At 49.9% G+C, this 65538-nt stretch overlaps 1 protein-coding gene across 1 annotated transcript; it reads left to right on the top strand.

The window, feature by feature from the left end:
- Positions 1 to 40365: 40365 nt before the first annotated feature.
- On the top strand, positions 40366 to 48577 carry FGF3 (fibroblast growth factor 3). Its single transcript, XM_044680088.1, has 3 exons — positions 40366 to 40612; positions 43091 to 43194; positions 48164 to 48577. Exons 1-3 carry the CDS (start codon positions 40366 to 40368, stop codon positions 48575 to 48577), a joined length of 765 nt encoding a protein of 254 aa, XP_044536023.1.
- The last annotated feature ends 16961 nt before the right edge of the window (positions 48578 to 65538 follow it).

Genomic DNA, 65538 nt, shown 5'->3' with positions numbered 1-65538 from the left:
AGAGAGAGAGAGACAGAGAGAGCCAGAGAGAGAGAGACAGAGAGACAGAGAGACAGAGAGACAGAGAGAGAGAGAGAGAGAGAGAGAGAGAGAGAGAGAGAGTCCCCCCAACTAAACATAAGCTGAGTTGAGCGGCTTCAGCAGAGCAGCTGAATTTTGACTGAAATCTGAAATCCAGCACCTCTTGCCATCCAGCGGAGCCCATTCATTTAGTTTATGTTTCGGGTCCGGGACCCTCCTGTATTCTCTCTGCCTAGCGGGGATAGACCTGCAGGTGTCTGAAAGCCTCGCGGTGAAAGCTCTTCCTCCCACAGCCCTGCAGGGAGCCTATTCCTAAATCCTTTCCTTTCCCCTCCTCCTCCCCTCCCACCCAAGTGTTTCAAATCCAGCCTCATTAAGCCTTCAGTCTGGGCTTGTGTCTAGACAATTGACAGATCGCAGACCACAGCAGAACCCCGTTTGGTGATGTCAGGAAGGCCTGGCCACAGTTTTGGATCACTGCTCGGTCAAGACGTGGAATGTAGGGAAATGGGCTAATAGAGCTTTTCTAACAATTTCTAAAACTTCATCTCTCTTCTGGTTGGGTCATTGGGAACAGCCTGAGTTTCTTGGGAGATGAAGAAACATACGTGTATATGAGTGTCTGAAACCCTCGCCTCCTCTCCTAGAATCGGCGCTTAGTAGCATCTTTAAGGACCAGGCAATTGGGGTTAAGTGACTTCCTAGAGTCATAGAGCTGGGAAGTATCTGAGGCCAGATTGGAACCCAGGACCTCCCATCCCCAGGCCTAGCTTTCTATCCACCGAGTCACGGAGCTGCCCCATCTGTGGGATACGTTAACACTAACTGAAAGTCATTCGGTGTGAATGTTCTCTGTTCCTGAGCCAGAATCACGGCTGTCCAGAGCCAGAAGGGTCCTCGGGGGTCGTCCCGCGAGTTGTGCGCTCTAGAATCTGTCAAATATCTCTTTAGCCTCTTCTGAAGAACTCTGGGGATGCAACGTCTGCTCCTCGACCCACTTCTGGGTTGTTCTCACTGCTGGGAAGTTGCTGCCAACATCTAGCTGCAATCTGCCTTGCTGCAGTTTCCCCCCCTCGTTTTGGGGCTGCTCAGGACAAGGCTAAGCCCTCTTCCAAATGACAAATCCCTGCAGATTCTCTCAAGCAGCCACCCCGAGTCTTCCCTTCTCCAAGCTCCGTCATTCTGGCTTCCTATGGCAGAATCACTACCTGCCACAAAGGACTGAGCTCGTCCAGCTGCAACAGTATTAGCTGACATCAGAGAAGCAGGGCCTCCTCCCAGAGCTTGAAGGATTCCTCTAGGAGATGGAGAGTAAGACTAGTTTGTCTCGTTTCGTCCTTTGCGTGGAACCCCTGATTTCAGCAAAACCAGCAACGTCCAGTGCAGAGACTCCCACTAAAGGTAGAGGTGAGCAGCCTTTCTGTATCTTCAGCAAGTAGCTTGTTGCTTGGGGCATTGGAAGTTAAGTGACTTATACCATCGCTGGGTTTGTACCCCAAAGAGATCATAGATAAACAGACGTGTGCAAAAATATTCATAGCTGTGCTCTTTGTGGTGGCAAAAAACTGGAAAACGAGGGTCTGCCCTTCAATTGGGGAATGACTGAACAAGTTGTGGTATCTGCTGGTGATGGAATACTATTGTGCTCAAAGGAATAACAAACTGGAGGAACTCCATGTGAACCGGAAACTGATGTAGAGCGAAAGGAGCAGAGCCAGGAGAACATTGTACACAGAGACTGACATGCTGTGGTAAAATCAAATGTAATGGACTTCTGTACTAGCAGCAATACAGTGATCCAGGACAATTCTGAGGGATTTATGGAAAAGATGCTACTCACATTCAGAGGAAGAACTAAAGGAGTGGAAACACAGAAGAAAAACAACTGCTTGACCACATGGGCTGATGCGGACATGATTGGGGATGTAAACACTAAATGACCACCCCAATGCAACTATCAATAATATGGAAGGAAATAAGTCTTGATCGATGACACATGTTAAAGCCAGTGGAAATGCGGGTTGGCTATGAGGGGAGGGATCGGAGAGGTGACGGGGAAAGTAAGAACATGAATAATGTAACCATGGCAAATTTTTCTAAAAAATAAATAAATAAATAAATGACTTATCCAGGATCTTATCCTCATTAGGTATCAGAGGCAGAATTTGAATACAGGTCTTCTCCCCTGGCTGGCTGGAAGAGATGACTCTATCCATCTATCTTGTTACCATTTAAGGGAGACATTTTACAAAAGGAGGAGGGAGGCCAAAAACAGCCCAGGGGCCAAGTGGGACTAGGACTAGGAGTCTGCCCTGCAGAGCCCATCAGTAGTTCAGCAGTTAGTGCTCCCAGAATCCCCTGCTTCCCTTCTGCCTCTGATTAGACCCGATGGGCTACCCCGTCTGGGCTGTGAGCAGGAGTCCTCCGCTGTCTGGGGTGCGCTCCCAGCCCCCTCCCAGAAGGCCCCCAGAGGTGCAGCCTTCCAAGCACAAGGCTTGGGCCGTCCCCTTCCATGGATGAGGTGAAGTTATCAAAAGGCCTTCAGAAGGCCCAGTAAAGAGAGGACAAGCCCACATCAAAGGCCCGACTTAGCAGGCTGCTTTCCTGAAGGCAATTTCCCCACCAGCCAAGCTGACTAGGCAGGGGGGCGTGTTTACAGTGGCTGCCTGCGGAGTGTCAAGTTAAAAAGTGGGCTTTCAGCTCCGAGCGAGGGGCTCCTGCCCACGTTTCATTCCATAAACAGGTTCAAAAGGAAAGATTTAGTCCAAAGCGAGGTCTCCAAAGCACATGATTAGCGATGAAAGGCAGGCCGGACCCTTAACTGGGAGGGGCTCCCAGGAAGATCAGAGGCTCCCCCCCAGGCTCCGCACCCCGGGATGCTGCTCCACCTGTGCCCGCTGTCTGCGGGCAGCAGGTGCCTCCACAGAGTCGCTCCACACACCGGTGGGGGTGGGCCAGGGGAGCTTTTCAAGTGGGCGCTGGGTGGGTCTTGAACCCAGAAAGCCGTCCCTTCTCTCACCTGCTGCTTTTCCGCCAGCCTCACGATGGCCAGATCTCGGCGCGCCCCCAGCTGAATCCGAATCCCTGGGCACGTCCCGGAGGAGGGCTTAGCCAGCCTCTGATGATGGGGGGCTGCCCGGCGGGGGTCCCCCTCCAAGGGCATTAGTCCGCTTCCTGCAGCGAGAGTTCCCAAATGCCCATCCCGTGCCAGCGACCTCTTCCAGCTTCTCCTGTCGTCCCCACCCCTTGGCCAGCTGCGTCTTCTTTCGTTCCACCTGTAGTGGAGACGATGCCATTTTGGGACGTGGGGGAGAGGGAACACACTGAATGGCAGAAGAGGGATCCCCTTAGAGAGAGCGTGCGTGGGCTTGGAGTCACGCATCCAGCCTCTGACACGTCCTAGCCGTGTGACTCTGGACAAGTCACTTCACCCGGCTTGCCTCAGTTTCCTCATCTGTAAAATGAGCCGGAGAGAGAAATGGCAAACCTCCAGTATCTTTGCCAAGAAAGGGCCCAATGGGGTCCCGAGGAATCGGCTATGACCGAGTGATTCCAACAACGATCTCGCTAAGTCAGATCGCAGAAAAGGGAAATTCAGGTTGGGTCCCCAAAACTCCACTTCCCAAGTGCAAAGGGGGCCAGGACTAGTTAGCAGGTTGACTGAAAGACATCGGGCAGTGGGGGAGGTGGGGGTAAGGTAGCGGAATACAAGAGTAACCTCCCCCCAATCCTAGTGCTCTGTTGATGAATATTTGTTTTTATTTTTTTAAACCCTTCACTTCTGTGTATTAGCTCCTGGGTGGAAGAGGGATAAGGGTGGGCCATGGGGGTTAAGTGACTTGCCCAGGGTCACACAGCTGGGAAGTGTCTGAGGCTAGATTTGAACCCAGGACCTCCCATCTCTAGGCCTGGCTCTCCATCCACTGAGCTACCCAGCTGCCCCCTCTGCTGATGAATATTAAGAGAAGTCATGGATAAGGCCCCGGCGACCCCTCGGTCTTCCCATCTGGTCCCCAGCTCAAGGCGTTCTTTGAGAAGCTGGAGGGTGCCCAGAAGAGGGAAGCCAGGATGGCGAAGGGCCCTGGGGCCGTGGCATTCGAGCTTATGGTAAAAGAACCAGGAATGCTTAGCCTGGGAAAGAGAAGGCGTGGGAAGTCCAGGAGAGCCGACTTCAGGGAGAGGAGGAGAAGGAGGAAGAGGAAGGCTTCGTTCCGCTGCTTCTATTGGCCCAGCGGGCAGAGCCAAGAGTAATGGAGTAAAACTGCCAAGAGGCCAGTTGAGGCTGGAGGCCAGGAGGGAGCCCAAGGGGAAGGCGCTGCCCGGGGAGATGCCAGGGAAGTCTGGCCTCTGAGAAGGCTCCTGGAGGAAGCCGGGAGCAGGTGTCAGATGTGTCCTAAAGGGGACTCTTGCCCCGGCAGGGGTCCCTTCCATGCCTGAGCCTGGGGCATGCTGGGATTCCGCCTCCACTCCAAGGCAGGGCCCACTCCTCCTGGCCGACAGGCCTCGGCATCCTCTTTTCTGGCTCTGCCTTTTGTTCCCACCCTTTTGAGAGAAGAACATAGGTGTCTTTGTGCTCCCGCCAGACCTGGCCGGGCCTTGATGTCCCACCCAAGCCCTCTGGATTCCCTTTCCACCTGGCAGCCTCTCCCCGGGCGCCCAGGGACCAGGAGGGAGGGGCCTGCCCCGCTCACAAAACCTGGGCTTCTCTGCTTTCAATATGTCATTGTGCGCCGCGCGGCTTTGATATCTTAAGTAGGAATCCTAACAAAGCCAGGACAGAGGACTGGGGAGGGACCCCGGCCTATTAGCAGGGTTAATGGCTCTGGATTTCTCAGGCCGACCTGCTGAAAGAAGGTTCTTTCCCAGGAGGCCTATCTGGTTTCTGTGGGAGTCCCCACCCCCAAGTTTAAACTCTCACGAGCCACAGGGAGCCATGCCCGGCTGCCCAGGGGCATTGTGCACTGGCAGGGGGGTGGGGAGGCCCCGCAGAGTGTCTCCCCCCACCACGGTCCCCCTGTCCTCTCTCTGCTCAGCCCAACAGCAAGTCCCTGCCTGGGAGGGGTGGGCCTGGGCAGAAGGATGGCGGCCTCTCTTGGAGGCCTCGGCTCCTGCCTTGGCCGTCTGGATCAGCAGGAAGGACGGGGGGCCGCTCTGGGCACCTCGGCGGATGACTCAAGGAAGGCTTTGCTTGGCTGGCGCTCCTGCCATTAGGCACCGCAGGGCCTCCCAGGATGGTCCTCCGAGGCAGGAGATCGGGGCCCTCCCAGCTGAGCCCAGGACTCGCCCCGGGCTGCTCGGCATCAGGCCCTCTCACTCCGGCCCAGGGACCCCGAACCCCACAACGCAGGCCCTTCGAGCCTGGGGCTCCTCCCCGCCTCGGACGGGCATGCCTGTGGGCCAGGCTGCCCAAGGAGAAGGGCAGAGCCTGGGAGGAGGGACCCTCAGCCTCCTGCTTCTACCCTTGCTCATGCCTTGGGGAGGTCCCAACCAGCTCTGCCACAGCCGGACCAAACCCAGCCAGGGAGGAGCAGCGAGCCTGGGCTTCCCAGGAGCCCTCGTGGGCGAGATGTTGGAGGCGGCACACGATTCAAAAAGGGCTCCGCCAAGGACCCGAGTTCGAGGCTCTGCTCTCACCCGCGAGGGATGGATAGCCTGGGGTCCGTCCCACCTCGCCCAGCCTTCGGGCATCCTCAGGCTCCCTGGCTCGGAGGGTTGCCGGGCATCAGGGCTTTTAAACCTCAAACGGCTCGGCAAGAGGAAGGAGCGACGATCGATGCCAACAGAGCGGGTGACATGAGGGGACGAGGCAGAGCCCCAGCCACCTCTCCCGCCGCCGCGCCAGACAAAGAGGGGAGCCCTCAGCCTGCCGTTCCCAGAGCTCTCGGAGATCCTCAAAGGGAGCTTCAAAGGCCGGGCAGGGCATTCCACCCCGGACGGCATAAAGGGGGACCTCATGCGTTTCAGAGACAATTGTGGCCGCCGGGAACTTCTCATTTACCTGCAAAAAGAGCTCAAACAATTCGCTAATGGAGGCCTGGGCCGGGCACGGCCAACACACACACACACACACACACACACACACACACACACACACACACACACACCCTGCACGCCCAGCGCTGCCAGGTTTCACCTGTTGGTCTGTCAACTACACGAGTTGACAAAAAAAGCCCAAACAGTCCAACCCGCCTCGGAGCGAGGAGGAACCCTTTCCCAGAGGGTGCCAGTTCCCAGGGGGGCAGGTGGCTGCCCGGGCTATCCCGTAATAGCAGAAAAAAGCCAGCGCCGGCTCCCTCTGCGGCCTTCCACGCACGTCCCCTGCCGTGGAGGCCACAGACGGGTTTTTCATTCCCGATGCTGGCCTCCAGCTTCAGAATCCAGGATGGTGTCCCACAGGGTGCTCTCTCTGCGCCGGGGCAGATCGCCACCCTTCCGTGCCTTAGTCGGAGAGAATGGGGGCGACTCCGAGTGGGGTGGGAGCGTGGAAGTATCTCACCTAACCAGAGCCATTTTGCCCTCTACGACGTCCCCCCGAGGGAAGGAGCCAGTTCGCTCTTGAAGACCTCCGTCGAGGGGGAGCCTGTGCCGGTGCCGGGGGCGGGAGGCTCTCCCTGCTTGGGCCACGGAGGCTAAACCTGCCTCCCTGCTCGTTGCTCGTGCTTCGTCCCTCTGAGGCCGGGCAGAAGGCGGCATCTCCTCGCTCTGACATCCTTTTAGGAATTTGCAGGCAGCCGCCATTTCCCTCCGAATCATCTTTCGTCCAGGCTCGCCACTCCAACCCCGTCTTCTCGGCTGCCATCGGACGCCACAAACTCCAGGCCCTTCTCCCGCCCTCGGGTGCTCTGTGGCCTGTCAGTGACCCGAACAAACACCTGGGACGGGCGTTCTGCCCATGGTGGGCAGCGGACGGAGATGCCCAACTGTGGTCCTGTAAGCAAGGCTTCTCGAGGCAGCCCAAGGCGGCCCTGCGGATTCCTCTTGAGTTTGGAGCCCATCAAGACCATCAGCCACGCTTCCCCATCACCCTGCGTCTAGCTCATCAAGACCCTTTGGGATAAGGGCCAGCTGGGTGGCTCAGTGGATGGAGAGCCAGGCCTAGAGACAGGAGGTCCTGGGTTCAAATCTGACCTCAGACACTTCCCAGATGGGTGACCCTGGGCAAGTCACTTGACCCCCATGGCCCACCCTGACCACTCTTCCACCAGAGAGCAATTAAGGGTTAAAAAAACAAATAAATAAATAATAAAATAAACCCAGGATCTCTCATCTCCAGGTCTGGCTCTAACCCCTGAGCCACAAATCTGGCCTCAGACACTTCCCAGCTGGGTGACCCTGGGCAAGTCACTTGACTCCCATTGCCCACCCTTACCACTCTTCCACCTAGCAGGCAATACACAGAAGTTAAGGGTTTAAAAAATTAAAAATTTTTAATTAAAAAATTTTTTAAAAAAAGATCTTTTTGGATCTGGACTCTGTTGGTACCTATGTGATATGGTAGATAAAGTACTGGATCTGGAGTTAGAAAGACTGATTACAAATCCAGCATCACACATTTACTACCTGTGTGGCCCTAGTCATGTCACTTCCCCTCTGCTTGCCTCAGTTTCCCTATCTGTAAAAGAGCACCTTTCTCCGAAGGTTGTAAGGATCAAATGAGATCTTTACAAAAGTGTGTGGCACATAATAGTAACTTAATAGATCTAGCTATAGTCATGGTTCTGTGGGTGATTGATTCCCTCACAGCTGTAGATCTTCTGCAAATACGATAAGCATAACATGATAAGAACGTGCATACAGCACTTTATGCACTGCATGGTGTTGGGTCCTCAGAGCAGTCCGGGGAGATAAGAAATGTAAGTATTATTGTTCCCATTTCATGGAAGAGGAAACTGAAGTCTGGAAGGGAGTAACTTAAGTAACTCACCAGTAGTCATAAAGATCATGAGTGTCAGAGATGGATTTGAATGCTGCTCTTTTGGGCTCCAGGTGCAGCTCTTCGAATGCTGCACTCTTCTGCCTTTGTTGAATTCATTGGTAAAAATGGTAAATAGCAAAGGACCAAGCATGGATCCCTGAGGCACTCCACTGGAGACCTCTTTCCACAATGACATTACAACTGTCTCTGGATGAATCCATTTAATGTACCTCCTAGCCTAACATCTCCATGTTTTCCACAAGAATAATATAAAAGAAAGGGCAGCTGGGTGACTCAATGGATTGAGAGATGGGCCTACAGATGGGAAGTCCTAGGTTTAAATCTGACCTCAGATACTTCCCAGCTGTGTAACCCTGGACAAGTCACTTGACCCCCATTGTCTAGCCCTTACCTCTCTTCTGCTTTGGAACCAATACACAATATTGATTCTAAGATGGAAGGTAAGAGTTAAAAAAAAAAAGAAGAATAATATAAAAGAATACCAGGTACTTGGCTAAAATCTCAATAAACTCTAGCTATGGCAGACCCATGTTCTCCACCCATGAGTCCCTATGGCCATTCTGTAGTGAGCATTCCCCAGATACTGAGCTTCCCTGCCCTCAGCTAGGCTGATTCTCAGATTATAGACCCAGAGTCTGTTATTGGAGCCAACTTGGCAGAACCCGGAGGCTGAGTCTTCTAACATCTACACATCATGGTGAGATCTTAGAGAAGGGATTTTAATGCAAGGAACATACTTTATTAATTAAGTTTGTCTAACATTTATTAAATGTCTACAGTGTGTAGACTAGGCATTGACTAGGTTCAGGTTCTGGGTCAAAAAATGCAAAAATTAAAAAGTCCTTCTTAGGAGCTTCTGTTGTTGTGATTGTTGTTCATCCTTCATTTTTGAAGAGAAGTAATGACATCATGGGTGATATCTTTTTTTTTTTTAAACCCTTAACTTCTGTGCATTGACTCCTAGGTGGAAAAGTGGTAAGGGTGGGCAATGGGAGTCAAGTGACTTGCCCAGGGTCACCCAGCTGGGAAGTGTCTGAGGCAGGATTTGAACCCAGGACCTCCCATCTCTAAGCCTGACTCTCAATCCACTGAGCTACCCAGCTGCCCCTCACGGGTGATATCTTGACTTGTGAGTGAATTGGATTGAAGCACAAAAGTCCTCAACTTCACTCTCTCTTCCAGGGTCATCCGAGTCCAGTGGTGAGACAAAAGTCAGGATGGCCGGTGATAGTCCAGGATGCAATGGATGGTCTTGGCATCTTCAGTGTCTGACCAAGCTCTAAGCTCTCCACCGCATCTGCTCCAGCAGCCCGCACCCATTGGAACAAATGGTTCTCATCCATCCATTCCACGGGGGAGTCTTCATATGTTCTGAGAAACTGAGGCGCTACAAGCTGTCTGTTAATAACCTGGATTCCTAGCTAAGTGGCAGATGCAAAAATTATCCTGTTCCTATAATACCATGAAAACTCTGAACATATTTGCCTCCTACTCTAATATATGAGTCTTGGGACCTCCAAGACAGGGCTATATCTTCCCCTCCAGAGTCTGGGGTGCCTGTAGGGGTCCAGTGATTTTTCTCCAATATTCTAGGTTTGAGCTCCCACCATCCTCTTGCCCCAAATTTAGTCAATCAGTCTTAAGTAACTTTTTTTAGAAAGGATATTTATTAAGGCGGAATAGTAAGAACCGATGGTGTACAATGTCCTACCCAGAAGCCTAGGATATCTTCCCCCAGAGTTCAGGAAAAAGTGGATTAAACCTTACTGAGCACAGGTTACAAAAAGGGACCTTGTGTATGATGTCCCAACCATCCTTGGCTCTTAGTACAGACACAGTCATCAGCTGAGTTGGGGATGCTTCAAGGACACCAATGGAATGATGGGAAGTCCAAAAGCTTCCTGTCTCTTTGATGTTCTTGAAGTCCTCCTCTGACCAAATGGGGAGGAGTGGGGTGAAGCAGAGACCCAGGCCAGAGCCAAGACCCTCTTACTGCCCCACCCCCAGAGTCCTTCTGCATGGGTTTAGCTTAATTCCAAACTTGCTCCAGCTTCTCAAATGACTATTTCAGTAGGATGTTAAATTCTAGATGACTCCTTAGTCATCTCTAAGTGATATGTGGTTACATTTCCTCAGCCTATTGGAATGCTTTTGTGATCACAAAAGTCAATTGATTGAAAAGCACCAAGGAAAGGCCTTATATGGGCCCTTGATTGGGTTCTAAGAACACATGGACAGCATGAAGCAAGCCCTGTCCGTTCCATTTGCCTTTCTTCCTTTTTTTAAACCCTTACCTTCTGTCTTAGAGTCAATATTATGTACTAGTACCAAGGCAGAAGAGTGCTAAGGGCTGGGCAATGGAGCTTAAATGACTTGCCCAGAGTCACACAGTTAGGAAGTGTCTGAGTCCAGATTTGAACCCAGGAACTCCTGTCTCCAGGCTTGACTATCCACTGAGCCACCTAGCTGTCCTGCTCATTTATTATTTATGTAAAAAAATGTAATTACATATCAATAAGCACACAAAAAAGTGTTCTAAATCCCTCCTCATTAGAGAAATGCAAATTAAAACAACTCTGAGGTGTCACTTCACACCTAGCAGATTGGCCTATGTGAAAGCAAAAGCAAGTGAGAAATGTTGGAAAGGATGTGACAAAATTGGGACACTAATGCATTGCTGGTGGAGTTGTGAATTGGTCCAACTATTCTAGAAGGCAATTTGGAACTATGCCCAAAGGGCTTTAAATGAATTCCTGTCCTTTAACCCAGCCATACCACTGCTGGGTTTTTACCTCAAAGAGATCATAAGGAAAAATACTTGTACAAAAAGATTTATATCCACTCTCTTTGTAGTAGCAAAAAACTGGAAAATGAGGAGATGACCTTCGATTGGGGAATGGCTGAACAAATTGTGGTATCTGTTGGTGATGGAATACTATTGTGCTCAAAGGAATGATGAACTGGAGGAATTCCATGTGAACTGGAAAGACCTCCAGGAAGTGATGCAGAGTGAAAGGAGCAGAACCAGGAGAACGTTGTACACAGAGATGGATACATTGTAGCACATTCATATGTAATCAACTTTGCTACTAATAGCCATGCAATGATCTAGATCAGTGATGGGCAAACTACGGCATGCCGGCCTGATGTGGCCCCTGAAATGTTCTATCTGGCAGCTCGACATTATTCCTAATCTGACGAATACAATGAATAGGATACAATACAATGAAACTTGGAAAGAGTTGCTTTAGAAACAGACTGACATGAGCATTTCCTTTCCTTCGGTCCCCTCTTTAAAAAGGTTGCCCATCAATGATCCAGGACAATCCTGGGGGACTTATGAGAAAGAAGTCTATACACATCCAGAGAAAGAACCGTGGGAGCAGAAACCCAGAAGAAAAACAACTGCTTAATCACATGGGTCGTTGGGGATGTGATTGGGGATGGAGACTCTAAGCCATCACCCCAGTGCAAATACTAATAATATGGAAATAGGTCTGGATCAGCAACACAAGTAAAACCCAGTGGAACTGCTCGTTGGCTCTGGGAGGGGGGAGGGAGGAGGGGAGGGAAAGAGCATGAATCATGGAACCATGGGAAAATTTTCTTAATCAACTAAATAAAAATTTTAAAAAGTTATCAAAAAATGTCACATACCACATTGAGGCAGCTCTGAGTGGAATCTGGTTCAGAATGCCGGAAAGCAGGACTGGACAGCTTCCCCCTGAAGCTATTTCCTTTCTGAGAAAAGCTGGCCTCGGGCCACTTACTTAAAGTTTTCTTATTTGCCTCTCACGTCCTTCCCAGTTCAGAACCCTCCAACTGAGATGTCCCTCCTTAGAGGAGGGACGTCCAGCTGCCACGGAGTTACCCGTGCAAGGCTCTGGCCCCCAACGAGGTGAGATATGGGAAATCCTTGAAGGACTGTGGCCAGCCGGGATCAGGCCATGATGCACTGACGACTCAGCACCCAGAGAGCGCCTTTACTTTTCTAGGAATGACCGAGAGATTGGAGAGGGAGGGAGGGAGGCCGAGGAAGGGCTGCTGAAATGGGCCGGGCAGGAGGGGTAAGGCCCGAGCCAAGGTGGGATTTGAGGGTAGAAAAGAGTCTGGACAGACACAAGCGGCGCGGAGACATTAATGACCAAATGAGGCAATGGGTCAGCTGTGCTGGATGAGCGTGTTACAGCTGGGAGCCCGGACACCCAGTGCCAACCCCAAAGAAAACAAGGCAGCTTGGAAGAAGGGAGAAGGGGAGAGGCCAGGCGAAGACGGAGCTCGGGACATCCTTCTCAAAATAGCCGATAGGCAGCCGCAACACGAGAGTGGCCAGGGCTCGGGATAGGAACCTGGGGAAGAGCCCACGAAAACAGGCGGGCACGGAGGGGAGCATTAAATCCACTGAGCTGATGAGATGCCCGGCTGCTCGGCTTCGGACCTCGGGCTGCAGTGCCCGGCTCATCTCATAGGAAGCGCTTAACGAATGTTTGCTGTATACCGAATGAAAGCCTTGTTCTAGGCTACGGGGACACGGTCTCTACCTCCGGCACGGGCCCCACCGGTGTGTGCTCCTTGCTAGTCTTTCCAAGGAAATCTCTACTTCGAAGATTCAGCAAAATCAATTATACTGGGGGCAGCTGGGTAGCTCGCTCAGTGGATGGAGAGCCAGGCCTAGAGACAGGAGGTCCTGGGTTCAAATCCGGCCTCAGACACGTCCCAGCTGTGTGACCCTGGGCAAGTCCCTTCACCCCCGTGGCCCGCCCTGACCACTCTTCCGCCTAGGAGCCAATACACAGAAGTTAAGGGTTTAAAAATCAATTATGCAAATGTTTCCCCCAATTATGCAATGTCAGGCAAAGGGGAATAACTCAGCCCAGCCCCCTCTAACAGCTCAGTCTCTGGGAAGGGGCTTAAATTCACGACTTAGCCCAGTTCTTCCACAGCGTGAAGCCCACCAAGTTCCAAGTCCAAAGCCCTTCCTGCGCTTGGGTCCCAGGAGCCCCAGCTTCTCCCAGCTCCTCTGCTAGGACGGTGGCCCAGAGCCCCGGACTCCGCCGCCTTCATCGTTGGACCTTCTGGGTCAGGACGCCACTCCTTTCACCAAGAACCCAAGAGGGCGTCCCAGGCAGCCCAAGGGGGAGAGAAGATGACGCCGCTCAGGTTCTGTTCTTTCCCCCAGTGAACGCTCCCGGGAGCCGAGTCAGCAAACCTAAAGATCCTCTCAGTTCCCACAAATGCAGTGGAGGAAAGAAGCTGCTCTCACCCATCCCCAGGGGTAGAGCTCTGCAGGGCACCTTTTCCCAGGAGCAGGTTTCGCATTTGGAACTCCACCTGAGAGGGTCTGGGCACTCGCCAACGCCCTAACGTGTAGACCTGCAATAATTGATCTGTGTCTGTCCACATACATGTAGGTATTAAACACACATCCACAACTGGATTCCTCTACATACAAACACGGCTACATGTATGTCTATCAGCCCACAGATGTGTGTGTGCGTATATCAAATTTGAGGCAAGGCAGAGCTATTAACTATGATCATTGGGAGCAGCTGGGTAGCTCAGTGGATGGAGAGTCAGGCCTAGAGACAGGAGGTCCTGGGTTCAAATCTGGTCTCAGACACTTCCCAGCTGGGTGACCCTGGGCAAGTCACTTGACCCCCACTGCCTAGCCTTGTAACAAATTATTATATTAAAATTAATATATTAAAATAAATATATTAAATATATTTAAAAAAACTACGATTATTAACAAGAATAGAGTCTCGATCACGATAGCGAATGTCATCCTAACACACTGCTATGAAGAGAGCGAAATGACTGTATTACCAGCCATCATACTAGTTCATTGAGTTATAAAGGGCTTTGGGTGCCGAATGGAGGATTCCCGTTGGGTCTCCGGGGTCACGGGAAGTGGGGGAGCTCTTGGGGCTTCAGGAGTTTGGCTCGGGCAGCTGGGGAGACGCCTGATCAGAGCTCGCTCGTTTCTGCCCCATGACAGCAGGGGACAGGCAGGGGCTCCACGTATTCTTGTCCTCATTAGCAAACAGGAAAGCAGCCCAGAAAGCAACGGGCCAGGGGCCTCCAGGTGGGCAGCAAGGCCTTTTCATTTCCCCCAAAGAAAAATCGATGTAATCCGGTTTGAGAGTCATCCCCCCCCGCCAGGGACCCTCCTCCCCAGCTCCGTTGCTGGCTGTCTCAAGACCCCACTTTTCCCGGCCTTTGTCAATCCGCTCGACAAGGAGGAGAGGCTTTGGATCGGCCCCCTCCCCCCCCCCCATATCCTGCCCCAGCCCAGCCCAGCTCCTGTCCGAGATTTGATCTGCCTCCCTTGTACAATTGGGCTTTCACAATCACATATGTCAGCTCCGGCTCTCCAAAGGGGCCCGGCAAGGTACTAATTAGTGATCATTTCGGGCACTTAGGTAACGTTAACTCCGCCACACAATGGCTGCCCTGGAAGCTGACTCTGCTCAGTTCATTTCCTTTTGCCTTATTTGTCTCCGGCTTTGAAGCGAACTGAGTTTAAAAGACCACAATATCCCTTTAAAAGCGAGAGACAAATGGAGGGGCCGCCAGTCATGGGGCCGCTATTCAAACAGCCTTAGAAGGAGAATGTTGGTGTTCTGGGGAGCTCCTGGGGGAGGGCCCGGGTCATGGGAAGTCAGAGAGGGATGCTCGCTCCCAGGAGAGCGGGTTGTGCGGGGCAGAAATGAATGGAGAAGGAGGAGAGGGCCATGTTGAAGCGTGGGGTGCTGCTCAGACGTGGGGTTGAGGGAAGATGGGATCGAGCAGGGGCCTGCCCTGGGTGGTCCCTGGGCACTCTGGACCGGGGCTGCCAGGTGCCAAGCTGAATGGAGTCAGGGCTGCCTAGTCAGCTCTTCTTTCCAAATAGGTGGCCAAGGGGGCAGCTGGGTAGCTCAGTGGATGGAGAGTCAGGCCTAGAAATGGGAGGTCCTGGGTTCAAATCCGGCCTCAGACACTTCCCAGCTGGGTGACCCTGGGCAAGTCACTTGACCCCCATGGCCCACCCTGACTACTCTTCCACCGAGGAGCCAATACACAGAACTTAAGGGTTTAAAAAAAAAAAAAAAAAACAAATAGGTGGCCAGCCCAATATCTCACACCCTATGCCAAAATACAGTTAAAATGGGTATATGATTTTGACCTAAAGAGTGATACCATAAGTAAACTCAGGGAATCCAGAGTACTTTACCTGGCAGCTCTATGGAGAAGGGAAGAATTTATGATCAAACAAGAGACAGAGGATGTGCCAAGATGTAAAAATGAATAATTTTGACTATATTAAGTTTTAAAAGTTTGTGCAAAGAAAAGCCATGGAACCCAGATTAGAAGGGAAACAACCAACTGGGGGGATAAAAGATTTCTCTGATAAAGGTCTCATTTCTCAGTCCTATAGAAAACAAAGTCAAATTTCTTAGAAAACGAGCCATTCCCCAATTGACAAATGGTCAAAGGATATGAAGGAGCCATTTTCAGATGAAGAAATCAAAGCTATCAATAGTCATATAAAAAATGCTCTAAACCCCTCTTGATTAGAGAAATGCAGATTAAAACAACTCTGAGGTACCACCTCACACCTAGCAGATTGGCCAATATGACAGTAAAGGAAAATGATAAATAAATGTTGGAGGAGATGTGGCGAAACTTGGACACTAATGCATTGTTGGTGGAGTTGTGAACTGATCCAACCATTCTGGAGGACAATTTGGAATGATGCTCAGAGGGCTATAAAACAACACATACCACTTGATCCACTACTAGGTCTGTGTCCCAAAGATAAAACAAAGAGGGTGGGAGAACCTACTTGTACAAAAATAGTTATAGCCGCCCTTCTTGTGGTGGCAAAGAATTGGAAACTGAAGGGGTTGTCCATCCCTTGAGGAATGGCTGAATACATTGTGGTACGTGATGGTGATGTCATACTCTGCGCTATAAGGAATGACGAACAGGATGATTTCAGAAAGAGCTGGAAAGACCTACACGAACTGATACAAAATGAAGTAAGCAGAACCGGGAGGACATTGTATATAGTAACTGCAGTATTGTGAGATGATCGACTGTGATTGAATTGGCTACTTTCAGCTCGACAATGATCCAGGACAATTCTTTTTTGTTTTTTAAACCCTTAACTTCTGTGTATTGGCTCCAAGGCAGAAGAGTGGTAAGGGTGGGCCATGGAGGTCAAGTGACTTGCCCAGGGTCCCCCAGCTGGGAAGTGTCTGAGGCCAGATTGGAGCCCAGGACCTCCCGTCTCTAGGTCTGACTCTCCATCCACTGAGCTACCCAGCCGCCCCCGACCCAGGACAATTCTAAGACACTTATGACAAAGAATGCAATCCACTTCCAGAGAAAGAACTGGAGGAGTCACACTGAAGATCAAAGCGGACAATTTTTCACTTTCATTTCTTTGGGTTTTTATTTGGGGGGTTTGGTTTTACATGATTATTATCTTATAAAAATGAACAACGTGGAAACACGTTTTGCATGATGTTGCATGTTTAATCGCGATCGAATCGCTTACCATCTCGGAGAAGTGGGGAGGGAGACAATTTGGATCATATAACTTCAGAGAAGTCATGTGGAAAATTGTCATTACATATAATTGGTCAAACATAACATCTTTACGGGTAGATGGTCAGCTCCCTTCTCCGATGCAGCCTGATGGGATTTGGAGGCAGAACCCAGGTTCGGGGGGCCTTGAGCAGGTCCTCATTCCAAGGATCAGTTTCCTCATCTGTAAAATGAGGGCATTCGGCACCGTGGACAAAAAGGTTTCTCTCTCCCCACTCTAAGAGCCATGATTCCATGTGCGCAGTCAGCAGGATGGAGTGGTTTAACCCCAGCTCTGTCTAGATGGCCCTGAACGGATCCCGTCCCCTCTTTGGACCTCAGTTTCCTTGTGTGTGAAAGGAGAGGATGGGGCCGCCTCTCCTCTGGAGTCCCTTCGAGGTCTAAATCAATGACTCGATGGCTGACATTTCAGGAAGGCAGCCTCACACTGGGAAAGCAGTCAGTCCGGAATGGGGGAGATGGGCGTATAGAGTTACAGTGCCCGGCGAGCGAAGCTGTTTGGACATTCCTCCCTGCCAAGCGTCACGCTCGGACTTCCCAAAACCAACATATAAAAAAACAAAACAAAACTGGGAAGAAAAAACCAAACAGGCTCCTGTTACGAGGGTGGAATGAAAGGCTCGAACGTTCCCCGAGTGCCCAGAGAAATGTCTTTCAGGGAATGCTTTCTGATCACCAAAGGCCTTGGGCCCTTTAAGACTCCTGCCCCAGAATGGAAAGGCTGTGCGCCCCTTCTTCCACTTGGGGTCATGGGAGTAGACAGCCAGGGCGGGCGAGCCAGTCACCAAGAAGCCACATGCAAGACAATGGTTTTGCCCCAGATTTTTAGAAGTGCTCTAGTTAAATAGGCTGAGGGGGTGGAGTGCAGCTAGGTGGTTCAGTGGATTGAAAGCCAGGCCTATAGACAGAAAGTCCTGGGTTCAAATCTGACCGCAGATGCTTCCTGGCTGTGTGACCCTGGGCAAGTCACTTAATCCCCATCACCTTGCCTTTAGTGTTCTTCTGCCTTAGAACCAATACATAGTATTTTTTTTTAAACCCTTAACTTCTGTGTATTGGTTCTTGGTGGAAGAGTGGTAAGGGTGGGAAATGGGGGCCAAGTGACTTGCCCAGGGTCACACAGCTGGGAAATGTCTGAGGCCGGATTTGAATCTAGGACCTCCCATCTCTAGACCTGACCCTCAATCCACTGAGCTACCCAGCTGCCCCTCCTCCCCCCAATATATAGTATTGATTCCAAGATGAAGGTAAAGGAAGGTTTTTAAAAAGAAAGAAGGAAAATAGACTAGCCCATCCCCCCCCCACCACCATTTTAATTTTCAGCCCATGTCCTTGGCTTTGGTCTGAGTTCCTGGAATGCTCTCCCTCCTCACCCTCCCTGCCTACAAGGCTTAGACTTGTCTCACCTTTGTCTTCAGATTAGAGGATCTGAATAATCTTAATAAATGCCTCTTGAATGAAGCTCTACAGGACTGAAAGAACTACAGAACAAGCCCCTCTGGGGGCTCCTAGACAATGGATGGCACAGAACTCATCAGTCCCCATCATCAGCACCAACTTTCTTCCAATCCTTGTGTTGTATTTTAAGGTTGGTCGAGTACTTTGCAATCTCGTCTAATTCTCACAACCACCCTGGGAAGTAGCTGCTGTTATTAGTTCCATTTTATAAATAAGGAAATTGAGGTTTAAGTGACTTACCCAAGATCACTCAGCAACAAAGTGTCTGAAAAGGAATTTCGGTGTAGATCTGCTGCTCTAAAAAGCATCTGGCTTTCTCTAGGAATGGAAACACTGGATTCAGCCTTCCTGGAGAGCAGCACAAGTTGAAAAGAAGGCTGAGTGGAGCAAGTCAGAAGGACTGCAGGCTGACAAGTCATTGCCTCCTCCACCAGCTTTCCCAGGCCTGGTCCACAAGACAGTGGCCGTGCTGTATATATATGTGGGGAGGCTTCATGGCTGCCTTCACCTGAGCTGAGCAATCTGTCACACACTGGGCCAGTTCAGAGAGAAAAAGAGCAAAGAGGACGTGTTTGGGGTTCAGGTCTACCAGAATGGGGGCCTCCCCAGTGAGCGCTTGCTGGAGGGGGCTGGGACAGCCAGTGGGGCCCCCAGCTTCCTCTGCTGGAAAATAAGGGCATTAGAAAGATGGTCTCTAAGGACCTTCCAGGTCAGAAATCCTTCAGCTTGCTCGTGTCCTGAACCCCTTTGGTGCCTGACAAAATCCATGAGCGCCTCCTCAGATAACTCTTTGGGGTTTGGTTTTTGAAAACCCTCAGCGAAATACCTTATCTGTATTGGTGCCAAAGGAGCATGAGGGCTAGACTATGGGGGTTAAGTGACTTGCTCAGGGCCACACAACTAGGAAATATTTGAGGCCAGATTTGAACCCAGGATCTCCCATCTCTAGGTCTGGGTCTCAATCCAATGGGACACTGAGTTGCCATCTTAGATGATGTTTATAAATACATTAAAAGTTACATATATATCACGAAGGAAATAAATTAGAATGAAATACAGCTATGGACATTTTTAAACCTTTATCTTTTGTCTTGGAAGCAATACTAAGTATCGGTTCTAAGGCAGAAGAGTGGTAAGGGATAGGCAGTGGGCGTTAAGTGACTTGCCCAGGGTCACACAGCTCCGAAGTATCTGAGGCCAGATTTGAACCCAGGACCTCTCATCTCCAGGCCTGGCATTCTATCCACTGAGTCAACCAGCTGCCCCCTATCAATATATATATATATATATATATATATATTATATATATTTTTTTTTTTTTCTTTAAACCCTCACCTTCCATCTTGGAGTCAATACTGAGTATTTGCTCTAAGGCAGAAGAATGGTCAGGATGGGCCATGGGGGTCAAATGACTTGTCCAGGATCACATGGCTGGGAAGGGTCTGAGGCCAGATTTGAACCCAGGACCTCCCGTCTCTAGGCCTGGCTCTCCATCCACTGAGCTACCCAGCTGCATCCCCCTCCCCCAATCAATGTTTTTTAAAGCTATAAACCCACTCGGATTCCAGCTTAATAACTAATTCCTGTTCTAGGTGTTGAAATCATATTACGTGTTCTAAGTTCCTGCTGACATTCTCCATTCTAAGGCCCTTCTTGGCTCTGACATTCTGTATTCTAAGTTTCTTCCAACTATGGTATACCATATTCTAAGCTCCCCCAGCTCTAACTTTCTCCGTTCTAAATCCCTCCCCACTCCAAGATTCTAAGTTCTCAGGTCTCTTTCAGCCACGCCGTTCTCTCTTCTAAAGCCCTTCCCCGCTCTGAGATCCGGGTTCTAAAGCTCCTTTTCACTCCCAACATTCTACCCTCTCAACGTATCATTCGAATACTCCCGAAGTCCCCCACATTCTCCTTTCCTTCATCACAGCCTTGTGGCTGAGCCAACAGCAGAGACTGTCTCCCTGGGGCTTTGGGGCTATGCCAGGCAGAAAATCAGCCTTCCTTAGCCCACTGGGCGGCCTCTTCCTCACCCCATCTCTATCCTTCCTTCTTCTCCCTCCTCTCAAGCCCTCTCTTCATCTCCATTTCCTCCCTTCCCACCCACGAGTGCTGAGCCTGCCCTTCAAGGCTCTTCTGAAGCCCTTCCTCGTGCCAGAGCAGCCCAATCTCTCCCATCTCACCTCTGGCACTCTCTGCCTGCTCTCAGAGCCTGCCAGAGATGGTTGACTTTAACTGACATTCTTATGGAAGATGTTATACCTATAGGACTTTCCAAGTCCACGGGCAGCTCTCCGAGCCCATTTAAAGCCCCCGAGCTCTGCCCGCCCCTCACACTTCTCAGCACACTGCCTCGAGGGCACTGCTGAAAGGAGAGCCAGTGAAAGCCTTGACTAGTCAGACCCCTGTCTGAGAGAGACAGAAAGCCAGAGACAGCAGAGACAGAGAGAGAGACAGAGAGAGAGACAGAGACAGAGAGAGAAAGAGAGAGACAGAGACAGAGACAGAGAGAGAGACAGAGAGACAGAGAGACAGAGACAGAGAGAGAGAGAGAGAGAGAGAGAGAGACAGAGACAGAGAGACAGAGAGAGAGACAGAGAGACAGAGAGACAGAGACAGAGACAGAGAAACAGAGAGACACAGAGAGAGAGAGACAGAGACAGAGAAACAGAGACAGAGAGAGAGACAGAGAGAGAGACAGAGAGAGAGACACAGAGAAAGAGACAGAGACAGAGACAGAGACAGATCAGAGAGAAACAGAGACAGAGAGAGACAGAGAGACAGAAACAGAGAGAAACAGTCACAGAAAGAGACAGAAAGATAGAAGCAGAGAAAGACAGAGACAGAGAGAGACAGAGAGACAGAGACAGAGAGACAGAGAGACAGAGAGACAGGGAGAGACAGAGAGAGAGAGAGAAATAGAGAGACAGAGACGGATCAGAGAGAAACAGAGACAGAGACAGAGAAACAGTCACAGAGAGAGACAGAAAGATAGAGGCAGAGAAAGACAGAGACAGAGAGCCAGAGAGCCAGAGACAGAACAGAGAGAAATAGTCACAGACAGAGAAAGCTACAGAGAGAGACAGAGAGACAGTCACAGACAGAGATGGAGACAGAGACAGAGAGACACCCAGAAAGAGAGAGACAGAGACAGAGACAGAGAGAGAGAGAGAGAGACAGAGAGACAGAGACAGAGACAGAGAGACAGAGAGACACAGAGAGAGAGAGACAGAGACAGAGAAACAGAGACAGAGAGAGAGACAGAGACAGAGAGAGAAAGAGAGAGAGAGACAGAGACAGAGACAGAGACAGAGACAGAGACAGAGACAGAGAGACAGTCACAGACAGAGATGGAGACAGAGACAGAGAGAGACATCCAGAAAGAGAGAGAGAGAGAGAGAACGTGTGTGAACTTGGGAGCCATTCTGCGGCTGCCTCGTCACTGACATTCGTACTGACAACTACAGGTACTCAGTAAAGGGCCTGTAAGGCCAGCGGCTCTGGCCGATCTCTCTGGACACCCAGCAGGGGCTTCTCCGTATCTCAGCGCTTTGGATCACACTTTGAAAAATATTTCCTGAGGAGAAACCTCTGGAGGTAGAGCGGCGGATGCAGGGCGGACGTCCCTGCCAGGCGCTCCTAGCCGGGACTGGGCGGCTTTTTAAAGGGCTCGCTCTGTTTCCATGTGGTTTCTTTCCTTCATGGTCCTTGTGATGTCCCGCTTTGGTGAACGGAAGGGCGGTCCTGAGAACGAATCCACCGCAGAGGCCTCGGCCGGTGCCGGGGTCCCCCTGCTCCATCTTCCTTAAGGAAAGCAGGCCAAGAGCGACTCCCTGGGACGTTTTCAGGGTCCCTGCCAGGCCCGTCCGTCCCCCAGTTGCGGGCTGGCAAGGGGCTCGGCGGTCCTTCCTTCCGTGCCTCATGTGTCTGCTTCTCAGGCCTGTCTGTGGCTGTCTTCTGGCCGTCACAGAGAGGCAGCTATGGGCTTGCTTCTCCTCACAAAGATGGCCCTGTTGGAAGCCCAGAGGGCTCTCCTGCTTCGGGAAGCCATTTGAAGGCTGAAGGCACGAATCAAAGGGAGCGAAGAGCGCCCGGAGCCCAGGGAGCCCATCTGGTTTCAAGGGGGGGAAAGCGGCTGCCTCCCTCTGGCTGCGCTCATTCCCGAGGCTGGTGGAGCGCCTTGTCAGCCGAGGATGGCCTGAACTTGGCTGTCTTCTGTTCAGGTTAGAACAAGGAGACACGAGCGAACAGGCCGGAAAGGAGCAGGATTGAGGTTCGAGTCCCGGCCTCTCCCGGCTCCGGCACCCTCTGTTCTGGGGCTCCTCCCATCCCCGACCCCCCACGTTCTAAGGGTCCTTCCATGTCTGACACCAACTGCTTCCCCAGCAGCTAGGATTGCTGCGAGCTGTGCTTTGACACCCAGCGGCCGGCCGTAGGAGGGTTCCATGGGCTTCTTTCTGCACACCCTCTTTGGCCCTCTCATCAGACCCGCCACGAGTAGTCAGTTTCCTTTTCTGACACTCACGTACCAGAGGATGTCTGTCTGTCAGGTCCCTTCTGGCCCCCAAGTCATGCCTTCTTTTTAACCCCTCACCTTCCGTCTTGGAGTCACTTCTGTGTATTGGCTCCAAGGCAGAAGAGTGGTAAAGGCTGGGCAATGGGGGTCAAGTGACTTGTCCAGGGTCTCACAGCTGGAAAGTGGCTGAGGCCGGATTTGAACCCAGGACCTCCCATCTGTAGGCCTGGCTTTCAAGCCACTGAGCCACCCAGCTGCCAAGTCATTCCTATGAGATTCCGTGCACCCGGGATACCCTACAGGTCCCCAACAATGCCAACAATCCCACTCACCTAAAATGGAAGCTGCCATAGAAGCTGTGAACTTGTAAGGGGTCAGAAAGTGAGGCATTTATGCAATGTATTAGTTCCCCCACTGACAGTCCCACCCCCGCTTTGGAAGAGAATCCTCTGGTAATGCCTTTCTTCAGTGATTCCGGGGGTAAGTCAGTGCCCCCCCCCATACCTAGATTTTCCTATCCATGAAATGTGTCACTCATACAGTTATATGTTACCCACTATGGGTCTGCTTCTGTTCTTCATGTTGGGGAAACCGAGAAAACTGTGTGGTGCAGAGGAAAGAACATGGGCTCTAAGGACAGGAAGACGGAGTTCGAATCTACTCAGGGCAGCTGGGTGGTACGGTGGGTAGAGTACCAGGCTCAGAGTCATCTTCCCAAGTTCCGATCAGGCTTCAGATACTTCTCAGCTGTGTGACCCTAGAAAAGTCACTCAACCCTATTTGCCTCAATTTCCTCATTTGTAAAATAAACTGGAAAAGGAAATGGCAGAGGGGCAGCTGGGTAGCTCAGTGGATGGAGAGCCAGACCTAGAGACGGGAGGTCCTAGGTTCAAATCTGGCCTCAGACACTTTCCGGCTGGGTGACCCTGGACAAGTCACTTGACTCCCATGGCCTACCCTGACCACTCTTCTACCTTGGAGCCAATACACAGAAGTTAAGGGTTTTAAAATAATTTAAAAAAAGGAAACAGCAAAGCACTCCAGTATCTTTGCCCAGAAAACCCTAACTGGGGCCACAAAGAGGCGGGCAGCACTGAAAACGACTAAACCACCACCAAATCCATCCCAGAACTAGGATATCTTTGAAACAATTCCTGCCCTCAAGGGGCTTCTATCAGCATTGCTATCTATTATGAGTCTTCTGGCGTTTCTTCCCTACCAGCCTCACTCCCTTTCTTTCCTCCAGCTCCGGGGTCAGGGAAAGGGTTAAACCCTTTCCCTCCAGAGTGGGATCTTTGTTCGGCTGCCAATTTGTGGCCCAGCTAGCTCTGGGAGGGACTGTCCAGGAGGGAGTCCTCTCCCCCCGACAGGCAGGTGAGATCAAAGGCCGGCGCCCTGACAAAGGGGCCTGAAGGCAGCCTGGCTGGCCGGCCCTTCAGATCACTCACACGCTAAAGAAATCGTGGCATGAGAAAAACTAGAGCAGAAAAGGTTCCGAGGTCGCTCTTATTTGGTTTGGATTAGGGCGCCTCCTTTTAGAGGGGGACAAGGAGAGAAAGGCTGCTAATCACCTTCGGCACTGGCCAGGGGGAGGAGGAGAGGAGGAAGAGGGGCCAAGTCTCTTTTGTGTGAGCCCCGGGGACTGCTGGGAGTTCGAAAGCTGTGCTGAAGGGAAACACTGGCCCATTGCTGGGCAAGGACAACACTGCCTGAAGCCACCCACATTCTGCCCTGCTAGGGCTCCCGGAGTCCATCCTGCCGAGGGTCACGTGGTCCTTCCTAAAGGGCCGTGGCTGGGGCTAGCTTGGAGATAGACGGACATGCCACGTGCCCTTTGCCAGTGGCACCCAGAAAGGCCCCCTTAACTCTCCTCCAACCAAAGTTCTATGTCATTCCCTGGACCTGCCGTAACTCTCCCTCGTGTCCTGAAGCTGGCGCTGCCCACGGGGGTACCGGGATGCCTGTGGCCTCACTGCTCTAGGGATGTGAGCCGAGACGGAGGCCAGTGTTGTCACCCTGTGCCACGCCAGGTCTCATGATCCAGGCCCGACCAAAGAGAGGAAAGGAGGGGACGGAGTTTTTAAAAAGTGACAACAACAAAATAAAATGGTTTTTCTGTCTCTGGAAGGTTCTCTGCTTTGTAAAACTGCAAGAGAACCTGCATTTTATGTGGCCTCCTTGGCAGCTTTCAGTCCACCCAGATCTCTTCACTGCTCTCTGACACCTTCTGAATCCAGGACCCTGGATGCAGGGCTCCTCTCTCTTCTCCCACAGATTTGTAAGTGGCAAAGGGACGGAGAAAGCTTTTTTTTTTTTTTTTTTTTTTTAATCCTTACTGTGTATTGGCTCCTTGGTGGAAGAGTGGTAAGGGTGGGCCATGGGGGTCAAGTGACATGCCCAGGGTCACCCAGCTGGGAAGTGGCTGAGGCCAGATTTGAACCTAGGACCTCCCGTCTCTAGGCCTGACTCTCCATCCACTGAACTACCCAGCTGCCCCCCCCCACCCCCATCCCTTACCTTCTTTCAAGGTCTGGTTCTTGCTCACAGATCAAGGAAGTGGGAGACAACAGACAAGTGTGGCTAAGAGTGTCACTTAAAAATCTCTCTAGGCCTAGAGAAAGCTTTATTTTAAATGGAAGGTGCTGAGGCTGAGCATCCTTCTCATGTTTTCAGGTGACATTACAGGTGGAGAGGGCAATGGCGAGGAATATGATGCTTCTCAACCAACATCTCCACCCAGAAACCTGGGAAATGCACCCGAGCTTCAGCCTCGAACCTAACAAATGGAAGACTGGCCTGAAAATGCCAAAAATTAGCTTTGAATACCAAGTGAGCAGCAGGTCTGTGGAGCTGGTGGCCCCCCAGGTGGAGCTGGAAGGGGCCTCAGAAACCATCCGATCCTACCCATTCATTTTAGAAATGAACCACTGAGGCCCACAAAGGGAAAGGGAAACAGCCAAGATCATCCAAGCAATTAAGTGGCTGAGAGAGAATTTTAATCCAGGTCCTCAGACTACAAGTTCAGCCCACTCCTTAGGGCTCTACTCTGCCTCCAGGGTGAACGGAAGCCCAATGGGAAGCTCCCCTTTTGTCATGCCCAGGAAAAGTGGAGAAATTTCATCTCGTCAATCAATCAATCAATCAACATTTACTGAGTACCTACTATGTGCCAGGCACCATGTTAAATGTCAGAGATACAAAGAGAGATAAAAGCTAACACCTGCCCTTAATTACAATCTAATGAGGGAGACAACATGCAAACAAACAGAGATAAAGCAAGCTCTAGACTGGATAAGTAGGAAATAATTAACAGAGAGAAGGCACCAGAATTACGAGGAGCTGGGGAAGGTTTCTTGTAGAAGGAAGCATTTTAGTTGGATTTTTTTATTTTTATTTTGAATATTTTCCCATAGTTCCATGTTTCATGCTCTTTCCCTCTCCCCAAACCCCCCCCCCCCAACCTCCCTTAGCACAATTCCACTGGGTTTTACATGTGAGTTCATTTACATGTACCTAATTCTTTATTATTGATTGTTGGTCTAGAGTTATCGTTTAGCGTCTACATCCCCAATAATATCCCCATCAGCCCATGTGCTCAAGCAGTTGTTTCTCTTCTATTTCCGCTCCCACAGTTCTTCCTCTGAATGTGGCTGGTTTTCTTTCTCAGAAGTCCCTCAGCCTTGCTCAGGATCCTTGTATCGCTGCTAGTAGAGAAGTCCGTTATGTTCGATTGTACCACAGTTAGTTGGATTTTTTAATAGAAGTCAGTAGTCAGAGCAGAAGAGGGAGGAGCATTCCAGGCATGAGGAGGGACCAGAGAAAATGACTGTAGCCAAGAGATGGTGAGGTCATATTTATGTCTTATGACCCAGAATCTTTTCTACAGGGCTTGGAGGTCTGTAGCTTCTCTGGTCACAATGAGAATAAAGACCAAAAAGCCTGGGGGTTCCCTCCTAGTCTTGACAGTTGACACGCTCAAGAGACTGGGACTCTTGTAGTTGAGATGCTGGCTGGGGTCCTGGAGTCACAGCACTTAGAGCTGGAACAGACCTCGGAGTGAGTTCATGGGCCTTCTCCTCTAGTGTCTGCCCCACTGGTTTCCACTTGGCATCTCTGTGGGAATAGTGCCAACCAGAGTGATATGGGGATCCAGTGAAGGAACTGGGAATTCTTATCATGGAAGACATAGAAGACCTGGGGGAAACTGGGGAGTCATCTTGGATTGGGGCGAAGGAGAGGGCCCAGATTTATTCTGCTTGTCTGGTTGCAATGGAAGAAGTTGCAGAGAGACCAAGAGGAAGGGGAAATTTCCCAACAATGAGTAGAACCATATTCCCCTCCTTAGAGATCTTTAAGCATGACTGGATAATTGCTTGTCAGGGATGTTGGAGATCCAGATTCTTGGTCAAGTAAGGGTTAGACTCTGAGCTTCTTTCCATCTCTGAGACTTTGGGGAAACCTAGACACGGAAGTCCACAAAATCAAGGACTTTGGGGCTCTCCTGTAAGATACTTTTCTCCTCCACAGATTCCTCCTTTCCTGACATATTCAGGCATGTGGAAGCACACCCTTCTTGACCTCAATTCAGTTAGGAAACCCATTCCTGACCCTGCTTTATTCCCATAAAATAGAGTGGAGTGACATCTCAAAGGAGCCAAGTCTGGCTCTCCAGGGGTTCCAAAGCCATTAGAGATAGGAACCACCTCCACCACTCCCTTTTCATTCCCATAAGGCACTGGGCACACTGGGTAACTTAATCAGGAAGACGCCTCTCTATCTCCTCCGATCTAGCCTCCCACTGTCAAAGTGCTGGACACTCGCCATGGAGTCCTAGATCTATCCCAAGCTGGCTGTGGAATTTTTCTGAATAAGCCGTTCCCTCTTCAAGTCTCCCTTTCCCCCTCTGTAAACTGGGCGTGACAAGAACTACCTTTCAGGAGTAAATAAGAAATACAAAAATATCTGCAAAGGATTTTGCCAAACCTCAAAGCTCTTTCCAAGCCTTCTGTTCCAATTAGTCATGATTAGCAAGTGAAAAGGCTTCCTTGGAAGTCAAGACATATCCTCGGAGAGAGGAGCTAAATGAGTGGATCTGGTAGTCCACAGATACATGACTAGCAGACTTGCTCCTCAGTCTCCCTTAAGAGTATAAGGACAGGGGGCAGCTGGGTAGCTCAGTGGAGTGAGAGTCAGGCCTAGAGACAGGAGGTCCTGGGTTCAAACCCGGCCTCAGCCACTTCCCAGCTGTGTGACCCTGGGCAAGTCACTTAACCCCCATTGCCCACCCTGACCACTCTTCCACCTATGAGACAATACACCGAAGTACAAGGGTTTAAAAAAAAAAAAAAAAGAGTATGAGGACAGGACAGTCCAAAATAGGAGGCAGGGAAGTGTGGTTAGATGTCATCCTAGTTAATTGTACTCAATTGTTTCTAGGTCTCAGTTTACCTGGAGTGGGAGGCAGTGGGGAGGGGGTGGGGGAGGAGGAGCAATTAGCCAAGGTCTGAGGATACGGGGATTGCATAGCTAGCTGGCTGGCAGCTGGGACTTGGAGGACTGGTAGCCACAGATGAAGGATCTCATTCTGAAGCCCTGAAGTCAGAATTAGGATCAGTAGGTGGACGTTGCCAAGAGGCCCCTTCCGGCTGGATGTCAAGGCTGAATGAGTTTCCTTGGAAGTAACAGATTTCTCACTGACAGAGATCTTCCAGGGGAATCTGTTTGACTCGTAGTTGAGAGGATCCTTCGGTAGGTAAGAATGGCGTCTCCTCCATGGCCCCTGAGGTCCCTGAGGCTCCCTCCAGCTCCAAGATTCTGCGACCAAAGCTTAGACCTCATCTATGCCACGTACTATGGGATCCTGTGGGCAGATTACTAGACCTCCTGAGCCAGTTTCCTCCTCTATAAAATGGGGATAACAAAGCCTGTGGCATCGGCCTCATCAAGTTGTAGGATGGTTATGGGAAATAATATAGTTAGAACGTGGTAGCAGCCTAACAGCAGTGTAGAAATGCCAGTTCTTGTTATGTAAGAGGGAGACATCTTCTGTGATATAACCCTTTCCTTAGGATCGTTGATTTAGGTCTAGATTCTTTCTGTATTCTATAGAATTTCAAAGTCCACCCCCTGATTTTGCAGATGGAGGAACTAAGGAATTAGGAAATGAAGTGACTTGCCTGGGTCACAAGATTAGTCAAAAACATTAAGGAAGCATCTGCTGGGTGCCAGGCATTAAGAGAAACGCTGAGGGTCCAGAGAAAGGCACAAGCAGCCCCTGATTTCAAGGAGCTCTTAATCTAATGGGGAGACAACCTGCAAATAGCTCTACAGCTAATCGGAGACAAGAGGGAGGGCACTAGGATGAAGAGGACTTGGGGAAGGCTTCCTGTCAGAGGTGGGATTTTAGTTAAGGCAACCTGGGAAAGCCAGGAAGAAGAGATGAAGAGGGAGAGTGCTCTCAGCGTGGGAGATGGAGTGGCTCATTTATGGAACAGCAAAAAGGTCAGTGTCCGTGGATTGAAGAGTACGTGGAGTAGTGTGACATGTAAGAAGACTAAAAAGGAATGGGGGAGGCAGAATATGAAAAGCTTTGGGCATCAAACAGAAGATTCTATCTTTAGTCCTATAAATGATAGGGAACCACTAAGACAAAATTCAATCTTGAGTCTTCCTGACTACAAGTACAACATTCTATCCATTATACCAGCTAGTTAGTTCCTTCCCTTCCTCCTTTCCTTTCTCCCTTCCTCCTTTTCCACCTCCTTTCCCCCTCCCTCCCTCCCTTTCTTCCTTCTTTTCTTCCTCCCTTGCTTTCTTCCTTCCTTCTTTCCTCCTTCCTGTGCATCCTTTTAGTCTTTCCTAAAATGCTTACCTACCCACAAATATTGAAGCCTTGCTTCTTTTTCTTTCGTATAATGGTATTTTAGGATATCAGAGATCAAAAGGTTAGAACATCTAACATAAAACTGGAGGGCTAAAAGAAATTTTACAAATAATCATAGTTTTACAGAGGAGGAAACTGAGACCCAGAGAGGGAAGGGATGGTCAAGCACAAGATACTAGAAAGCAGCAGAGTGGAGATTTAAATCTGGGCCCTCTGATACCCAATCCAAGGCCCTTTTATGCAGAACTTGGGGTCTTACTGTACTTGAGAATAAATATGGTTCAGACTCTAGTACCCTCATTTGACAAAAACTGCTGGAAAAATTGGAAAACAGTATGGGAAAAATCAGGTTTAGATCAACCTCTTACACCCCATACCAAGATCAATTCAAAATGGGCAAACTAAAGAGGGAAATTATAAGTAAATTAGGTGAACACAGAATAGTATACCTGTCAGATCTCTGGGAAAGGAAAGAATTTAAGACCAAGCAAGAGACAGAGAATATTACAAAATACAAAATGAATAATTTTGATTACATTAAATTTAAAAGGTTTTGTATAAATAAAACCAATGCAAACAAAATTAGAAGGGAAGCAACAAATTGGGAAAAAATATTTATAAAAAAACCTCCAGGGGGGCAGCTGGGTAGCTCAGTGGATGGAGAGCCAGGCCTAGAGACGGGAGGTCCTAGGTTCAAATCCGGCCTCAGACACTTCCCGGCTGTGTGACCCTGGGCAAGTCACTTGACCCCCATTGCCTACCCTTACAACTCTTCCACCTATAAGTCAATACACAGAAATTAAGGGTTTAAAATAAAAAAAAGTAAAAAAACCTCCAACACAGGCCCAATTTCTCAAATTTGTAAGGAGCTAAATCAATTGAACAAAAAATCCAGCCACTCCCCAATGGATAAATGGGCAAGGGACATGAATAGGCAGTTTTCAGATAAAGAAATCAAAACTATCAATAAACACGTGAAAAAGTGTTCTAAATCCCTCCCAATTAGAGAAATGAAAATCAAAACAACTCTGAGGTACCACCTCACACCTAGCAGATTGGCCAATATGACAGCAAAGGAAAGTGATAAATGTTGGAGGGGATGTGGCAAAATTGGGACGCTAATGCATTGCCAGTGGAGTTATGAATTGGTCCAACCATTCTGGAAGGCAATTTGGAACTATGCTCAAAGGGCTTTAAATGAATGCCTGCCCTTTAACCCAGCCATAGCACTGCTGGGTTTATACCCCAAAGAGAAAGACTTGTACAAAAACATTCATAGCCACGCTCTTTGGGGTGGCAAAAAACTGGAAAATGAGGGGATGCCCTTCGATTGCAGAATGGTTGAACACATTGTGATATCTGCTGGTGATGGAATACTATTGTGCTCAAAGGAATAATGAACTGGAGGAATTCCATGTGAACTGGAATGACCTCCAGGAAGTGATGCAGAGTGAAAGGAGGAGAACCAGGAGAACATTGTACACAGAGACTGATACAGGGTGGCACAATCGAATATAATTGACTTCTCTACTAGTAGCAATGCAATGATCCAGGACAATCCAGAGGGACTTATGAGAAAGAAGCTATCCAGATACAGAGAAAGAACTGTGGGGGAGGGGGGGGTAGAAACGCAGAATAAAGACATAGGATCAATCGTGTGGTTTGATAGGGATTTGATTGGAGATTTTGACTTTAAATGATCACTCTATTGCAAATATTAATAATATAGAAACAGGTTTTGAACAAAGATACATATATAACCCAGTGGAATTGCTTGTCAGCTCAGGGATGGAGGAGGGAAGAGGGGAGGGAAAGAACATGAATCATGTAACCATGGAAAAATATTCTTAATTAATTAATTTCCAAAAATAAACTAACTAACTAAATAAATGCTTATTATGCACAAAAACCCATGCTAAGTGGTAGGGTTGCAATTAGGAAACACAACTCTCAAAGAGATCACATTTGAATGAGGGAGGCAGCCCATCTATGGAAGGTTTCAACTGCAAGTCAGATGAAAAGGTTCCTGGGTCCTTAGAGGGCAACAGAAAAGCAGATGGTAATAATGCCTCTTCTTTAATATGAATGCCATTGATAAAAATTCCATCACATTGTTGTGAGGATCAAATGAGACAACATATACAAAAGTACTTTGCAAGCTTTTAGTTACTGTATAAATAGAAGCTACCAGAATGTATAAAGCCAGGAGGCTTTGAGGCTGGGCTCAGCTCCTTTGCCTTTCCACCTCTGTGGCTTTATTTATTTGTAAAAAAACAACAAAGAGGGTTTTCCAATAGAAATCAGGGCAGAAATTTCTGTGGCATTGTCCAGGCTAGAAAAATTCTCAATGGGTATATTCCTCCACGGGCTGAGCCTGGCTAGTCCTCATCTTAAGTCTTTTCTTTCCAAGAAGGAAACAATCCCAAGATGCCTTGAACTTCAAATCTTGATGAGTTGTGAGTGGAAAGAGAGAAATAGAACAATAATAATCTGGAACATTAATGCCATTTAATCTCTCTCTCTCTCTCTCTCTCTCTCTCTCTCTCTCTCTCTCTCTCTGTCTCTGCATCTGTCTCTCTGTCTGTCTCTCTCTGTCTTTTTGTCTCTCTCTCTCCATCTATCTGTCTAATCTATCCATCTATGTATTTATCTATTCCTCTATCCATCCATCCATCCATCCATCCATCCATCCATCCATCCATCCATCCATCCATCCATCCATCCATCTATCTGTCTGTCCATCTGTCTACCTGTCTGTCTGTCTCAAGTCATCAGTCTCACAACTGTCTGTGGAGCAGGGACCAGGGTATTGCCATTCACATTTTATAGCTGAGGCTTTGAGAGATGAAGGAGCTTTCCCTTGCTTGCACAGTTCGCTGGATTTAAACCCAGATCTTATCCATTGGACAAGCTCCGTTGCCTCTGTTCTTAGGTGAGTGTCATGAGAAAGGCAGGTCTCTGTATCTAGGGTGCTAATAAATACCGGTGGATAGCAGCAGCAGCTGAGGGATAGCATCTAAAGGAAGGGATTTTTTGTGTGTGTGAGCATAGTGGACTGAGCAGGAAGGGGGAAACAGTCCTTGGTAGTCACTGGGCCTGACTTGAACCTTCAGCAGAACCCTGATGATCCAGCCCTGCCCCTCAGCTTTGTTCATCTTCCCAGGCTGATGTATCTGTAGGATAAGAGAACCGACCTGCCCCAAAACATGAATTAAGAAGTAGCAGATCCCAGCTTCATTCTGTGAGTCAATCAGGCAGCTCCTGAATTACCCTTAGGGCTGCACTGAGTCCTGGTCCCATTGGGCTCGGTCTGATAATGGGTTCGTAATTGGGCAGGGAAGCAGAGAAGGGTAATGGTGTATGTGTGTGTTGGGGGGGGGGGAAGGGTTGTCTCTGGAGTCTCCCTCCAAACCCCTTCCCCGTTTATTGTCCTACAAATTGTGACTTCCTCTTTTACCTAATCTAGCTCACATTTCAGCCTGGACTATGTCAGATGATGGGGAGGGAGGGAGGCTGAGAGGACCAGTAGAGGGGAAGAGGGGCAGTGATAGAAGGATGTTATAATTAAGGGAGGTCACTTGTATCTCTTTGAGGTGGTAGACATGATGTACAGAGAGGAATGAGATGATCCTTCTCCTTTATAACAGTTGCCCAGGCAGGATCCTTCAGGTCAAAGAGGTTTATCCCTTCAGGACCCACCTGGGGTTAATTGATATATTGCTTTGGGCTCTTCAGCTGGGATAACGATGCTATTCTGACTGCGATTTCTCCCTTCCCAAACAAGCTTTGAAACTGATTTAGGAAGGTACTTTGAACTTTATATATTAATAAGAAGGATACGGGTAAAGGACTGAGGTATAGGAGACCCTACTTTAATGGTCACTAATGAAACTCCCAACTGCTGGCAAATGAAGAATCAATGTAGCTTCCCTCTGGCCCAGCCTGGCCTGGGCTAAACCAGAGTAGGTAAACTGCTGGGAAATCTTCAGCTTCCTCTTCTGTAGATCTCAGCCTTAACAGTTGAGTTATGTCCGCCTTTTCCACCCTCTTCTTCGTCTCCTGCCCACTTCCCGGATCCCTCCCGGGCCCTGGGAAGCCTAGATAGCTAGATGGTGAAACTCCTAATATCTAGGGGCGGCAGACACCGAGGTGGCGGTCAGGTACAGGTCGATGACGGTGTATCAAGGACAGGCAGAGCTTGCAGAGAGATGTTGCAGCCTCTCACTCCAAGACCAGGATCCACACTGATCTCCAGCCTCAGCACAGGTCCAAGACCCAGAACTTCTGCTCAGGGTTCTCAACTGCCCCTCCTGCCTCTCGCATGCCTCCCTGGGAACATTCTATCCAATTGACTTATCTGTCAATCAAAGGTGAACTTCAAGCTCCCAGAGATTCAATATAACAAGGAGGGAAAACCAGGCTGGCTGCTATTGCTGCTTCTTAGCCTCCCTATAACGGAGGGGGCTTGAATGTCTCCCAGGCACCAGGGGGGTCAGGACCAAAGCTCTAGAGGGGCCTGGGCGGCCCTCCTTTAGAACTCCTGGTTTTATTTGGCTTACTGGGTAGGGCGGGGAAATGATGTTCAGAGGATATCCGTGTGTGCTCGGGAATGCCCGCGATGGATGTGTGGGGGTGCAGGTGTACATGCCAGGACATTCACAGCCTCCACAGACAGACATGGTGTTGGGGTGGGGTGGAGGCCAGGGCCAGTCACCCCTCTCTTCCCCCGGGGCTTGTTCACTGCCTCCAGCTGCCCACATCACACAATAAATAGGTAACAAGTTCTAGGCTGGGGGTGGGGAGGGGGGAGGGCGGGCACAATCTTGTGTCGAACCTGAAGTGCCTGACTTTGTGTTCTGGCCACAGTTTCTTGTCCTCCCTCCCCCCTCTAGGTGTGACTGCCAGCACTCCTCTGGAAACCAGCGGTCTAGGGATGCTGGGGCCTTGGATAGGGGCCGGGCACTCAAGGGGGACAGATCTACTCTCCGGGGATGGGGTCGGTCCTTCAGTGCTCTGAATGGGGGGCAGGGAGAGGCAGTGGGAGCGGGGGTCTCCTCGAGGCTCCCTGTGCTTCCCAGTGATTACGGGCTGCTGGGGTGCTTGGGGGCTGCTTCAGGGACGTAATTAACCAAGATTTCCAGAGAGAGCGCAGAGACCACATCTGAAGTCCCACCCTCTGCTCGAAGGGAGACCACATCAAACAGAGCCTCCTTTCTGCTCCCTCCTCTTCCTCCTCCCCCACTCTTAAAAAAAGGAAAAAATAGTCCCCAGCTCGGGGAGAGGGCTGGCCGCTTGCAGAGCAGAGGGGATGGGGGTAGGGTGGTGAGGACCTGGTAGCTGGCTGGCCTGGGGTGGCGAGGGGGTGAGGGCGGTGCCAGCAAGATGAAGAGACTCCTGGTCCGGGCCAGGATGCGGGCGTCCGAATGCAGAGGTGTGAGGGTGCGGGAGGAGGGACTGTGACTGCGTGGAATGCAGAAATGTCGGGATGAAGGGGATGTCCCGGCTGCCGGCACATTCTCCCGGGAAGAGCCCATCCCTCGGACGACCCCTCTGCCCTTATGGAGAGCGGAGGGCTCAGGGACTGAGCGCAGGCCCGGGGCAGGGGACATACCCAAAGGCGGCAGCGCTGGGGAGATGATGGCGGTAATTAGCAAAATCGTCCCCATAATGGGAGCAAGCTGGAAGCAATTTGCGGAGCAGTTATTAACCGGCCGCTCCTCCACCCACAGGCGGGGGGTCGGCTTTAATATCTAGGCACAGGGGCCCGCCAGGAGGCGCAGAACCGCGGCCCCGGGTGGCCCTGGCCCTGCCTGGACTGCACGGACCTAGGCTAACTCACTAGGGCTCTAGCCCAGGCGCACAGCTCTAAACATTCGCTTCCCAGTGGAGATCCTGCTTCCGGAGCCTCCCTCCCATTCTTCTTTCAGGCCCTCCCATCTCTTGCTAATCCTCAGTTTTGTTATCTGTCAAATGGGCAGTTGTAGGGATGCAAAGAGGCAACACATTTCCATTTCCATCTCAGTTGCTCCAGGTTTTTTGTTTGTTTGTTTTTCATTGCTATAAGGGGGCAGGAGGAGACTTTTCTCCTTCCCTGGGCAACCGAAGGCCCTGCAGTGAATGGGCAGATGTGGAGGGGCAGGCAGCCGAGCTGGATTGAGGGAAGGCTCCCCTGCTCTGCCCCACCCAGATCAGAAAAATGAACTCCCTTTCTGCACTATCAGGGGGTGGACTGGATGATCCAAGGTCTGCCTCTCCCCATGCTTCTCTGACCCATCAAGGACCCTCAAGGACCCCGGACATCCAGAGACAGAAGGAGAGCTTCAGAAGAGGCTTAGGAAGCGGCCTGGGCCTTGGAGTTGAACTAGAACATCCCTCCTCCACACATACACATACACAATTCCACATCCCTGACCTGCTTTAACGGGAAGCCTTCTGGAGATCCTGGACTCCCTCTCTCCTCCCAAGGCAGTCCATCTCTGTCCAATTTGGGATTCTGGGACAGTAAGCAAGGTTTTCCTCGCTCCCCCCCCCCCCCCCCCCCCCCCCAGTTCTGTTTCCTGAACCAAGCCCAAGGCTCATCCCTCATGGCACAGACTCCTCATCCTAGATGATAGCCATCACTGGCCTCACCTTGCCAACCTAACTCTCTGGCCCACCCTCCTATGGGGAGATCTTCAAGCCCTTCCCTACCTGACTGCTGCCCATTGGGCACTCCAGCTTAGCAATAGCCTTCCTAAACAATGGCAGCCAGACCTGAGCATGGTCCTGTGGATGGGATTGCAAGAGGCCAGTAAGCTTCAAGGCTGGGATTATAGTCCCCCCATCCCCCACATATATCCACATCGCATCTCCTTATTTGTTTCTGGGCACTGACTCTAGAAACTGCAGAGAATCATGGAGAAAAGAGAGAAGAAGGCAAAGGCAACGATGTGGAGACTGAGGGTGGAGCCAGGGGGAAAACCCCACTACCATTGTTCCTGTGGGTATCTGCCCTGTGCCAGGCCTTCCAGCGATGGGAGCCGGAAAGCTCAGTTTGCTTTCTTACTGGTCAGGGAATCCAGGATCAAGGCCACAGGTAAGAATATTTGGGGATGAGTCTGAGGACCCAGCCTTGACCTCCCTCCCTCAACAAATTGTCCAGGGGAAGGATGTCTAGGGTAGGAGATAAGGGGTCCACTTAGGAGTCCTGAATCCAATTCAGTGAGCTTTGATTAGTAAGCACCAAGAGTGTATGTGTGGTGTGCAGAATCCTCTCCTGAAAACTATAGGAGAAACCAAGGTTAGAGAAATAGTCCTCTCTTCCCTGCAGGAATTCACCCCACAATAAAGGAAGAGAACACCCAAAAGGGAAAGAGAAAAACTGTCCCAAAACTGTTCCACTTCTAAGCTGGGGGGTGTGGGGTGTGCAGCAGACAAGAGCAAATGAACTGCTGCATGAGAGGCGAAGGGGGAAAATCATTGCCGACTGGAGAGATGGGTTTGACTTCCCCAGGAGAGATACACTGGAGTTGGGCTTTGAAGCAGTAGGAAACACAGGAGTAGGAAAGAGGATGATGCACTGTAGAATACAGGAAGAAGAGTAATGTGAGATGGGGCTGTGCAGGGCATAGAATGGGGAGGGCTTAAATGATCAGCAAACAAGTTTGAGTTTGGAGAGAGTGATCTGTCCCGAAGATCTTGCCTCATTGGTCTAAAACTGAAAGGGAACTTAGATTCTATTTAGTCTAGACTAAAATAAAATAGACTAGTCTATTTAGTCTAGACTAAATAGAATCTAAGTTCCCTTTCAGTGGTTCCCAAACTGTTTTGGCCTCCAGAAAAAAATCTTCCTTAGCCCCCCTGGAAATTAATTTTAAAAAAAATTTTAATAGCAATTAATAGGAAAGAGAAATGCACCTGTGGCCATCGCCACCCCCCTGGATCTCTGCAGCACCCACCAGGGGGCGCTGGCGCCCACTTTGGGAATCACTGGAACCCCTTCATTTGACAGATCAGGAAACCAAGGTCCAGACTGAAACCCCTACATCCACTGACTCCAGAGCCAGGGCTCTTTCTATCTCACCACAATGGAGGCAGTGTGGTACAATTCAGAGAGCCCTGACTCTGGAATTTAAAAAAAAAATGGGTTCAAATCCAGCCTGAGGCTTTCTACCTGTGTGACCCTGGGCAAGTCATTTAACTTCCCCTTTCTGCTGAAAAATAAGGAAGGTGGCTTAAAGAGTCTCTGAGGTCCCTCCCAGTTCTATTTCTCGGGTTCTCCAGTGCAAGTCTTGTCATTGCCAGGTAAAGGGTCAGCCTCCTGAAGGCTCCAATCAGTCCACAACGGTCCATTCTTTCTTCTTTTTCTCAATCCTCAGAGCTAGAAGCTGCTCCCAGCCCAACTGCAATCTGCAAGAGCCTTCCTGAGTGATGGCCAGTGGAAGACTCAGAGAAGCGAGACTTTATAGCCCCAAAGAGGGGACCCTCCTAGACCCCCACCTAGGCCAGTTTCCTCATTTTCCAGAAGAGAGCTGTGAGGGGGCTGAGCTCTCTGAGTGATGGCGGAATTCATATTCTGTTTCCACATCTAGCCCTCTTTTCTGGAGGGGGGGAGGAGGAGGGCAACCCTCGCATTGGACAGTTGCAGAAAGAAGACAAAAGGACTTGCTCAGGGTGGCACAAATGGCTAGCCGAGGAGCTGAGAGAAGAACTCCTCCTTCCTGGCTCTCAGCATAGTCCAGGGTGCGATCTAGTCAGCGGGTAGGGACACCCCCAGGCTAGGCTTGTAGGGGTCTGTGTCTCCCTGTGGTGAATGTAAAAAAGGGGGAGGCAGAGAGGACAGAAACAGAGATGGAGGAGAGAAAAGGAGAGGCGGCTGGAAACGGGACCTTCTTCGGGAAATCCAGCTCCTGTAGTGTATCCTGCTTGCTGGGGGCTTTTAACAAATATTTCTTGAACGGACTTGAGCCCAGTTGAATTAAAGGGCAGTTCCTAGACTTGGGACGGAAAGCCGGAGTGCACCAGGCTTAAGTGGGACGAATGAATGGCTCTCCGGTCCCAAATCGCGCCCCCCAAAGCTTTCGATTTTCAGCCATTTCAGATGCAAATGTAATTAACGAGTTTTCTCGAGCTGGCACCGAGACAGATTCATTCCGGAGAGGAGCCTTTGCCGCTCTGTCTGGGAGCTCCGCTGGCCTCTTAGTCATCGGTCTCTCGCTTTTTCAGGCTCCCTCTGTCTGTCTGTCTGTCTGTCTGTGTGTCTGTCCCAATCTGTGCCTCGATTTCAGCCGCCGTTTCTGTCTCTGTCTCTCTCTCTCTGCGTGTGTGTGTATGTTCAGCTCGGAGCACCTCGGTGTTCTGTCTTGCTAGGTCTTTGCCCTTGTGTGGGGCTCCTCCCCTGCTCTCCTCGTCCTCCGGCACCCCTGGGGGAGTGGGGCACCCAGAGAGCGCTGTCTGCTAGTCTCCCATCCGGCTCGCTGGGTCCAGCACCTCGGCGTTAGGCGTTAGCGCAGGAGGCCGGCCAGTGGCCTTCCCATTGGGCCAAGGCGAGCCGAGCCCTGTGTGTCTCAGCATCTTTGCGCCGAATCCCGGGGCCCGGAGCAACGCGCTCCAAGTCCCGGAGTTTTCAGACGGAGGAGCTTCTGTCCCCCCCCCCCCCACCGGCCCCAGAACCCCGGAAGGGCTGGGGGGGGGGCTGGGCTTTCGCCTTGGAGGAAGAGGGGAAAATGAAGTGGAACAGCAGGCTTCTGCCCCGCACACACCCCCGCACGCTCCCAGAAGATCTCAGCCCCACATGCGCACACGTATGCGCAGCTACACACACATGCATGCACGCACACATGTATGATCGCAGCACACGCGCTGTCATCCCCCAGCACTTGCTGGGAGTCCTCCTTTATCATGCTCCGTCTTTTAAATGTGCATTTTGAAATGAGCCCCCCGCCCCTCCCACCCCGCCCCTCGTTGTTTTAAGGCCACATCAGTCATCCCGCTTGTCACTATTGTGATTTGGGATTGATAAGGGCGCGGGGGGGGGGGGGGGGGGTTGACAGACAGACCCCAGGCCCCGCTGACTTGAAATCCTCAATGTGTAATTTTCGGACGTGTAATTGGTCTTCGGAGGCGTGGGGGAGGGGAAGAGATCTTTCAAAGCGGGGTGCGGGGAGAGGAAGAAAGAGGGAGAGAGCGAGAGAGCGAGAAGGGAGACGCCCGGCCAGGAGGCGCGGTGCCCTCACACGGAGCGCGGCGGCGGCGGCGGCTGCGGCGACGGCGGAGCCCTAGCGGGTGTGTGCGCCTCGGTGCGCCCGCGTGCTCGCTCCTAGCTCTTTGTGTGGGGTGCGGCTTGTCCCTAGGGGCGGGGGGTAGGGGATCCTGGGTGGGAAACGCGGAGACCTCTCCTCCGGGGCGCGAGAGAGGGGAGGGGAGGGGAAGGGAGGGGAGGAGAGGGGAGGGGAGGGGAGGGGAGTTCCCGCACTGCTGCGGGACGCCTGGCTCCCTCACTCCCTCTGACCCTTCTCTTCCTCCCCTGCCTCTCGCTTTTCTTCTCTTCCTGCTCCCCATCCACTGGCCCCAGAGCTCTATTGTTGCCAGAGACGGCTTTTATTTCTCCGCTCGCTCTTATCAACGAAAATTTGCCCAGTCCAAAATTTGTTGGGGCTTCTCCTCCGCTCCGCCTCTGCCTCTCGCTGGCTCTTCTCCTCTCCTCTCCGTTTTTTCCCTTCTTCCCTCTTCCTCGACTTCCCCTCCGGGGCTTCTCTCTCACTGCCCTAAGAAGGGAGGGGGTGGGGGAGGGCACCGAGAGTGCCAGCAGGCTCCAACCCCCTGCCGGCCCCATGCGGTGGGGGCTTCGCAGCTCAGCCGGCGGCTGTCGAGGCTGCTGAGCCTCGGCTGGGGGTTCATGGGCGCCCCGGGGGCGTCCCGCCCTCACCTCCCGCCCGCTCCGGGTCTCCGTCGCTGCCTGAACGTCCCTGTGACCATGCCACAATGGTCCTGATCTGGCTCCTGGTGTTCAGTCTGCTCCATCCCAGCGGGCAGGCGGCATGGGCCCCCCGGGAGGCGGAGGCTGGGGCCCTCGAGGGCCGGCTCCGGAGGGATGCTGGGGGCCGAGGCGGTGTCTACGAGCACCTCGGCGGAGCGCCTCGGCGCAGGAAACTCTATTGCGCCACCAAGTACCACCTGCAGATCCCCCCCAGCGGCCGGGTCAGCGGCAGCCTGGAGAACAGCGTCTACAGTGAGTATCTCCCGGCGGCTGGACCTGCGCCCCTCAGGGCCTGGCTACCCGGGACTGTCGGAAGAGGGAGGGCTCCGGCGAGGGACCGCGACAGGGACTAGGACTGGGGCAGAGGCAGGGATGGAGGCATCGGCGGGAATGCGGCTGGAAGGGCCGGATCCGGCCCGGGACCGGGACCAGGCCAGAACAAAGTCCGGCTCGGTTACCGTCCAGGTGATCCGTGCTCCGGAGGGCCTGGCACTTCCCTCGCTCCGATGAGTTTGGGGAGCGAATGGGTCTCGTTATACAAGGGTTCGAGTCTCGAATTGCCTTCTTCCTCCCGGTGGCAGGTCGGGGAGGCCCCTGGCTCTTTCCCTAGTTCAGCGCTGAGTCCTGGTCGGGCGCAGTAATTGCTCCTGCCGGCCCCCCCGGCATTTCGGGATCCAGGGCTCCCTTCGGAGAGGCAGTAGGGAAGAGAAATCTACCTTCTTACCACCCCCCACCCCCCAGTCCTCGGCCTTTCCTTCTCCCCCGACCCCACCTTCTCTCTCTCAGTCTGTCTCTGTCTCTCCTCCCTCCCCCCGCGCCCCCCATCAGCCCATCTTGGCAGGGGATCGGACTCCAGAAATGACATCCCTGCCTGGCTTCAAAATAGACTTGGATGGGGTGGGGGTGGTGGGAGCAAATAAAGAGAGTGGGCAGCGGCCACATTGGGCAGCCGGGCAGAAGGCTTTCCCCAAACTCGGGCTCAGACCCCGCAGGGGTTTTCCTAGCGCTCCGCTGCCTCCCCCGGGGAGGACCGAGGGAGCCCTGCTAGTGAGAGCTCGGTGTGTCGGGGAGCGGGAGTTCTGGGAATGGGGGTCAAACAATTAAGACGTGGGGGGAGGGAAGAACGAGGAAGCTCAGCTGCCCTGGTGGGCTCAGTGTGCTGCCAACGTGGGCCCTGTCCCAGGCGAGCTGAAGATGTGGACTCGGAAGAGGTCCCCAGACGCTTGCACGGGAGCTAGTCGGTTCGAGGGTGGTCCCCTCCCTGCACTCTGGGAGCTCCTTTGGGGAGGAGGAAGGTTAGTTCCCGTCCATTCTGGGTCTGGGAATAGGGGGCAGGAGTCAGGAGGGCGCAGGGCACCGGGCACCGGAGAGCTAGACTTAGATCTCTGGAGGGCTCAGAAGAGGGTACAGAGCAGAGGACCAGAACGGGCAGAGGGGATAGTCATAGGGCACAAGGGCACCGGAAATTATTGGGCGCTGGAAGAAAGCGGGGGCCGAGACATAGCAGCTCCCTGTGGATTCCCAAGGTGGGGGGGGGGGGAGATGCGGAAGCTGCTGGGGTCTGGCTTGAAGGCGGTGAAGGAAAACCGCGGTTTCCTAAAGGAAGCCTCCAGCCACCAAACGGCTTTTTTGAAGCATCATCCTTCAGAGTTCATTAAACTGGGTGATAGAAACCAGCTGTCACCCTCCTTATCCTCCGGCACTCAGGAAATGAGGCGCTGATCAAGAATTTGTTTGGGGGTGGGGGTGGGGGGGTAAAAATGTTTCCCACACAGGGGCTTCCAGGTGCCAAAAGGCCGCCTGCCCCTGCGCACTTGGTGTGCCAGAGACCCGGAAGGAGGCTCTAGAGAAGCTTCCCTCTTCGGTCCCTTTTCTTTTCATTATGAACCCCAGCGAGGATGATGCTGATGGTGCTGATGGAGAGAGCTTCCAGGGAAGCCCAGAAGGGCATATCCTTTGCCCCCTGGCCCTGCTAGTTTGGCTCCCGATTTAAGAATCCTGTTTTATTCCTTTGGCTTTCAACGTGTTGTTCCCCACCCCCACTCCCCAATCGGGCAGTAGTCTGCAACCTTTTGGCTCCCCCACACACCAGCCCAGAGCCAACCACTTGTCCCTGGACCCCAAGGGAAGGGCTACAGGCTTCTTTACCTCCTTGGCCTCTAAACCCAGGGCAGAGGGGCCCAAATGGCTAAGCCTTGTCTTCTTGGGGGGGATTCTGGCTCTCCCAGACATCCTGGGAGAGAGCCCCTAAGGAAAGGCCATGCCACTCAGGGCTGGACCTGTGCCTCAAGGTGTAGCCCACCCCTCGCCCCTTCCCCTCTAGTAGACCTGAGGGGAAGCCATTGTCCTTGAAAGGAGACCTTTGCTGAGAGAGTCGAGAGCTCTTGTGTCCCTCAGAACTGAAGTACAAGGGATTTTTTTTTTTAGTAGACACACAGGATGAGGGGACTCAGGTTCAGCGTCAGGAGATGGCCTTGGGAAGCTTCTGGAATCCCGGTCAGCCAGGAATCTGCAGCTTTAGCCAGATCCTTCTTTCTTTGTAGAGCTGCCTCCTTGCTTCGGTCCCTGGCAGGGAGCTTTTCTCCCCCCGAGGATTCTCCATTATTTTTCGGAGGTGTTAGAGAGGCTGACAGTCCACAGGGCTAGTGTCCATCTCAGCTCCTGGCTGGGCAAAGGGGCATCGACATCCCTCAGCGCCATGATCTCGTTCTGCTCTGATTCTCTTCTTAGGCATCCTAGAAATCACAGCCGTGGAGGTTGGAATCGTGGCCATAAAGGGACTGTTTTCCGGACGATATCTGGCAATGAACAAACGGGGAAGACTTTATGCCTCGGTAAGCCTGGCTTCGATACATTAGCTTCTAGGTTTGTCCAACTTGAAACTGAGCAATGCCCGTCGGACCGATAAAATGGGTCGCTTGTCCTATTTGCTGCAAGGACCCAGAAGGGGAAAAGGATAGAGGCAGGGCCCTGGGGGACTAGAGGAGGTGGTGAGGTCAGAAGCCAGGTCTTCCCTGGACAGATCCGGATTTCCCAGTCTGGACCAAGTTTTCTCATCAATCCTAAATGAAGGATTAGGTTGAAGAATCTTCAGTCTCCCTCCAAAAAGTCTCTAAACTGGTCACCCAAACTGGAAAATCCATGGAAGCAGATTGAACCCAAAGCATCTGTTCCAGAAAAGAGTTGGTACTGGGGAGTGCCCATAGGGAGAATTGTAGTGTATTTGGACACAAAATACCCGAACATGCTTAGCTATTTGAAAATCAGTCAAGGAACATTGATGAAGCACTTACCTCAAGTCAGATTCTGGGAGGCAGCTGGGTAGCTCAGTGGATGGAGAGCCAGGCCTGGAGATGGGAGGTTCCAGGTTCAAATCCAGCCTCAGACACTTCCCAGCTGTGTGACCCTGGGCAAGTCACTTGACCCCCACTGCCCACCCTTAACACTCTTCCACCTAGGAGCCAATACACAAAAGTTAAGGGTTTAAAAAAAAAAGTCAAGATACTGTGTTAAATGCTGAGGGATGGAAAGGAAAAGAGAAACAGTGCCTACCCTCCAGGAGCCCACATTCAAACATGAAAATAACTAGGGGATGGAAACAGAGGTAATTGGAGAGGGAAAGGGATGGGGATGGGACGCTAAAGGAAGAGGAGCCTGGAAAAGCCTTCTGTAGAAGGTGGGATTTAAGCCAAAGCTTGAAGAAAGACTGAGATTCTGGATAGGATGTCCAGGGATTCTAGGCAGAGGATCAGTCAGGGGAGGGTCCTACAGCCTGATGATGAGTCTGGTTGGAGGAAAATCAAATAGGCCAGTGAGGCTGGAAGAGAGTCAAATGGAAGAAGACTAGAGAGGGGAAGGATTCAGGTAATGAATAACAAGTAGAAGGCTTTTCTTTGATTCCGGGAGTAATGGGGAGCAGGGGAATTCGCTGAGGTAGGGAGCACAGCTTACAAATCTTGGCAACTGAGGGAAGATGAATTTGAGTGAAGATGAAGCCCCCAGGTGAGAGGCTGGGCCAGGGTGCTGCTAACTGTGGGAGTTGAAAGAAGATGTAACCAAGTGATGGTGTGAAGGTAGAAATGGAAACAGTTGGCAACAGGCTGGATATGTGGGACGAGGGAGAGGAGTCAAGGATGCTATCAAATGATTTCAGAGTCCTAAAGGACTTCTGTGGTCATCTAGTCTAACATCTTGCCCAAAGCCCTCAAATAAAAGAATCGCCTGACTCAGCTTCCTGAAGCTGCCCATTTCACTTTAGACAGCTCGAATCATTAGGAAGCTGGTTCTGACATCAATCAATCAATAAACACTTATTCAGTCTTACAATGTGCCAGGCACTGTACCATGTAACCTAAACTGGCCTCATGACATCACTTCTGGTTCTGTCCTCCAGGGACAGGTAGAACAATCATTCTTCTACTGTCTGTCTGTCTGTCTGTCTGTCTGTCTTTCACTCACTCTCTCTCTTTCCTTCTTTCCTTTCTTCAAAAAAGTTTTTTTTTTTTCATGGAACAGTCTTCCACATAATAGGATCGTGGAAAAGTTGCTTCTCCTAACTGGGCCTCTATTTCCTGATCTGTAAAAAACATGCTGCTTAGACAAGATGCTTCCTTTGAGCTCCAGGTACTGGAATTCTATTGTTGGGAGCCTCTGAGCCCCTGTTAGGTGCCAGGCTATTCCGGCTGGTGGAAAGGCAACATGAAAACAACAATTGGTGCTTTCCTTAAGCAGCCACAATGATGTTGACTTCCCTCCATCAGTGAAGAGACCCATCGAGGTGCACATTCCCAAATGCACACTCATTCACAATCATACTCATGTACCCATTCACTTGCACATAATCACTAACAGAGTCACACACACACAGTCACACACATAGACAGTTCACACATGTACTTGTATTCACATGCTGGAGCTTACATATGTGCTCTTTTACACACATCCACACACTCAAATACACACTCACTAATCCGTAGTCACACATGTAGACACACTCCTTCCCATACATTCACCCACACATATCTACACAGTCACTAATTAACACTAATTTTCACACCCATTAGCACACACACTCACACATTTACACACTCACACACACATATGCCTCTCCCCATGTGCAACCCCCAAACACTCATCGTGTCTCAGGCGTGATGGCTTTTCACCCATTCTGACTTGTCTTGCTTAAGAAGGGAGTCAGATAGCTCGAAGGCGCCCGGGTTTTCTTGGGTTCTCGAGGACCCTTCGATGCTCTCTCCCAGCTCTTTGTTCCTTCGAGGTCCACAGGTGTTCTCTTGACCCAACAAAACTCATTCCACCACGTTGGAAATATCCCCTCTCAGACCACTGCCTCGTTTTTCCAGGCAATGGCCATTGCCAGAGCTCTGGGTCCCAACCCAGCCAGGCCTTGGCCAGTTGCTTCCCTTCTCAGGCCCCAAATGCTCACCTGCGAACTTCAAGACTTAAGAAGGGAGGAAAGCACAGATTTCTGTACAGTCCCACTGCCCACAGCCTGCCCACAGTCCTCTTCTTTCCTTGGGGGAATCAAGCAACAAAAGCAGGAGAGTCCATTAGAAGACTGATTGCGCCAGGAGGGAGCTTCGTGTCAGGAGGCTGGAGGCTGGAAAGAGAACCACACAGACCTGCCACTCGTCTTCTCTGGGATTTTTGAACGGAGATGGCTCAGGCCTGAATCTGCCCCAAAGTAAAGCAGACCCAGAAAACCCTCAGCACGTGGAACCAGATATCTGGACACCAGGCTTCTAGGCCTATGCCCTGTGCCCTCAGGGGCTAAAAGTCAAGTCCCTGGGTCTTGGGTCCAGCACTGGGTTCGATTTCTCTTGAGTGACTTCCAGAGCTGGGCTAGGCCTGTCTTCTTTATATAAAGCAACTATTCAAGGAGGATTCTCTAAATATGACCATCCTTTCCCCTCATAGAAACCCTGAAACAGAAACAGGGTGCCTATTGCCCATCTCATTTGACAAAGGAGGAAACTGAGATGCCAAGAATCAAAGGGATTAATTTGCCCACTTTCGCCCAGCCAGAATATGCCCCAGGCAGGATGTCACCCCAGTTCTTCATGACTCCAGGGCCAGCACTCCAAGTATTATGCCACGCTGACTCCCAATTACTAGCTAGGTGTCTTTGGGCCAGTCAATGACACTGGTGAGCCTCAGTTTCTTCATCTCTTTTTAAAAAACTCTTACCTTCCATCTTAGAACCAATATGGTATATTGATTCTAAGACAAAAGAGTGAATGGTAAAGAGCAGACCATGGGGATTAAATGACTTGCCTAGAGTCTAAATACTATACTAAATATGAAATATCATACTAAAAAAAGTATCTGAGGTCAGATTTGAACCCAGGACCTCCCATGTGTAGGCCTGAATTTCTATCCAAGGAGCCACCTAGATGCCCCTTGTTTCTTCACTTCAAAAATAAAAATCATACCTCTGGTGGCTGCCACCTCATGGACACATTGTGAAAATCAAATTAAGGTTATACGCGGATAGATAGAGTGATGGAGAAGTAGCCAGATTTGACTGTCTCTGATAAAAATTCTTTTTCTTCTTTTAGTCTCCTGGGAAGTGTAATATTGGATTTTTTTAATGTTTTTTTTAAACCCCTAACTTCTGTGTATTAGTTCCTTGGTGGAAGAGTGGTAAGAGTGGGCCATGGGGGTCAAGTGACTTGCCCAGGGACACACAGCTGGGAAGTGTCTGAGGCCGGATTTGAACCCAGGACCTCCCGTCTCTAGGCCTGACTCTCCATCCACTTGAGCTACCCAGCTGCCCCCTAATATTGGATTTTTAACTGACTGGTTTGCCCTAAACCAACACGGCAAGGTTAAAAATCCTATATTACAGAAGGCCTCCTCCCCAAGCCATGCCCGCCCCCTTGACCTCGGGATTTAGAACTGGAGGTGGCCTCCAAATGCCCATTCTGGTTCAGAAGACCACCCTCCCCTGCCCCCCCACCCCTTGAAGAGTTCGTCCTCTTGCCCTGGGGCTCTGAGCAGAGCCTTGATTGTGGCAGCTAAGTCTCTGTCAGGACCTCCACAAACTCTTGGTCAAATCCTTGCAAAGGGCTAAAAATCAGGCTTTCAACTGCTTTCCACCCATGCCTACTGTCTCCCTGCCCCTCCCCAAAAGCCACAAATTGGGGAAATGGCTGAGTCACAAAATCACCCACAATCACAAGACTAGAGCTGGAAGGACTCTCCAGGGTAATCAAGTTCAGTCTTTCTGCTTTACTCCTAAGGAAACTGAGGCCCAGGAATGGTCTTGGTGAGAAGGGAGCAGGTCTGGGATATGAAGCCAAGTCTTCTGACTTCAAACTACCGAGAAGGACGCTGGTGGCTGTCATCCCTGAAACGGCTCTAAATGTGACTAGAAAGTTCTTTCCCTTTCTAGGGTCGCTCCCGATTGTTCCGAGGGCTGCTCTGTTCTCTCCTTCTCCCCATCCCTATTGCTTCATTCTTTTTACTGATTGATTTCTCCAGAAGAGAGCTTTAGCCTCCTGCCTTCTCTCGAGGCATCTCTTCTTTGCAGCAGAGTAAGGATTTTAGGGATTCGGCGTTCTGAGTTGATGAAGTCGTGGTGTAGTCGTCTTCTTTTCCATCTTTAAGGCCAATACTCTAACTGGTGCTCCAAATTCTCTGCAGTGTCCTCTAAATTCTTTATCTGTCAACAAATACGCACAGATCTCTCCCCCGAAGGGAGCCAGGATCAGTGGGCTCTGAGCCCCCACCCCGGCCTGCCCCTCACTAACTGGCAGTCTCTGATTGCTGTGATTTGCTTTTCAGGAGAATTACAATGCCGAGTGTGAGTTTGTGGAGCGACTGCACGAGCTGGGCTACAATACCTATGCCTCCCGTCTGTACAGAACAGCCCCCAGTGAGGCCGGGGCTAGGCGCAAAGCCAGTGCCGAGAGACTCTGGTATGTCTCCATCAATGGGAAAGGCCGACCCAGGAGGGGCTTTAAAACCCGCCGCACCCAGAAGTCTTCTCTCTTCTTACCCCGAGTCCTGGATAACAAAGATCACGAGATGGTCCGACTCTTCCATTCCAGCCTCCGGTACAGGGAGAGCCTCCGGAAGCCAGTGGACAGAAACGAGAGAAAGAGGAGACAGGGACATTTGCCAGTTCTGGAAGCCAGCGCGACGGACCTACCCGAGGTTCCCTCTATGCAAGCATCAACCCCTCCTGGGACATTCTGACCCCAATGGGTGTTTGCTTGGACATTCTCCAACCTATTTACCTTTAGTGGTTTTAGATGCACTCGTGGTGGCTTACAAAGTGCCACACCCTTTGAGGCACACTCCAGTGTCGAGCCATCTTGTCCATCCATGGTTTTCTGTCTCAACCGATATCTATAAAAATTTCATTTGGGGGCTCTAACTTCTTTCCATGTATGTTTGACTTCATTTAGGGCACCCCAGTATCCTCAGAAGGCCTTGACCATTCCCTTCTATTCCCACGGAGCAGGCCAAGTGCTTCCCGACTGTTTGACAATGCAGGAGGGAATCCTGGATGGGAAGGCCAGGGTGCACAGGGGGTAAAGGATGGCGAGAGAATGGCAGAGAGGCTTCTGTTGAAGTGGCTGTCTAGTCCATTGGAATTTCATTCTGAGAAGTCGTCAAGGCCCATCATGCCTCTCACCGAAAGTGAAGATAGCTAAGATCCCTCAGCTTGCTGGGGAAGACTCCTGATTTGCTGGCTGTGGTCTCCAAGGCAGAGCCCAGCTCTATTTCCTCCTCACCCCACACACCCTACACCCTCTCATCCTGTGTTATCTTCATCCACATTTTCTCATCCATCTTCCAGGAAGGCGGGAGGCCCTCCTCCTGTTCCTTTGACATCCTAGGAGCACCAGGGTACCACCTGGGCTATCGTCTCATTCTTCCAATAGGAGCAGCCTGTGTCACCTCCTTTCCTGGTCCTACACACCCTCCATCATATCTTTTAGGCCAGAAATGAATGAATCCCTTCCAAAAGCAATACACATGGGTGAACAGTTGGGTGTTTGATATTTGTTTAATGAAATCATTAAAATGACCTTAAAAGAATCTCTCTGACTTCTTTCCTTCCTTGATGAGCATGGATCCTGGAAAAAGCCAGCCAGGAGCCTGGAGTTTATTATATATGTTTCAAGACTCATTTCACACAAAAGAACCCCCCCCAAAAAAAACTTTGCAGATGCGCAGAAGTTACAAATTATGTCATATCAAAACACAAAACATTGGCTTCAGAATAGAACAAGGCCAAGGTTGAATTTTGACTGAGTTCTTATCAGAAAGCCAAGTCAGGGAATATTTTTCTCAGGGTTGAATTACCCCTGCTAAAGTTTTGGCCTTGGCTATACCAGGCAGCTGCATTCCTGGTCAAAGGGGAACAGTGTTAACCCTTTAAATTTAGGTTTGCTAGGAACTTAAAGCTTTTCAATAAGGCCACGATATTTTTCAACAAGAAATCACAAGGATCACAAAAGGGGTCAAAAGAGAAGTCTCAGATTTTTATCTATTCTCTTATTGGCTTCCCACAAGCCGGGGATATTTTTTTGGCACCTCTCTATCCAAGACAGGCAGATCTTTCATCTTTTCCTTTTACCTTTGGATCTCAGTCAGAATTGTAGGGCTTCTCTCTTCTGGGAAATTTGCTCTGTGTTAGCATGGAAAGCCATTTGTCCAAGATGGAAGCCATTTTTGTTTTTGCTTGCCAAACACAGTTCAGTTTGTCTGAGTTAAACGAATAAAGGTGTGTGTGTGTGTGTGTGTGTGTGTGTGTGTGTGTGTGTGTGTGTGTGTGTAATGGTGGGTGAGTGTATATTCTGTATACAAGGAGATAAGAAGAGAATGAACTTCTCCCTTCCGTGGATTCCCAACATTGTAGATCTTAATGGAACACCTGAGGGTCAAGTTATGGTAGCAAAGTCCCATAAGTCTCCATTTGCTTCCTTCCTTTACTTGCTCGTACCCACGTTCATTTAACAAAACTCAGTGATGTCTCCCTCTGCTGAGCTCTGCCAGAGGCTGCAGCCCATGTGGAGGTTTAGGAAGGCTCACTGCCTTGCCCACATGGCTCCCATGGCATCATTTGTGAGCTGTTTTCTCTTTTTCTCTTGAAGGGGTAATGATGAGGTGACTGGCCAGACGGCAACATTTCTCGAGCTTCCACCTAAAAAGCAATGTTTTATCCTTTCTCCATTTGCCATGAATAGATTCAGGAACCCAACCCGTGCTCGAATGGGGATATTGGTTCGTGAATATATTTGTGTACCCAGAGATTTGGGGTCCTAGGCCTGCTGGCATAAGACCATGAGTGGAGAGCCCAGGTCTATCTCAGTTATCCAAGAGCATCACAGAGGATTCGAAACTATCTTTCCTTTGCATTTGGCAATTCACCGAACTTTGCAAGCCTGGAAAGAGATCCCTCATTATAGGGACAAATGAAGAGGCAGAAGGTTATAGAGTAAGTAGATAAATATCACATGTGAGGTCAGAGGACTCGCATTCGGATCCCAGCTTGGCCCCTTACTAGCTGTGTGACCTTGGGCAAATCACCTCCCTGGACTTCAGTTCCTCACTTGAAAAATGAGAAGGTTGGATGAGGGGAAATTTCTCAGCTTCCTCCCAGCCTGAAGTCTGTGTGGCATTTCGATTCCAAAGCCAAATGCCCATGCTTGCTTAGCAGGGATGGTGGGGAGAATGCTGAAGTGCTCCAATCTCCTATTGTAGATAGGCTTAGGGCAATGATGTGGCGTGATGGACAGAGTGGACCCTCCAGGCTTCCTCTGTGAGATGGGGAGACTAGCATTCTCCACTGGGCAGTAGAGGAAAAATAGCTTCGAGAGCCTTAAAGGATTCCAGAAATGAGAGCGATAATAATCGCTGATCAAATGACACAGGTAAAACCCAGTGGAATTGCTCGTTGGCTATGGGAGGGGGTTGGGAGGAGGAGAGGGAAAGAACATGAATCATGTAACCATGGAAAAACATACTAAATCAATTAAATAAATAAACTAAAAAAGCTACTGATCAATCAAGACACTGGGTTATGGTTGAAGCAATGCTATATTTGGAGCCAGAAATTCAGTTTAAATCCCAGCCCTGTCCAACCTGACTTCTGTGGGCCTCAGTTTACCCTTCCATAAAATGAAAGGGTTGGATTAGCTGGCCTTCAGGGTCTCTTACTGTTAAAAAAACTAAGATCTTATTATTTGGAGGGTCAGCTAATGTTGAAAAAACCAGGCTCGGCCCACTGTGCCTAGCATGCAGCCCTTCCGATGGCCAGAGGGGGTCACACTGTGGTTAATCTGGTAGGAATAAAGGACTCAGTCTAGGCTAAAAGGCAGGGGCTATCCGGGAAAGCTTCGCAGAACCCCAGGTCCCACTTGGGCCCTGATTCTCTTAGGACACAGAAGTCAGCCTGTAGCCCATCTCCCACGAGGTCGTCAGTGCCACGGCTATTCCCACACAGCCTCAGACTGGGTTGTTGCTCTCACCCCAAAGAAAACTTTGAGATCCTGTTGGAAACCCACCAATTTCTTTTCGGGAACCTTCCCTTCCCTTGACACTGCCTCCACCCACCCCTGGCCAAAAACACTGGGTTTTCCCTTGTATTTCACTCCAGGTCTGAACTCAGACTTCAGGCCTCCTTCCATTGCTATTTTACCCTCCTCGACCCAAGAAAACCAGGCGAGGCTCTCTGGCTTCCGGCTCCTTTTGGGGAGACGTACGATGGCTTCTCAGAGCCTGGCTATTGAGACTGGCCGATGCCAGATTGCCCACTGCCCAAGCTAGGCAACAGAGATAAACCAGGCATCAAGTTTCAGGCCGAACCCGGATTTACCAGGCCTCTGTGGCTTCTGGCAGGGACCCGGGGGGCATGGAAAGGCACTTTTGTGGTTTCCTGTGAAATACAGGATTGAGGAATGCTTTGGAGGCCTTGTGGTCTTCCTGACCAACACCCACATGCTTCTCCTGGACAAACTGTGCTTTTGTCCACCAGGAGGCCAATGAAACATCCCTTCTGCCTGGAGGTCCTGGAAAGTCCTTAGCCAACGGAATGCAAGAAGGCCAGAAACATGGACTTTACACTTAAAAGAAAGGACAGAGGGAAGGGAGAAGGCTCAATTCATCCCAGCTTCCCTGGAAAGAGGAAGCTGTTGTGGTTCTTTGTGGGCCCAGGGATGAAAGGATAATCCCTGCGGGCTGAGGTTTAAGTACTCAGGTTGTATTTTTCTTCTCCTTGTTGTGTTATGTCCAACTTTGGGGGAGCCCATTTAGGAATTTCTTAGCAAAGGTACTGGAGTGGTTGGCCATTTCCTTCTCTGACTCATTTTTGCAGATGAGGAAACTGAGGAAAATAGAAGTGACTGGCTCAGCATCACACAGATAGTTAATGTCTGAGGTCAAATTTGAACTCAGGTCTTCCTGACACCAGACCAGGCTCTTAATCCACTGAACCAACTTGCACTCCCATAGGAGGAAGTTATAGGAAGGTCAATACCTGCTTACTCCTCAGAAAGACCTTTCTACCAGTTAGAGCTATTCAGCAAAGGAATAGGCTGCCCAAGAGGAGAATCCACAGAATCACTGAATATTGGAGCTGGGAGGAACTAGAAGCAGCATGGAGCTCAATCTCTCCAAAGGAAGAAACTAGAGCCCAGAGATGGTAATGATTTGTCTGAGGTCACACAGCTAAAACTGAATTCAAGACCAAAGCTTCTAACTCATAAACCAGGAGTTTTTGTCCCAGGCTACTTGGCCTCTCATTGATCCAGAACTGGCTCTTATGATCAGAGATAATAGTGTGGGAACCATATCATAAATGGAACAGTTAAAGAAAGGTACAGAGTGAAGTTTTAGGCAGTTAGATGGTCCAGGGGGTAGTGTGATGGGAGTAGAGTCAAGAATACCTGAATCAGGGGCAGCTGGGTAGCTCAGTGGATTGAGAGCCAGCCTAGAGATGGGAGGTCCTGTGTTCAAATCCGGCCTCAGACACTTCCCGTGACCCTGGGCAAGTCACTTGACCCCCATTGCCTACCCTTACCACTCTTCCACCTATAAAGTCAATACACAGAAGTTAAGGGTTTAAAATAAAAAAATAAAAAAATAAATAAGAATACCTGAATCAGATCTGGTCTCAGACACTCCTTGGGCAAGTCATTTACCTCTATTTGTCTCCATTTCCTCCACTATAAATAAGGTTAATAACAGCACCTTCCTTGTAGTTACTATGAGGACTAAATGAGATGATGTATATAAAGTTCTATGTAAATGCTGACTACTATTACAATGTTAATCCTGGAGAAGAGAAGATTTCGTGGACTTGAATAGTAACTTCCCAACTATGTGCTAAGAAGTGATGAGTAACTGAATTCTGTTCTAAGCATTCTGTGAGGCGCGCCACTATTCTTTTATTCTTAGCATTTTCTTCTCTGAATGTGAATAAAGGCTTGATTCCACACTTGATTCATATCATCTTTTTATTTTTTTTACTTTTCTTCTTTCTTGGAGAAACTCTCTAGACTGGACCTTAAAATAGAATTGGCCTCAGAGTAGTGGATTGGGGCAGGCTGGTGATAAGCTATTGAACGTGAGAATTAAGGCACCTATGAGAATGCCATCTCTCTATTGAGAAGTCTTGCTTCCACAGCAATGAACCCTGTACACAGCCATGCAGCTGGATATAGAGACCCCTGAACCTCTATGAGTCCCAGGAGCTTTGGTGTTAGATACAGATAAGGAAAACGAGCACCAAAGTCTTGCCCAAGTTCATAGAGTTACCCAGGGGCAGAAACAGGACTCAATCTGAGAAGTCTCTCCCCACCTCTTAGCCTAGCCATAGGCATTCCTGGGGCATTGGGAAGAGCCATGAATGTTAGTCAGAATGGATGTTAGTTAGTCCCTGGGGCCTGGACTCTGATTCTACTGCTTCCAAGCTATGTGATTATGGGGAGGTCCCTCCAAAAGGCACCAAGACTTTTTTAGTTTGATCGTAGTAACAATGGCACCTTGGCCTCGGTCTGTTTCCTCATCTGGAAAATAGATATTTTCCCCTTCTTGCCTTCCCCACAGAGCAACAGTGAGGCTCAGATGAAATATTCTAGCATTGAGAGCTAGAGAAATGGCAAATCTTGCCATTTTTGTCCAAAAGGAAAGATGACGTAGGGGTAGAGAGCTGCCTTTGGAGTTGGAAAGACCTGAGTTCAAGTCCTGCTTTAATGCATCCTGGGTAGGTGACTCTGAACAAGTTCATCTTTGGGCTCCAGGCAAACTCTCCAGAAGTTCTAGAACTTAGAAGTTACTGATCTTTATCCACATTTTCACTTGTACAAGACTTCCCAACTCTGTTGAAATTACATGCCCAGCCCTGCCCCCCTCCAAAATTATACTATTTTAGTTGCCACCGTTACATCTCTTGGATGATACCAGGAGCTGGAAAACCCAGACGAGAGCCTTTCGTCAGTATGAATGTTCTCTGGTAGGTCACAAATATCCAGCAGGTTCTCCAGGCACTGGCTTCATTTTTATTTATTTATTTTTTCTTAATACTATATTTCATTTAATTAATTAATTTAGAGCATTTTTCCATGGTTACAGGATTCATGTTCTATCCCTACCCTCCTCCCACCCCTTCCCATAGCTGACACAATTCCACTGGGTTTTACATGTGTCATTGATCAAGACCTATTTCCATATTACTGATATTTGCACTAGGGTGCTCATTTTGAGTCATTATCCCTAATTATATCCCCATCCTCCCAAGTGATCAGGCAGTTTTTTTTCTTCTGTGTTTTTACTCCCACAGTTCTTCCTCTGAATGTGGGTAGCATTCTTTCTCATGGGTCCCTCATAGTTGTCCTGGATCATTGCATTGTTGCTAGTAGAGAAGTCCATTACATTCGATTTTAATACAGTGTATCGGTCTCTATGTATAATGTTCTCCTGGTTCTGCTCCTTTCACTCTGTATCACTTCCTGGAGGTCATTCCAGTTCACGTGGAATTCCTCCAGTTTATTATTCCTTTGTGCACAATGGTATTCCATCACCAACATATACCACAATTTGTGCAGCCATTCCCCAATTGAAGGACATCCCCTCATTTTCCAGTTTTTTGCCACCACAAAGAGCGCGGCTATAAATATTTTTGTACAAGTCTTTTTCCTTATGATCTCTTTGGGGTATAGACCCAGAAGTGGTATGGCTGGATCAAAGGGCAGGCAGTCTTTTAGCACTTTGGGCATAGTTCCAAATTGCCATCCAGAATGGTTGGATCAATTCACAACTCCACCAGCAATGCATCAATGTCACTGGCTTCATTTTTTTAAACCCTTAACTTCTGTGTATTGACTCCTAGGTGGAAGAGTGGTAAGGGTGGGCCATGGGGGTCAAGTGACTTGCCCAGGGTCACACAGCTGGGAAGTGTCTGAGGCCGGATTTGAACCCAGGACCTCCCGTCTCTAGGTCTGACTCTCAATCCACTGAGCTACCCAGCTGCCCCTGGCTTCATTTTTAAAGGTCAACCTGCCAAGAGAACCCAAAGAAAGATAAATATCATACACACTGACGGTCCATGGATCTCACTAGTTGTCCACCCTCTTCTGCTTTCCCACCTGTTTTCCTGGCTCTCGTTTATCTGCCTGACTTCCTCCAAGCATGACTAGCCCTATGTCTGTCCATCTTCTGGCTTACCCCTTTGTCTGACTGCTGGCTTAGGGTGTAGCCTGCCCCATGTCTGCCTACCTCACCTACTGACCCACCGCCCTTTAAGCCACTTGCCCACTGACCTGCCTAGCTATAGACCCACTTGTCTCCCTGCCCACATAACCATTTGCCTGCCTACCTACCCACTAGTAGCCTATTTGTGGGCCTTCTATTTGACTACCTATCTGCCAGCTCTCTCTCTTTTTTAATTTCTTTAAATTTAATTAATTAATTTAGAATATTTTTCCACGGCTCCATGATTCATGTTCTTTCCCTCCCCTCCTCTCTCCCCTCTCCCGGAGCCAACAGCAATTCCACTGGGTTTTACATGTATCGTTGTTCAAAACCTATTTACATATTATTACTATTTGCAACAGCGTGATCATTTAAAGTCAATATCCCCAATCATGTATCCATCAAACCATGTGATCAGTCATATGTTTTTCTTCTGCATTTCTGCTCCCACAGTTCTTTTTCTGGATGTTCTACCTGTTCTCTTGACTACCTGCCATCTGTCTAGTGCAGCCCCCCCCCCAAGTGGAGAGACATGTACCCCTGGGAAGCTGACATCCTATGCCCATGGGAACAGGCTCCCAGAACATACCCTTTCTGCCTCTGTTCTACATTTTCTTCCACCACTGGCACAAAATACTCTGACCAGAAGAAGTCATGGAGTACCACAAGGTGGTGGGCTCCATTTGTAGTTTTCAATCTGCCCTTGAACCCTTAGGTAGAAGGAGTCCCAGCCCCAAAGCCTCCCAGAGCTCCCTGAAGGGTTCAAGAATGTGAAAAGGTGACAAAACCCTTCTCTGATTACAGCCGGCTGGAAGAGAATCTCATTCCTGGATGGCATTCCCAGGCCTGCTCCAGATATAGATGGCTTCAATGGGCCTCCCTTTTTAGTCTGGCCATAGTTCGGATGCCACTCTTGCCTTTGAAGATGTGGCCTGAGTGGCCACGCTTCTATCCAAGGAGACCCCCAGTCTACAGCATCTGAGCTTGAGAGTACCACAAAAGAAAGAGGGAGTCACGATGGGGAGCTAGTTTTTGGAGGGGAAAGTCAGGAATGAGGTGAGTCCAGGTGGCCATAGCAAACTCAGGGGAGGGAGAAGATGGATGGGAGAAAGAAGAGGCCTCATTGCCATCTCCTTTGGAAAGTAAGCTTTGCTACTTGAGGGGATTTTATTTTATTTTTTAAACTCTTACCTTCTGTCTTAGAATTGATATTGAATATGGGTTCCAAGGCAGAAGAGAGGCAAGGGCTAGGCAATGGGCATTAAGTGACTTGCCCAGGGTCACACAGCTAGGAAGTGTCTGAGGGCAGATTTGGACCCAGGACCTCCCATCTCTAGGCCCGGCTCTCCATCCACTGAGTCACCCAGCTGCCCCCTGGAAGGGAGTTTAAAAGCAGAAATCCCAGGTGGGAAACTCTGATCTGGGGGAGAGCATTGTGAGAGGCTGAGGAAATCCAGAGGGCTTTGGGCAGGAGCTGGGAGGCTGCTCATAAAGGAGCAGGAAGTGGGGAGATGAATGAGTCTGTGCCCCTCCCAATAGCTCCCTAAAAAGGAACCAGAAGAGGACATTCAGACTTCTAGGGCCTCCTGGGGAGGGGACAACAGGACCCTTGGCCCCTCTACTTGTAAGCATCTTTCTGGGGTCTCCCTTTTTTTTGTTTTAAGGAAAACAAATTTCTAAAAGGTCAACTTCCTAACATTCAAGCGCTGAGGACTCTGGGGACTCCTAGACCCATCACTAGCCACTGCCTGAACACTTCCTTAAAACAAAAGAAGGCCCTCTCCTTCCTCAAAGTTTCTCAGAGTACCTAAGAAGACCCTTATTACCCACTTTATCTGCAATGGGGCTTTGAAAAGAACATATCCCTTAAAAGACTAGCCAACTTCATACTTGTCTGTACTGGACAGTAGGTGGGAGAGGCAGTTTGGCATGGCCTTAACAATGTCAGATTTGAAGGCAGGTAGGTGGCTCAGTGGATTGAGAGCCAGGCCTAGAGACAGGAGGTCTTGGGGTACCCTGGGTAAGTCACTGAACCTCCATGGCCCAGCCCTTACCACTCTTCAACTGAGATCCAATACACATTATTGATTCTAAGATGTAAGGGAAGGCTTTAAAAGACAAACAATGCTACACTTGCAGTCAGGAGGATCTGAACTCAAATCCTACTTTTGATACTTAGAGCTCAAAGGAATATTAGATGTCATCAAGTTCATTTTACAGATGAGAAAACTGAGACCCAGAGTGAGAGGAAGTGAGTGACCTTGTGTAAGCTTACCATGTGAGGAAGTAGAAGAGTTGGGATTTGAACCCAAGTCTTCTAACTCTATGCCCATACCCGTATGTGGGCAAGTCACTTGAAATCTGTCCTCTAGGCTATTCTCTTGGACCATAAATTATAGAGTAGTTGCTCATCTTTCCTGGCATTTCCTTAAACCAAGCACATCATAGGCTTGGTTCCCATATACCGTCCATCATCATCATCATCTATCTACCTATCCAACTCTCTCTCTCTCTCTCTCTCTCTCTCTCTCTCTCTCTCTCTCCATCTCTCCAACTATTTATCCATCCACCATCTACCTATTTATCCATCCACTGCCTAGCATCAATTGCTCTATCCACATACCTTTATCTATCCATTCATCCATTGTTCTATCTATTCATCTATTTATCTATCTATCATCCATCCATCCATCTATCTATCTATCTATCTATCTATCTATCTATCTATCTATCTATCTATCTATCTATCTATCTATCTATCTACCTATCCATCCATCCATCCATTTATCTACCTATCTTGTCTGTCTATCTATCTGTCTATCTATCTATCTGTCTGTCTGTCTGTCTGTCTGTCTGTCCGTCCGTCCGTCTGTCCGTCCATCCATCCATCCATCCATCTATCGATCCATCCATCTATCTATCTATCTATCTATCTATCTATCTATCTATCTATCTATCTGTCTGTCTGTCTGTCTGTCCGTCCGTCCGTCCGTCCGTCCGTCCGTCCGTCCGTCCGTCCGTCCATCCATCTATCTATCTATCTATCTATCTATCTATCTATCTATCTATCTATCTATCTATCTATCTATCTGTCCATCCATCCATCTATCCAGCCAGCTAAATGTACATCTGATCCAGACTTGCAATTTCATCCATGCCATGAACCTTCACTGAGGAAATCCCTTCTACCAACATTGTAGGGGGAGGGGGGTGCAGTCTGGCATCTTAGAAAGTTGTTCAGGAAGGTTTGGGGTGCCCCTGGGCCGTCTGCATGTATTAGAGACGTGACTCAGCTATCCCTGACTCCCAGACTGCCTCTCTGTCCTCTATCCCACACTGGCTCTGCCCAGACTACTCCGTGGGAGTCAGTTTTTATCGTTGGGCGCGCGCTAACCAAGCACTTCTCTCTGAGAGGCGTAAGAGGACAGAACCAAGAGGTGGACATGCTGGGACAAACCACCCTCTGAAACAAGGATCTTGCTGCACAAAAGGATGATCAAAAGGGAAAATGGAACTCACTGCCCAATTCAACTCATTTAACAGTTCAGCAAGGACTTAATGAAGGGCCAGAATATCAAGATAAAAGGAAGAGTCCCTGCCCTCCTGGAGGTTCATATCCTACTGGCAGATACAAGCAAACATAGAAGGTCTGGCACCATCTTTGGAAGAGGAAGAGATAGCTGAGCAGTGAGGTCAATCAGGATGGGCTTCCTGAGGGAAGTGGATAAGCTGAGCTTGGAAGGAATCTTCCTAGGAATGAGGGTGAAGAGAGAGAGAGAGCACTCTTGGCATGGCACAGGCCATCACCTTCAGGAAGCAGCAGTTCTCTTGGAACACTGGATTTGCACATGTTGAAAACAAAAAACTGGGAAGAATCCACTGAATGAATCATGCTTGTCTTCCCCTTCTCTCAGCGGAGAGTCAGCATGGGGCGTCTGGGCACTTGATGCCCACAAAGCTGATAGTCACTTGGTCTTCAGCTGGCTTATCCAATTCCCTTTGTTTGTCCAGGCCCCCAATCCCAAAGCCAGGAGCCCTTCCACTGTGATATCCAGCCTCAGTCTCCCTCCCTGCCCTGAGCAGTTTCCAGGGATAACCCGAGGACTAGGCTTGCCAAAGACTTTTAAAAAGGGAGAAATGAATTTATTGGTTTGTTGAGCTGAGAAAAAGCTCTTAGCATCTGAAGAGTCTTAGAAGGCAGGCTTAGAGACCTGGGAAGGCTGGGTCACTTTCCCCAGTGTTAAAGTACTTGGGATCCAGGCTCGAGTCTCTTGCTGTGGGTTCTGATTCTGTGGTTTCACCCTGTGGGTCTCTGCTAGAGTTCTGGGGCACCATACAGACAGATCATCGTTGTTCTGAGCCCAAATGAAAAAACCAGAGGGCCTCAAAGGGCTTCCTGAGGGAGGTCATCCAAGAACTCCCAGCTCTTCATTCATTCATTCATTCATTCATTCATTCATTCATTCATTCATTCATTCTCTCATTCATTCATTCGTTCATTCATTTATTCAATTGATCATTCAAACAATATGTAAGTCTTGTATTCTTTTCAAGGCTCTCTGGTCAGCTGGGGAAGATACAAAGATACATAGGGGAAGAAGCTAAGTGGCTCAGTGGATAGAGAGCCAAGTCTAGCGTCTAAATGTCCTGGGTTCAAATCAGGCCTCAGATACATCCTAGCGGTGTGACCCTGGGCAAATCATTTAACCCCCATTGCCAGTCCTTACCACTGTTCTGCCTTGGAACCAATAGACATTGGTATTGATTCTAAGACAGAAGGTGAGGGTTCAAAAAAGATTCATGGGACACAGGTCAGCTCTTAACCAACTCGTAACTGGCAGGTCACCTTAGACATGGCAGGAACGACGCATGCCTGTTGAGTCATCGATTGATTATAAGGCCAGGTATCTACACTAAGTACTCTGGGTCCAGATGGTCATAGAGAGTCCCAACCCTCGTTTTACAAATGAGGAAACTGAGGCATCCCATAGAGGTTAAGTGATAAGTAATAAGCAGCAGAGGCAGAATTAGAATCTCAATCTTGGGGCTCTGAAGCCAGCTCTTTCTTTGAAGGAAAGAAGGTGAGCAGAGAAACAGGCATCCAAGCGAAGCCCCCTGAGAATGTGAGGCGAGGGAGAGCCCTTTGGCTGGGGGAAGCAGAGGAGGCCCCTGAGCTGAGCCAGGCTGGGACTTCGGGGGGCATCTGGAGATCCCCAAATATGTCTATCATAACAGAAATGGGGGGCACTGACCCCCAGGGGTGGCTTACACTGCAGCAGGAATGCCCCCCACTCTGGGGCACATAAAGACTGCTGCCAACTGTGTATAAAGCAAGCCCTGAGGGTGAAGCTGGGGGGAGGGAGCTCAGGAGACACTCCTGGAACCTCCTGCTAAGCTACCTTCAGCGTATCTTGCCCCCCCCCCCCAGCCAAGGAGAGGAGGTGGCTGGAAGAACAATTTACCCTGGCAGTCTGCATTCCACACCCACTAAGCACCTGCCCTTTGCAGTCAGGTCCAGGGACAAGCAAGCAAGGTGAGGAAACAATTCTTGCCCTCCAGGAGGTCACAGCCCGTTAGGTAGCCAGCTAGACTCTGCGGTGCACATTTTGACACGGCAGATCTTTTTCTAGTATTAGAATGAATTGTTCTCTTTATTCATTATCTATTTTTCCAGATTCCATGGAGATGCAATTTTTAATCATCATTTTTCTGACGTTTTTGTGGTCCATCTTTCCCCCCAAACGCTAAGCAATAGCTCCTAGAGGTGGCATTGCACAGCGCGGATTTCCTTCTTTCCCATGATTGAAAGAAGCCATCTAGAGCTTCTACAAGAAAAAGATTCATGAAGGAAAAAGGGCAGCTTTAATCTGCATTCAGACTCCATCGAGCCCTTCTGGGACAGCAGAGAGCTTTTATCATCCTGAGTCTCTGCCGGTTGTCTTGGGTCCTGGCATTGCTCATCATACACTGTTCACAGTTGATCATTTGATATTGCTGCTATTACGGTTCCTTTTTACTTATTCATTCATTCTTTTATTTATCTATCCGTTCATTTGTTTGTTTAATTGATTTAGAATCTTTTCCCCTGGTTCCATGATTCATGCCCTTTCCCTCCCCCTCCCGTAGCCGATAAGCAATTCAGCTGGGTTTAATATGTATCGTTGATCAGGACTCTTTCCATTATATGGCAACTCTATGAGAAAGATGTACTCGGCATGCTGGGTGGGTGTGAGCTATCGACTCCCCCCCCAGGAGAATGAAAACCTCCCCTCAACGGGCTCTGTCTTGGATGGGCTTCCAGACTCCCCTGCTGAGGCTGGCATACTCAAAAAGGCTCCCAGGACCTCTGCTCGGTGAGAGAAGGGAGCATGTCTGCTCCTCCATCTGCAAGAGGCTCCTCTTTGCCCCCTTCTGAAGATCCAGTTCTGGAATCTCACAGCCTTTCGTGCCCTGTCTCTCTGCCTTCCAAGGTCCTCTGGGTACACAGTAAGTGCTTAATAAATGCTTGCCATATTGAATGGCTTGAGAACCCCTAAAGGTGCTCAGTCTTTTCTAGCTCCTGCCTTCTATATCCTGTGGCTTTTTTGTTGTTGTTGTTGTTTGTTTGTTTGTTGTTGAATAACCCTTAACTCCAGTCTTAGAATCAATACTGTGTATTGGTTCCAAGGCTGAAGAGAGGTAAGGGCTAGACAATGGGGGTTAAGTGACTTACCCAGGGTCACACAGCTAGGAGGTGTCTGAGACCAGATTTGAAACCAAGACCTTCCATCTCTAGGCCTGGCTCTCAATCCACTGAGAAAGTCCTGAAGACTTGGCAGTTATTACACCATCTTCTGGGAGATATCATTGGAACAGGAGGGTGGGAGGGCCTTGATGATGAGGCCACACTCAATGGGCATAACTGCAGAGCTAAAAAGGGTATCAGGCTAGGTAGAGCTGGGGGCACCCTCTATTCTCTAATACTGCTGATAATGCTTGGGGCAAGTCATTTTCCTCTCTGGGTCCCAGCTTCTTCCTTGGTAAAATAAAGGCATTGGGCTAGGGGACCTGGAAAGTCCTTTCTAATGCTAAAGTTATCGTTCTAGGTGTTAGGTGGGAAGGGACCTCAAAGTCTACCTCGTTCCCTCTAAAGTCCAAAGTGGTTCCCAAACTGTTTTGGCCTCCCGCCCCCTTTCCAGAAAATATATTACTTAGTCCCCTGGAAATTAATTTTAAAAATTTTAATAGCAATTAATAGGAAAGATAATGCACCTGTGGCCATCACTGCCTCCCTGGATTGCTGCAGCACCCACCAGGGGGCGGTGGCGCCCACTTTGGGAATCACTGCTCTAGACCCACATTCTGTATGAAATTAATCCGACAAGGAGACAACTAGATGGCTTAAAGCTTAAGAGCCAGATCTAGAGACAAGAGGTCCGGGGTTCAAATCTGGCCTCAGATACTTCCTAGCTGTGTGACTCTGGGCAACTCACTTAATTCCCTTTGCCTAGCCCTTACAGTTCTTCTGCCTTGGAACCAATATCCAGTATTGATTCTAAGAGGGAAGGGGAGGGTTTTGAAAACACTTTTTAAAAATAAATCAATCCTATAAAACAGAGTCTACCAAGGACACACAGAACTGGGGCATTCATAAAAGTTGGTTCAAGGAGACTGATCTGCCTCCCCCACCCTAAAAATTGTTTGGGAAAACCATAAAAAGAGCCATTTGTACACTTCTTGATAAAAAGCATGCCTGCCCCTTCTCAGATGGCTGTCGGGCCATTGACAGTCAGGTCACTCACTCATTTACTAAGTACTGCCAGGATCAGGGCAGCTGGTGTCTTTGAAAGAGGTGTGGGCTTGAAGTCCTGAGACCTAGGCTCAAGAACCGTTCCTACCTTTGACTACATCAGTAGAGCCCTGGGAAGTCATCCTTCATCATGGAGGCACTGTTTTCCCATCAACAGAACACGATCACTCCCTGGAATACTATTGTGCTCAAAGGAATAACAAACTGGAGAAATTCCACGTGAACTGGGGAATGGCTGAACAAATTGTGGTATATGTTGGTGGTTGGTGATGGAATACTATTGTGCTCAAAGGAATAATAAACTGGAGGAATTCCATGTGAACTGGAAAGACCTCCAGGAACTGATGCAGAGTGAAAGGAGCAGAACCAGGAGAACATTGTACACAGAGACGGATATACTGTGGTAAAATAGAATGTAATGGACGTCTGTACTAGCAGCAATGCAGTGATCCAGGACGATTCTGAGGGACTTATGAGAAAGATGCTACCCACATCCAGAGAAAGAACTGTGGGAGCAGAAACACAAAAGAAAAACAACTGCTTGAACACATGGGTTGATGCGGATATGACTGGGGATGTAGACTCTAAAGGATCGCCCCAGTGCAATTATCAATAATATGGAAATAGGTCTTGATCGATGACACATGTACATTGTGTGTTGGCTATGGGGGTGGGGGGTTAGGGGTGGAGGGGAGAAAAAGAACATGAATCACGGAAGCACAGAAAATTTTTCTAAAAAGAAAAAGAAAAAAAGAAAAAAAAAAAAAGAAAAGGACACTATCACTCCCAACCAGCAGGACTCTCAGGATAGAGTGCTATACCTAGAACCCGGCTCCAGAGCTGTGAGACACTGGGCCAGTTACTTAATCTCTCTGTGCCTCGACTTCCTCACTTGTCAATGGATATGGTGACCTCTAAAATCTCTTCCAGCTTTCAAGTGATTCTCCTAACACTTCCCAGGGATGTCCTGAGGAAGCCTTAAAGCGGTCCATGGGCAGCTTTTGATCAAGCCCGAGTGGCTGTGCCAAGGACCCCACCAGTCATGGTGGATATAACAATGGGATACGCGAAGCAGCCGCGGATCTCAAGGAACCATTATCGTAGAGCTCCAAGCAAGCAGACGTTGCTGTCATTGTTCTCAGTACGAAATGATGACGAGTTCTCGCCCCTCCACGGAGGCTGGGGGGTGGGGAGGGGGGCATTTGAGGGTGCAGAAGAGGAGGCTGGACTTAGAGAAGTGGAGGGTGGTTATGGGGGGGGCGCTGCGCCCCCTCCCAAACAGATGATACCTTCCAGGATTTAAGGGCCGGCACCCAAAGGAGAGCTCTCGCTCACTGCTTTGGGCTCTGGGAGTTAGAACTGGAGGGAGGGCTGTGGAGGGAGCCCGGGCTGCCAAGAAGACAGTCCAGGCTCGATAGAAAGCCCCCCCCCCCTCCCATCCCCCCACCAGAGCTGTCCCGAAGGTGACGGCGCTCTCGGTCAGAGCCTGGACGACGACGCGCTCTGAATGAGATCAGCGTCTCCGAGGTCCTGCCCAGCTCTGAGGGTCCAGGGGCGGCAGAAAGGATGAGAAAGGACGGCCGGGGGGAGCCGAGGCCCCGCCTCCCATCAGGCCCCGCGTGGTCCTGCAGCGCTCTTCCCGCCAGTCCAGGCATCCCCCGGAGGC

Source organism: Gracilinanus agilis, chromosome 6 (assembly GCF_016433145.1).
Source record: "Gracilinanus agilis isolate LMUSP501 chromosome 6, AgileGrace, whole genome shotgun sequence".
NCBI lineage: Eukaryota > Metazoa > Chordata > Mammalia > Didelphimorphia > Didelphidae > Gracilinanus > Gracilinanus agilis.
The sequence above is the reverse complement of the archived record's forward strand: the minus strand, read 5'-3'. Positions and strand labels throughout refer to the sequence as shown.

What these genes read in the sequence shown, in the direction of transcription:
- FGF3 (XM_044680088.1), top strand. Translation starts at nt 40,366, where the DNA reads ATGGTCCTGATCTGGCTCCTGGTGTTCAGTCTGCTCCATCCCAGCGGG. An exon ending in CCTGGAGAACAGCGTCTACA is followed by an intron (nt 40,613 to 43,090) that starts GTGAGTATCTCC and finishes TTCTCTTCTTAG; the next exon opens with GCATCCTAGAAATCACAGCC. An exon ending in GGGGAAGACTTTATGCCTCG is followed by an intron (nt 43,195 to 48,163) that starts GTAAGCCTGGCT and finishes TTTGCTTTTCAG; the next exon opens with GAGAATTACAATGCCGAGTG.